Consider the following 71,747-nt stretch of genomic DNA (forward strand, 5'->3'; position numbering starts at 1 on the left):
TTGCCTCCAGAAATGATATGTTTGGGACTGGTGTCTCAGCATTTATAGATATGTTCTATTTCTATTGTTAAGGTAATTTCCCTGCAGCTCTGTGCTGCTATTTCTCTCTCTGGTGTTTGTTTTATGGCACCCGTTATGCCATTTTAAATCAACACAGTGCCCTCTTCTGAAGGAATGAACGTCCCACATGCTGTTTCCCTTTTTATTTTATGCTCATCTTAAGAAGCTGTTTGATCTCAGTATTCTTAAAACTGTGCAATGGTTTTTGTTGACATTTTGTCTAGAGAAAATAACTTGTACTCTTTGATGTTGAAATGTGCTTTGCCTTAGTTTCAAGAAAATTAAAGGTATACAAAACAAACAGTGTGTGACGGGCTTCTTCCCTCTTAGTCTTCTTCTCCATTTATAAATAGATATCACGTGCACTTCATGACACCTACTGATCAATTTCACAACAGCTGTTTATATCCTAAAGCAGTGGTGGTGGATAGTAACTAAGTACATTTACTCAGTTACTGAAAAACATTTTAGGTATATAGGTGTGGTGTAGAAGAGGTTACCTCAAATATTGATATTACCTCTTCTACACCGCACCCCCGATACCGGGGGGACAAACCCGTCATTTGCAGGAAACAGCGTCTGAGGGCATCTTAATATTCAATAAACTATGAATGTTTTATATCCATGTAACGGGAAGAAACTCAGCTAACTGATCTTTTTTTTTTTTTTTTTTAAACCCACAAAGCTAGCGCTGAGCCTATGAATTAGCCACGAGCAAAAAAATGCTATCTTTATATCAGGGGTGGCCAATGTGTTCTATGTTACTGCAAAGAGCCACATCAAACACACAGTCACTGATATTGTTTCAGTTTTTTGTTTTCTGGAGACAAGATTTCAACCACGTCATTGATGCATTTTTGTGGCATTGGGATATATACTTTTTAAATCCTCTGGAGCAGAGAGAGGAGCTGTGGATTATTGTTATTGATTAATGCATCAGGGTTTCTTAGGGTCAAAAACACTAAACTCAACTTAAAATGAAAGTGTTTAGTTTATTTAATAAAAGAGCTCATGTTCAATGTGAAAAGTGACAGTAGTTATAGATTATTTGCAATTTGGTGCTATATATATATATATATTAGGGCTGTCAGTCGATTAAAATATTTAATCGCGATTAATCGCGAATTAATCACAAATTAATCGCACATTTTTGATCTGTTCTAAATGTACCTTAGAGGAATATTTTTCAAGTTTTTAATACTCTTATCAACATATAGTAGACAAATATGCTTTATGCTAATGTTTTCTTTAAGGTTGTGTCTTCCTGGTCGAATGTACTTATTGTAAGTCGCTTTGGATAAAAGCGTCAGCTAAATGCAATGTAATGTAATGTAATGTAATGTTTATTATCATTTGAACAATGACAAATATTCTCATGAATATTAAACACAACAACCTGGAACCTCTCTCATACAATACAAATGGTGTGTGTGTGTGTGTGTGTGTGTGTGTGTGTGTGTGTGTGTGTGTGTGTGTGTGTGTGTGTGTGTGTGTGTGTGTGTGTATGTGTGTGTGTACAACACGTTCTCACTCCCATCCCGTCACATATTGACGGACGGTCAGGGCCCCTCCCCGTCGCTATATTACGTACAGGGTACCCCTTGCCCGTCAGGCTTCTACGGGCAGGGCGTCCCATAGACCTTCATTGCGGACAGCGGACCCCTTGACCGTCAGGCTTCTACGGGCAGGGCGTCCCATAGACCTTCATAATGCCTAATTTAAGGTTAATTTGGCCATTAAAATGCGTTTTGATCTCATTTTATGCGAGTAATGAGTTTTTATTTCTGATTATTTGTGCAGTACATGTACATGATGTTTAGTTTGCTAGTTATGATGAAGATTACTTCATGAATGTGTGTAATTAACTATTAGTAGAGAATAACGAGTAATTAATATACTTTATTACTTGTTTCCATTAATGTCAATTGCAGATACATGTTTAGTCTTCTCAAGCACCAACTATCAAATATCTCATTTTACTCAGGTGTAACTAAAGTCTGATTTAAGGGTTATATTTCACATCATTAATCAGAATCTGCAAAGTAACTCAAATAAGTGTAGTGGAGTAAAAATACCAGGTTAACCTCTGAATTGTAGTGGAGTAGAATTACAAAGTAGCAATGAGCTGTCATGTGGGTATATATTAATGCTATATATTAATGCTGCGCATTATGGACAGCAATTTTCACCCATTTATTAATTATATGTTTTACATTTGATAACACCAATGTGTTTAATACTGGCAACTTCTAATTGTGGGTAAAACGAAAACGTTCAGTAGAGACGTCCCATAGAACATTTTGCGAAACACAATAGTGTAGTGTGTAGTTCTGGGGGGCGTTCGATTCCAGTTTTGGATAGTCTGGCGTGGTTTCATTCCATTTCAAACAGCTGTTTGACGCTGCGTAACCTTGGCGCACTGCCACTCCAACATTCAATCCCAGACCTTGAAGAGTAATCACGGGGACTGTAGTCCTAAACGATAGCTGGGGATTATGGGTAGTGTAGTGTCTTCGGCCATCCTAAACTCAAAAATGTTGACAATCGCAATGATACTCGAAATGTCCCTTATAGGCCTACGTCTGTTTCCGGTTATTTTTATTTTGAAATTCAGTTCCTGACGAACACCAAAAAAGACTGAGATTATGGAATTAAACCAAGAAATAAAAGCAAGGATAATTGTGTGTTATTGGTGAGTAAATAACAGTGTGTTATTTTGAAAAGAATAACAAAGATTTTAAAAATACGAGGCTCTGAGCCCCATGTATTTTCCTCACAGACGGCAACACTAAAGGTCTACAATAAAGACCTAAATGAATATTTGGGATGTTCTTGCCTTTAGATTCTCCCAATAAGTCCAAGTACAGAGGGTGACTTTGCTGTGAAAAAACACATTTCCACCAAAAAAACGTTAGCATTGATGAAGTAATCTTCGTCATAACTAGCAAACTAAACATCATGTACATGTACTGCACAAATAATCAGAAATAAAAACTCATTACTCGCATAAAATGACATCAAAACGCATTTTAATGGCCAAATGAACCTTAAAATAGGCATTTTCCACCGAGAATAACACGAAGGTCGGCCATTGTTGTTGATCACGTGGTCTGGGAGCTGTTGCAGCGTCCATAGCAACCACCTTAGCAACCATGAATGTGTACATATTCATGAAGTAATCTTCGTCATAACTAGCAAACTAAACATCATGTACATGTACTGCACAAATAATCAGAAATAAAAACTCATTACTCGCATAAAATGACATCAAAACGCATTTTAATGGCCAAATGAACCTTAAAATAGGCATTTTCCACCGAGAATAACACGAAGGTCGGCCATTGTTGTTGATCACGTGGTCTGGGAGCTGTTGCAGCGTCCATAGCAACCACCTTAGCAACCATGAATGTGTACATATTCATGAAGTAATCTTCGTCATAACTAGCAAACTAAACATCATGTACATGTACTGCACAAATAATCAGAAATAAAAACTCATTACTCGCATAAAATGACATCAAAACACATTTTAATGGCCAAATGAACCTTAAAATAGGCATTATGAAGGTCTATGGGACGCCCTGCCCGTAGAAGCCTGACGGTCAAGGGGTCCGCTGTCCGCAATGAAGGTCTATGGGACGCCCTGCCCGTAGAAGCCTGACGGGCAAGGGGTACCCTGTACGTAATATAGCGACGGGGAGGGGCCCTGACCGTCCGTCAATATGTGACGGGATGGGAGTGAGAACGTGTTGGTGTGTGTGTGTGTGTGTGTGTGTGTGTGTGTGTGTGTGTGTGTGTGTGTGTGTGTGTGTGTGTGTGTGTGTGTGTGTGTGTGTGTGTGTGTGTGTGTGTGTGTGTGTGTGTGTGTGTGTGTGTGTGTGTGTGTGTGTGTGATGGATCGTTGGAGCTATGTGCAACTCAAGGCGTATGCTGGAACGGGAGCTGCCTGGATGCTGCAATCATGTTGCGCACACTATCCGTGCTGACTGTTCGTACAATGTCCCACTGTCTGGCTACCTGCATAAAGTCAAGTGCTCTGCGCAGTTGTGGCGAAATGTCGCTCTTCTGTTTTCATTTAAACAGCTCCTTATATCCGTTAGCGCAGCTAGCTAGCACCAGATGCTAACAACAACAATGCACGTAAGGTCTCTCGCTCGCTCGGGCCACACATACACACACCCTCCCGGTCCTCCCGATGGCCAGTCGGTGCCTGCCGGTGAGCGTGGAAGTGTGGTCTGCCACAAGCAGGCAGCAGGAGCGGGGCTGTCAGCATCAGCTTGTAGATGGTATTTTAAATTCGATGCGCTCTGAAACTACGGGGCGGCCGAGGAAAAAAATACACATGCGTTAATAGCGTTAAAATAATTAGTGGCGTTAATTTTTTTTTTCGTTAGCGTGTTATTAACACGTTAACTCGACAGCCCTAATATATATATATTTTTTTTTTATTTTAATTATATATAACACCTTGAATTTCAGGGGGGGGGCGCAGGGCTCCGTTGGCGGGGCGCAGCGCCCCTCCAAGACAATGGTAGGGGAAACACTGGATTGTGTTTAATCAAGGGCAGGCCTCGTGGTGTCCGTAGGCTTGCCCTCACTGTCAGAGATATAGCTAAAATACATCAAATGTCTCTTCTGGCGTCTTTTTTGTCAACAAGCCGAGGCGCAGCGGCAGTTGCACTCCCACTTGCAGCCATGCTTCTCGTTTTCTCACATGCTCTGGCAGCTAGCACGTGCTCGAGAGAGGGGAGGGACTTAGAGCGTGCTTGAGAGGGAGGGACTGCAGGCACGGCTGCAGTGCAGGGAGTGGAAGCAGAGCGCTGAACACACACATGGCTCTTATTAAAACGGCGCTTTCTCATCGGAGTACTTTCCCCCGTCATTCTTAAAGTACCGATACTAATGAAACGGAGGAATCGCAACGTTTTTAACGGCAGGGTATCGCGGTATACCTTTCAAGTATCGGTACACCGTGCAACACTAGTCAGGAGTCAGTGTCTCTCCCCCAAACTCACACATACAAATCGATATGAACTGAAGAGCCGCATGAAACTAGGCAAAGAGCCGCATGCGGCTCGAGAGCCGCGGGTTGGCCACCCCTGCTTATATGATCATTATAGTTACAAAATAAGAGAATAAAGTAAACAGGTATAAAATACTATATGACAGTAAAAAAAAAGTTGTTATTAATAAACAAGAATACAGTTTGAAAGGGGAGTGATTTGTAAAATATCCATAAAGAAAAAAAAAATCTGCTTACAGTTCTGTTTCATATGGGTGTTGAGAGATCCATAGATCTCTTAATGTTGCTCTCAAAGTGCACCAGAATGATGCTTTCAACATCAATATTTAAAAACTAATTTTAATCAATCCTTTCATTCACGGCAGAAGAGTAGGTCCAACGATTAACAGTCCGTGGCTTCAGCTGCGGGAGATGCAGTTTACGCATAGCTCCCCCTCCGCAGGCGTAACGTATTTACGTATTTTGAAACTGCCACTCGATTCGCTTGGCTCTAACGATTCAAAAAAGTGTCAATCACCCAAATCGACCAATGGGTTCCAGAGATAGGATCTTGCGTAAGTAAATCAAGGCAGTATAGCTGGTTTACGCACACGCCCACTCTTTTTACGCAGCATAGCATGTCCCGCGGCGACAGGATGGAGAGCAGAGAACGGCAGATCGATCAGCAGGATTTGTTTTCTTTGTCCTTTTTTTGCTAAATCTCTCTAAAAAGGTCAATTCTCACTTGTTTTGCCTCAATCTTGATACAGGGTACTTATTATATGTTATAGTTTGGATTCCTAAAGCTTTGAGGCATCATTCAAGGGTGGTTTTCACTATAAGTAATGGGTTTTATTTGGGCGGAGACAATCATTTACACTTTTTGACTATGTTCCATCTGGATTTATTCTGACACTGAAACATCTTTAAGGATTCTGATACTTCTACATCCAACTCACAGATGTGACCTTGCTTTGATAAAATAAATTATTAATATAACCCTTTTAGAAGTTAAGTTATAGTCCTTTGTTTTGGGCATGTCATTTTCGAGCCTGAAACCTGAAAAACCGGCTTGGGGCTTAAGAGGTTAAGAAGCCCCAGATGTTGTGGTTTCGGCCCCTTCGGCGGGTCCGTGGGGCTCAACAGGTTTTTAAAGTGTAACTGAAAGTATCTTAGTAACACAAAACAGAAACAAATCTGTAACTTTTCCAAAAAAACTGCAATGTTTCACTGAAAAAGTGTTAAAAATCGCAAAATTATCAATTATCCCAGTGGTGGCCGCCAGAGCTAACGGAGCCGCAGGGGGCTAGCTCCAGCCGGCGTCCCAGAGCTAGCCCACTGCGGCTCCGTTAGATCCGGGTGGTGGAGTCCGTCGTTATAACTGGAGATCAAGGAATGCAGTGAAACGCAGACTTGGTTCGCCTGCTGTAGTATTAGCTAAATAAATTATGTTGAATAAAGCTTATTAAGCTGAACATCGCCACAATTGTTCTGGTATGTATCGGTACTTCTTTTCTTAACGTGTGAATGACAAGCATTAAGAATAACAAAATATAGCTAATTCTCTTGCAGATTGTCTCATTTGATTATGAATGTAACGTTTATATAGGGGAACTACACTGTTAGCAGTAACTTGGTATGCATGTATTTCATGTTAGCTTAGCTTCTTAGCCTGAGCTAGCTCTGTTTACTTCCAGTTCGGAGGCAGCAGGTCCCGCCTCGGCTCCGCCTCTTTGCCCTTATTTGGAGCAGGTTGAACTCTGATGTCGCTGTCAAGCCTACTAAGGGCTTCTCTGCAACTCTGCAGAATCCTATGGGTGACGTCACGGACACTACGTCCATTTATATATACAGTCTATGGTTTGAACATATTTGATCTGATTTTATTTTATACATCGGTTAGCGATATATAACATCTGTCAATATTGGCTCCAACTGAATCGCTACTTTGTTCAAGTAGTTTTCCGTTACCTATTTTCTTTTTCCTGCGTACCGGAACCTAGCCTGCTAGCCCGTTTGCTACCAGCCTCCAGCCGTTGGTCTTCAACAATCTCATCTCTACACAACACAGCTACGGTGGGAAAAACTATACCATCCCTGACTCCACCGTCACCCAGAATGTTTCCCCTACTGACCTGGTCAACACCTACAACATTGCTCTCTCCTCCTGTCTCAACCAACTCCCTCCGATAAAAACCAAGTATGTCTCTTTCACTCACTCCGCCCCCTGGAACACCGATCATCTCCGTTGCCCCAAAAGGAAAGGTCGCCAGCTCGAAAGACATGCTAAACGAACTGGTCTCACTATCCACAAAGACATTTATAGATTGCACCAACAGCAGTACAAAGATACTCCTTTGTAATACAATCTGGCAGCAATAATCCAAAGTCCCTTTATTCAACTATTAACAAGCTCCTCACCCCATGAATAATATCTCCAACTCCTTCACCACCTCACAGTGTGAATCCTTCCTCTCATTCCTTCAAAGCAAAATTGAAATAATACACACCAACTCTTCCGTCTCGTCCACCACCCAACCTGCCTACCCTCCTCCTTCCAGGCACCCTTTTACAGCCTTCAGACAAATTACCTCACTAGACATAGTTGCCCAAGTCACCGGCATGAATACCTCAACTTCCATCCTGGACCCTCAAGGCCTGCCTCCCCAACTCACTCATCTTATCATCACAGTCATTAACTCCTCTCTGTCCACTGGACTTGTCCCCCCTGCTCTGAAACTCGCTGCTGTCACTCCCATACTCAAAAAACCTGGTCCCAACCCTGATTCCCTCAATAACTACCGGCCCATCTCTAACCTCCCATTCCTGTCAACAATTCTGGAGCGAACTGTTGCCTCCCAACTAAAATCCCATCTGGACTGCAATAACCTTCATGAACCTTTTCAATCTGGTTTCCATACTCACCACAGCACAGAATCTGTCCTACTCAAAGTGACCAATGACATTCTCCTCTCTGCTGACTCTGGTTCCCTCTCAATTCTCATTCTCCTTGACCTAACAGCCGCATTTGACACGATCAACCATTACCGGTACTGCCCTCTCCTGGTTTGAATCCTATCTCTCTGACAGACATCAATTCATCACCATTAACAACTCCAAATCCCCCAAAGCCCCCATCAATCATGGCGTCCCTCAGGGTTCTGTACTTGGTCCCCTTTTGTTCATCATCTACATCAGGGGTGGCCAACCAGTCAGAGGTTAAGAGCCACATTTGTTCTAAGTTACTGCAAAGAGCCACATCAAACACACAGTCACTGATACCGCTTGTTTCAGTTTTTTGTTTTCTGGAGACAAGATTTCAACCACGTCACTGATGCATTTTTGTGGCATTGGGATATATATTCTTTAAATCCTCTGGAGCAGAGAGAGGAGCTGTGGATTATTGTTATTGATTATTGCATCAGTGTTTCTTAGGGTCAAAAACACTAAACTCACAACTTCAAATGAAAGCGTTTAGTTTATCTAATAAAAGAGCACATGTTCAATGTGAAAAGTGACAGTAGTTATAGATTATTTGCAATTTGGTGCTATATATATATTTAAAACATTTTTCGGACAAGACAATGGTAGGGGAAACACTGGATAGTGTTTAATCAACGATAGGTTTCCCCCCCTCAAAGGTGATGTATCGTAGGTATTATTGTGATTGGCTCTTGGGCCACAAATTACGTCAGAATTATCAGCATTCAATACTTAACAGACCTACTAAATATCAGGTTTAACTGTCAGGAGTAGCTAGTGTTGTCACGATACCAACATTTTGGTTTCGATACCAAGTCAAGAATTGCGATTCCTTTTCGATACTTTTCTTAAAAAAAGGGAAACAGTCTTAAATGTAATTATTGTGCTTTATTTCACACCAGAACCAGAACCATAACACACACTTTTAAACGAGAACAATAAATAAAATAAATGACAAGAATTCGTATTAAATAAAATGAATACATTTCTCACAGACAGGCCTCGTGGTGTCCGTAGGCTTGCCCTCACTGTCAGAGATATAGCTAAAATACTTCCACATTTCGCTTCTGGCGTCTTTTTTGTCAACAAGCCGAGGCGCAGCGGCAGTTGCACTCCCACTTGCAGCCATGCTTCTCCTTTTCTCACATGCTCTGCCAGCTAGCGCGTGCACGAGAGAGGGGAGGGACTTAGAGCGTGCTTGAAAGGGAGGGACTGCAGGCACGTCTGCAGTGCAGGGATTGGAAGCAGAGCGCTGAACACACACACGGCTCTTATTAAAACGGCGCTTTCTCACTGGAGTACTTTCCGCCGTCATTCTTAAAGTACCGATACTAATGAAACGGAGGAATCGTAATGTTTTAAACGGCAGGGTATTGCGGTATACCTTTCAAGTATCGGTACACCGTGCAACACTAGTCAGGAGTCAGTGTCTCTCCCCAAAACTCACACATATAAAAATCAATATGAACGAAGAGCCGCATAAAACTAGGCAAAGAGCCGCATGCGGCTCGAGAGCCGCGGGTTGGCCACCCCTGATCTACATCATCCCAAATCCTCTGTCAACACCAACTCCAGTTCCACTGTTATGCTGATGACACACAGCTCTACATCTCAACAAAATCAATTTCTCCAACCACACACTCCCAGCTCAGCACCTGCCTCACTGACATTCAAATTTGGATGCAAAACTATTTTCTAAAACTTAACTGTGACAAATCAGAACTTATAATCATTGGCCCAAACTCACTTACCCGCTCAACCCAAGATGTTTCTCTTACCATCGATGGCTACATTGTCAACCCCTCCACTCACATCTGTAACCTTGGCATGATCCTTGACCCCACCCTCACTTTCCAACCAGGTCACAAAAAACGCTTTCTTCCATTTAAAGAACATCGCCCGCATCAGACCCATCCATACCTTTATAACATCCCGACTGGATTACTGCAACAGCATACTTTTTGGATCACCTGAATTCATACTAAAAAAATTCAATATGTCCAAAACTCAGCTGCCCGCTTGCTCACCTCCACCCGACGCTCAACCACATCACCCCTATCCTCCATGACCTCCACTGGCTCCCCATCAAACACCGCATTGACTTTAAAATATTACTTTTCCCTTTCAAAGCCCTCAACAACCTTGCCCCCCCTACCTCTATGACCTCACCCAACGACACACCCCCACCCGTCGCCTCAGGTCTGCTGAAGCTAACCTACTGCAGCCCATCAGGACAAAGCTCCGGACCTGGGGTGACAGGGCCTTCGCAGCCCCCCCCCACACTCTGGAGCCCCCTCCCCAGCCACGTCAGATCCGCCAACACTCTCATATCATTCAAACAATCCCTTAAAACTCACCTTTTCACTCTTGCCTTCAACTCCTAATCCTAACCCCTTGCCCTTATTCCACCTAGCTTAGCACTTTCTACTTTTGTTGTTATTTTTGTTTTACTTGCTTGTAAGCGCTTTGAGACTTTTGGACTTTTTTTGCTTTTCCTTGTTGTGCCGCACCCGTACCAAACCGTGACCACCAAACCGAGGTATGAACCGAACCTTGACTTCTGTGAACCGTTACACCCCTACTTATGACCCACCTATTTAAGAACAATACTTTATAGGGGCAATAAAACAATAAACAGCTAAACAAACAAGTCATAAAAAGAATGAAGACAATGGTTTATTAGGGGGGCACTACAACAGGTGCACTGACACCTGTCACATCAAATGGATTTAGGGGCGGGACTAAGGTTTTATGGGGGGGTCATAAATCAATCACTCAACATGTCATAAATACCAAAGCGACACATACCCTGTTCTTTCAACTACTCATTTATTCCATTAACTGGGGGGTCCCTCCCGTTAACCGGGGGTATTTCTGGTCACGTTAGCACACACGCAGCGTTCAGTGGGGCGATGCAGGGTTTGGTGAAGCCGTCAGCGAAGCCCCCGCCCTCCACCAGCTCCGGCCTGCGGTTGCACATGGGGCAGAGCTTGTTGCGCTCCTGCGACGCTCGAATCCAGACGATGAGGTTCCAGCGCCGGCCCGAGGAGATGGGCAGTGCCCCGTGCATCTGCTGGCCCCGGTGCAGGAGACCCTCGCTCACCCTGTGCTCCACCTCCCAGCACTGCATCTCACTTAGAGGCACCTGCAGAGACATACACACCAATAACCAGCATCAGTGGTGAAGAGCAATGTTCCCAAATACCACTGTTCCCAGTTTCCGCCCCACTAACCAGTACTTAAACACTACAGAGCCCAAACTGTGTTTACTTCCTGTTTACCTTCTTCTGCTGTTCCCTTTAGTGTTTACTTCCTGTCTGTCTTCTTCTGCTGTTCCCTTTTGTGTTTACTTCCTGTCTGTCTTCTTCTGCTGTTCCCTTTAGTGTTTACTTCCTGTCTGTCTTCTTCTGCTATTCCCTTAAGTGTTAACTTCCTGTCTGTCTTCTTCTGCTGTTCCCTTTAGTGTTTACTTCCTGTCTGTCTTCTTCTTCTGTTTCCATTACTTCCTGTCTGTCTTCTGCTGTTCCCTTTAGTGTTTACTTCCTGTCTCTCTTCTTCTGCTGTTCCCTTTAGTGTTTACTTCCTGTCTGTCTTCTTCTTCTGTTTCCATGACTTCCTGTCTGTCTTCTGCTGTTCCCTTTAGTGTTTACTTCCTGTCTCTCTTCTTCTGCTGTTCCCTTTAGTGTTTACTTCCTGTCTGTCTTCTTCTGCTGTTCCCTTTAGTGTTTACTTCCTGTCTGTCTTCTTCTGCTCTTCCCTTAAGTGTTAACTTCCTGTCTGTCTTATTCTACTGTTCCCTTTAGTGCTTATTTCCTGTCTGTTACATAAAATACTCATAGCAGAAATGTCACTGTCGTACACATCATTTGTTTACAATGGCCGCGATATAATACGAATAAATTGGCCAATGGTAAACACAATTAAAACACAGCATATAAAGTAGATATTAGGTTAAGTGAAGGTTAAAGGGTTTTAATATTTGAAGGTTTACACTGACTTTTGCTTCTATTATTAAAGTTAAAACTAAAAAGGGTCCTGGAGTTTTAAAACCCAGAATGTGAATCAGCACTTAAATCTACTAAATAGTTTATTTTTGACAGACACATTTAGCAAATGCACATGCTGTTAGATAATATATTGGCACAAGCATTCAAAACATTCAATGTTTTCTTAAAGTCTATGTCACTTTAAGGTACGATGCAAAAGGTGATTTCAAAACACGTTACCAATCATTCTTGAAATTCTACTCTGCAACGTCAAAATTGTAATGCCAATTCTCATGTCTTACCATTTTTCATGACTAATTATACCAATTAAGGCCTCATTTTAAGATGCCTTTTAAGGAAACCCTGAGTATACCCCGGGGGTGTAGGTGTGGGTAGTATTACAACAAGTTTATATATTCACCTGTCTCATATCCCCAAAATAAAGGTTTCCCTCTGTGAAGTCCTTTCCGAGGGAAACGTTCAGCGTGACCTCTGCGTTGTCGTAGTGGTAGCTCAGGTCCCGGTCTTCGTCCATGTCATATTTCACCACGAAGGCCTTGTGGCTGTCCAGGCTGCCCCCCCCACAGTCGGGGTACAGCAGGGAAGTGAGCGGCTGCAGGTAACGCTGGCGGAGCGGCGTGATGAAGCCCTCGTCGAAGCCCAGTTCGTTCAGCAGGATCTGGAGGACATTCATGAATAACACACTTTCAGACTAGAGGTAAGAAAGCAGCTAAAACGCAGGAGTTTATTTGACTAACTTTGTCGGTTTGGGTCTGTAGATTTCTCCTGAATTCACCAACAGTTAGGATCACATAAAGCCTCATTTGCATATTTAAACATGAAACGTCAGAAAACTTGATTTGAATATGCAAACAGAATAAAACAATACTTTTTAACATGGATTTACCAAATGTTCTCAGATCTGTTCTGGAATACTCCGTAAATAAAACATATCTGATAAGAAAATGCGTCATCTACACATATAAACATAATATTTCATAAAAGTTGTAACACAAAATCAATTGTCTTAATGTCAGTATGAAGTGAGGCAGTTTTATAGTGATATCTATTAGTTAAATCTTTGACCCTATTCACATGTCGTGTTCCTGTCATGACCCTTATATTTCTATAAAAGTCCCCGCACGAAACCTCTAATATTTCATCGAGCTTCACATATTTCCTGACTGAGGGACGACAGGAGGCCAAAGATCAAAATGTCATGGCACCATAAGTATTAAATGTGAATGTGCAGTGAATAAATACTGTATTGGAGGTTGAATTACCCCGTAGTGGTTCATGGTGTTGGGTCTTCCTTTGGGGGCGGAGGACTGCTCAAAGTGCTCCAGCTCCTCCACCAGCTGCTCACAGAAGCTTCTCTCAAACACCGGGAAGCGATAAACTCGAGCAGCTTCAACAGAAACATGGGGAACAATGGTTATAGAAGAGGGGAAACATGAGGTGCAGGGGGGACTGCTTTGTGTTTAGTTTAGTTCATTATTACGCCACTAGAGAAGAGGGTAATTAAAACCGTATCCGCCTTTATTTAAATCCTGCCTTAAAAATACTGTTTGCTGAATCCTTTTGATTTGAGATCGTCATTAAAACAACTTTGATTTTACCAACTCCATCTTCCTAAAAGGGAACATTTTTACAATCGTCTTTGTATGTGAGCTAATATTTCCCATGTTTTTGCTTTTTTAATACATTTAAAAATGTATTTTAACCCTGTATAACCAAGCCTTACATGATAGTATCTGTACACTTGGGATTCAATGACATTTTTTTTTCATAAAATGATATTTTAAATATAATTTTGAACTAAGACGTGCATAACAGTATGTATTTCACTACAGGAAAGGGAACACCCTAAAAAACATAATAGGGCCCCTTTAATATTTGGTTTAACTGTTAATTTCACTGTCTTTGTAACATATTTAAAATGAATTTCAGGACTTTTTTATATCCTGTACAACCAGGACCTGTATGGCACATGGCGTAATCTGAAGTCAACCAAGAAATACAATTAAATCTACTGTAATTGACATTAAAAATGCACATTATTCACGGAGAGGAGGTCAAAGGTGAACCTCTCACCTGCCTCCTCCTGCAGCAAGTCTCCGAGAGACCCCCCCCTGGCGGCGCTGACTCGGCAGAAATCCACTATCTGCTTGAACTTTGGAGCGAGGTAGGACTCCTGATGAGAGAGGGGGGTTGCAGGTGTGTTTCAGCGATGTGTTACTGTATGCACACATTCATTACATGGCTGAGTTGAATACTCGATTCTGATTGGTCATTTTGGACATTCCAGAGGTTGTCAATTTTAGCTAACAGACCATTGCTAAGGAGAACTCGCTGCAAATAATCCCTGTTTTTCAGGTCTCAGGCTCGAAAATGACATTCCCAGAACAAATGACTATATCTTCACTTCTCAAAGGGTTAAATGAATAATCTGTTTTCTCAAAGCAATGATAAATCTGTGAGTTGGATGTAGAAAGGTCAGAATCAATATAGATGTTTTTTATTTTAAAGAAAATTCAGATTGAACATGGTAAACAATGTACAAAAAAAAACATTACTTATAGTGAAAACCACCCTTGAATGACGGGATCGGAGACTAAAAGCTTTAGGAATCCAAACTATAACATATAATAAGTACCCTGTATCAAGATTGATGCAAAACAAGTGAAATTTGACCTTTTTAGAGAGGTGTAGAAAAAAAAAACACTTCAGGGGTCATTTGGGTGCATTTACCATATCTATGGCCCCCTTCGGTCGATTTTGATGATTGACAACTCTTTTGAACCGTTAGAGCCAATAGAATCGAGGGGAAGTTCCTGAAATCCATCTAAACATTACCCATTGGTGAATGAGTGATGCGCAGCCAGAAACCGGAAGCTGTCTATACACTCTGGTAGCTATGATAGCAGCTATATGAAAACTCCGTTATTTACATAAATATCATGATGGATTATCAGTAATCATTTCAAAGTGACACATAGGCCTGTCACGATAATTAATTTTGTTGGACGATAAATGTTCCTGGAAATTATTGCGATAAACGATAATATTGTCGGCACCAGTGTAAGACCATTTTAGCCCACTGACATAATGATAATATATCCAGGGGTGCACATAACTGGTGCGCAGGTACGCATGCGCGGCAACAATCCGAAATGCGTACCATCTCTTGTGTCACAAAGCGCATTTGCGTACCGACGTACTTGTGAAGTTTTTCCAGAAGGCGGTTAGATCACCGGACGACAGAGTCGGTCTCCGTGTGCACAGACAGGCTGCTGTTAACGTCGGTCTGTACAACGGAACTGTGCCAAAACTACGCCAACCGGCTGCGGAGGGAGACTCCCTCCTTCACTGGAGAACTGCGCTAAAACAGCTGATCACAACGTTCACACTCTGTGGTCACGAAGTACTCCACTATTATTATTATATCATGTTCCAAATCACATCAAGGATTATTTCTGAAACAGTTTGGAGCTCAAACTCTTTTTCTCTCTCAGGTTTACCACAAGGTGAGTTCCTTTTTATTTCCTGCTTCTTGACACATACTCTCTCAAGTACAGGTTAGCTCTGAGCGATGGCGAAACAAAGACCATATTACGTCCAAAACTCTTCGCTCATTGTTTCTGATAGCGAAGTTTCTGATAGGGCCGTGGGTCTAAAGCCCGCCCACATTTCAGATATTACGTCATAACGGCAGAAAATCTGGATCAGCTCCGTTGTTAGCTCGTTTTTAAAGATTTAGGTACGGTGGAACGAGAGAGGGTTTTCACTTTGCGAGTCTCCTGACACACCGGGGACAAATATTTATGTATAAAAGGCATGAAAAAGTGCATTTTGTACGATAGGAGACCTTTAGTAACGATGAGGTGTTATGTACCTGCAGGTGGTAGACGTGCGGATGCAGAGGCCGGTACGTGTCTTTTATAGCAGCAACTCTCTCTGCACACGTCACACTAAGACGCCTTCGCCGGTCCACTTCCTGTGAAATCTAAACAGGAAAAGTCGTGATGAGTTTGAGTACTTCGACTTTTACTCAAGTACAAGATCTGAGTTATTCTTCCGCCTCTGCTCCTGAGGCACATCAAAAATAAAAACAAAAGTTCTCACCTTGTTGAACACATCCTCAAACTGTGCGTCCGTCACACAGCCAAGCCTCCTCAGCACCTGAGTGTCAATAATGAACATAATCAGAGGTGGGAAGTAACTAAGTACATTTACTCAAGTACTGTACTCAAGTACAATTTAGAAGTACTTGTACTTTACTTGAGTATTTCCATTTTATGCTCCTTTGTACTTTTACTCCACTACAGTTCTGAGGTAAATGGTGTACTTTTACTCCACTACATGTATTTAATACCTTTAGTTACTTTTCATGATGAATGATGTGAAATATAATCAAGTCTTAAATCAGACTTTAGTTTCACCTGGAGTAAATTCACAAGATGCAGTATACACAGTCATTCAAACTAGCTGCACCTTTACCAGCTTTGATAACACTTTAATGATCAATCATTATAAAACATATCATTATGTATTATTCTGAAATGGAGCATTATTTGTTGTATACAAAATATTCATATATGTGCTTGAATAAAAAAAAACGGTTTCCTTACTGAATGATAGTCCAGTCTAAACTATCGCGATATTATGAACTGTTTACTCACTGAATGATAGTCCAGTCTGAACTATCGCGATATTATGAACTGTTTACTCACTACGCCATAGTCCCGTGTGAACTGCTGCTCGGAGACGAAGCGGACATGGAGCTTGTATTCCTCCAGAAAGATGTTATCAGTGGTAAAACAGTTACAGATATAAAACTGACGATCCTCGTTTGTCATGTTAACCTGTTTAAAATCTAATATGTTGATAACAACGTGCAAACAAACGCAAAAATAACCAACTGGCAAGCTCAACGGCTGTTTTTAGCAAGTAGCAGGCAACAAACAGTACACTTCCGGTTCGAGGTTTTCAAAATAAAAGCGACTTTTGTAAATACAGACTTAAATGTTATTACATCCACATTTTTAAAGTGTACAGTTTCTCACTTGTGAGATTTAAATGCAATGTATTTTACGGAATTACCATATATTTGATTACAAACTTTGTTCATTTATATACTCTATTTATTTATTTATTTCCGTATTCATTTATTTAAACCCGGACTCATGTATTCATTTAATGTATTTATTAATTAATATATTTATACTTGTCTCATTTTGTAATTAATCAAAAACATTGTTTACATTCTTTTTTTCATCTGGAGTTTACATGAAGTACCGTACTCTGGCCAGAAGGAGGAGCTCATGCTAAACCAATAGAATACAAGCTACGTCATTTAAAAAGTAGCAGAAGAAGAATACAGAGAGGGAGCCTGATGGGGATACTGGGAACAGAAGGTAAGGGGGTAAGAGCTACCAGGAAGGCCATTCTTAAGTATTTGAGTGAAACAGGGTTGATTGGAATAATTTAAAACAACCTAAATACAGTGGTATAATTCCACAAGTGGTAATAGGGTGATATGGTGATACACACTCTTGTACAGTAGGTGGCGATATGCACCTTCAAGTTGTTTGCAATCCGAGAGAAGAAGAAAACAGACAGGCACAACAAGCTCAGTATTTTCATCCTGATTGTATTTTGGATGATTACTAACGTTTGCAGTCGCTTGCATTGCTGCTAAACATGCCGATTAGTACTCTATAGCACATGTTGTTTACCTAGCGTCATACTCGCTGTTCACTTGAGTGATTTTCAGAGTAAAGCATGTTGAGCTCCGAGTCTCTGCAGGTCGCTGAGGAGGAGGTGGTGCTGGAGTCTAGCTCCAACAAACTGGGAGATATTTACACTTTTGTGGCTAAAGGATGCTTTCCTCACACCATGCATCCTCTCAGGAAGAAGAATCTCAAAAGATACGCTCAGAAGTTCATCATTGATGGTAAGGGGTTTATTTTTCACAGCCTTGATTCAGGTCCGTAGTGCAACACACACTATATACCACGGTGAATTATGTCCCGTAATGTTCCACCACAACTGTGTGTATCAGGTGTTTCTAAAGTGGTTTTCATATCGCCGAGTTACCCTGTGTTTTGATGGAATATACATTATAAAAGTCTACTTTGTTTGGACATAAGTATGCCAAACTCAGGAGATGACTTTCATTTTTTTGTTTTTTTCCCCCAAAATTATTCCGAAAAAAAGTAATTCTGTTTTCTCAAAAAAAATCCGATTTATTTTCTTTTTAACTGTTTTTATTAATTTCTTAGGTAATATTTTTTTTTCTCCCAAATTCTGAAAAAGAAGAAGTGGTTTCTCTTCTGTTTACCTCAAGATGCTTATATCATTCTGACTCTTTTCTTGAAATTCTGGAAAAAGGGTTAGGGTGAGTAATTTCTTAAACAATAATTATTTTTTTGGAATTGTTTTATTAATTTCTCTGATAATACATGTTCTGAATATTTGTTTTTTTATTCAGATTTTTTTTCTCATAATTCTGAGACTTCAGTCAGTACTCAAATCATGTTTTACTGTTGGTCAGACCCGGCGTCATGGGCGGGCCCCATGGGGCCGGGCCCGCCCATCCAGGATTTGGGCCCGGCCATCCAGGATTTGGGCCCGCTGTTTTAATCAGGGCTGAATACAACATTTTAATTGTTTTAATATTATGTTCAGTGGCGGAGCCAGGGTATACTTGGGTAGGTTACAGCCATACCAATAAATGGCTTAGCCCCACCATGAAAAATGATTTTAAAGTAAGCTAAATAAAGTCCGCCAACTCGCGCGGAGTAAATTGCACAGACAGCAGTTCGTGAGATGGGTCTGTCTGCAGACCGCAGCAAGGAGGCGTTTCCTATAGGGGCGTTTCCTAACTTTTTTTATCCAGCTGCTTTTATAAATCCTCGCAGAAGAAGTCATTGTTCTAGTGATGGGAATTCCGGCTCTTCTTGCTGAGCCGGATCATTTGGCTCACCAAGAAGAGCCGGCTCTTTCGGCTCCCAAAGGGCTCTTCAGTTTACCACATATTATACTTTTTAATTAAATCAAATGTAGCGCTGTTTTGACTAATTATTTATATGTGTACACATATATCACTTAAATTATTCAAGACATCCTTTGTACTAAAGTATTCAAAAGTAAAAATTACATGTTTAATATAAATTATTTGCTGTGGCCAATTGTTTTCATTGCATTTACAGACCCGTGTAACTCTCTGATACCACCCAATTAATGCATTGACTTGCTTGTAGAACCACGCTACACAAAACAGATGGCAACACCTATAAAAACTATTTAAAAAAAGGGGCTACTGTATCAACCTATATAAAGTATATAAATATAGTTTTTCTCCCTGCAGGAGAGGGGAGCGTGCTTTGAGATCAACTGCTAGGCTGCAGCGGGGAGAAGAGGGGGACAAAAAGTAGGAAGAGAAGTAATGGGTCAGAAACCCTCCTTTTTACGCAGCGGTCCAGACATAGACATCATAGCTACGGCGACATAGTTGCCAGTTACTTTTGGCATTAGGGCAGGGATATCTTTCAAGGTTTGACATAATGAATTGTGCTACTTTTAAAGCAAGCAACGATGTTTTCAAATCTGTAATCAAAAAGCTCCTCAAAAACACTATAGAAGCAGTTCCTGCCGTTGTTACGTTAGTTCAAACAGTAACAACGGACTACTTTTCTTAGCGGATGCATGTCAATTTAAATCAATACAAAAAACTATTTTTTAAATCAATAAAATCTTTTTCTAAATCCATAAAAGCATTTCAATTATTATTGGGAGTCATGTCGTTACTTTGTTGAGAATGTGGCCATGTGTAATAAGCGGGATAATGTCCACATTGCACATTGCATAATGTGCCTTCATGCCGATCTAGATCCCTCCGCAAAAACAAAACAAAAAACGTCTCGTTCGCTGGCGAGAGCCGGCTCCCGTCGTTCACTATAGGAAACGCCCCTATAGGAAACGCCTCCTTGCTGCGGTCTGCAGACAGACTCTATTGCAGTTCGTAAGATTGATTTCAGCAGTCACTTGTCTGGAAATACCGAAGACTAGAAACGGTTTGAAAACTTTTGTCACGTAGTGATCATCTTCTCAATAGAACATCTTTGATAATGTCTTCTGGCCAATCAGAATCAAGATAACGACGTGGTGTTGTTGCAGGAAGTCCCGACGGAGAATATTTTTGCTGTAGTTACAGTACATCTCTATATACATCGATACAACATTACGTGTTGATAGAAATCAACACGTAATTAAATAAGACCCCACGGTTTGATGATTGATGTGTGGGCTGTCTTTCATTTTGACACACAGAACAATGGGGCCTATCCACCCTTATCCACAATGTAAAGTAATTCACAGCCTCTTCTCTCTGTGTGGAGCAGCAGGTTCAGCTTTCAGAACAAAGTAACAAAAAACTGAAATGGCATTCATTTTTTTTAAATATGTTGTGTAGTAATAGATTTATTTATTTTTCTTCTCAAGAGAGTACCAGAATGTGTATTTTATGTTAGTATTTCAAAAAATCTCCTGGGGGAGAATCTCCCCAGACCCCCCTGCAGGCGTTGGGTTTTCAGCATGTCAGCTCTTTCACAATTCAGTTTTTCCGGGAAATGTAAGTTTCGGGGTGGGCCCGCCCTGGTACATCAAATGCCCGCCCAGACACGTATGTCTGCCGCCGGGTCTGCTGTTGGTCACATTCCACATGTCCTCATGTGGGTTATTTTCGTTTACTCTCTTTCTGATTTATTTTTATTTCATTCTGACTCTTTTTTCTTCTCAAAATGTTTCTTATTTTGGTCACATCCCAAATAAATGTCCTCACGTCACACGGTTTCTCTTCCGTTTTCTTCAACTTATTTCAGCAGACCAACATTTAGATTTTATCTCAACCTTTTCAAATGAAGCAAAACATCAAACAGTTACCTTTTTGATCGATGTTTTTGATGAAGCACATTTCAACAACATGGCGATTCAAAGTGCTTTTCAAATAGATTATAATAAGTAAGCCTAAGAGCAAATAATCACAGGGTTACATACAGGGCCGGCCCTGGCCAACTTGGGGCCCCAAGCGACATTGTGAGATGAGGCCCCCCCCCAACCGACAGGAGTGAACATTTTTTTTTATAATATAGTTGTAATATAGTCAAGACAAAACATGCTTATGACATGCTCAAAAACTGATATTTCTTAAATCTGTATTCTAGTTCCCTCTGTCAGCAATGCATCAACAACTACACACACATTTCTATCAGTATTTCTCTGTGTTGTGGTTGACATGACGATGACTGTTAGGAGTTAAGGGGAGAGGCTGAGCTTCACCATGAAATGTGCAAATTGACATAAAAAAGAATAAAAGGGGAAAATGCTCCATGTTTTTTAGGCTGTAAACTTTAACTGTTATGTAAGCCAACTAGACAGACAGTGTATCACTCTTCCTCCGGTACATCAGCAGATAAAAGGCATCACATACTTGAATGAATGTTAAATAAAGAATGCTGGAAATAACTGCATCTCCATTAGCCTGATGCTCTGCAGAGACTGCCTTCTTCATGTCGTGAATTGCAGCTAATGTTCTAATATGGCAATTGGACTCATACAATAGCCCACCTTCGAGTGATGCTCTAGTTTCTTCATGTTTTGTTTTTTTTCCCTCCTGCTTGCGCCGGACTGAAACTGTCTTTTCACCGACATCTCTTCACCTGCACTAGTGGCCGTATCAAAGCCGTGATTGGTCAGATGTCGATTCATTGCAACGGTGTCGGGTTACAGACGTGCTCCCCTTGTCACCTCTCACTCTTGCGGGGGGTGCGTGGAGAACTGCAGCCTGCTTGATTGGCCTGTAGGGAGGGGCGGCCCTGGTTAGATACTTTATTTAGATTTGCGATGAATGTTAAATAAACGTATTACACGGCTTGATTGAATACTCAATTCTGATTGGTTAATTTGGAGATTGCAGAGGTTGTTAATACTCGATAACACACCGCTGCCAAGCAAAATAATGCCTGGTGGAATTGACGATCGTTTTTAAGTCAATATAATCATTTTCAATTGATATTGTGAGTCAAGTCGTTGGTTTGTTAAGTATGTGGCCGTGAAATAGGCGGATAATGTGCAGCGAGGCGGTCATTATAGAGACATATCACCCTTAAGAGTTGTATTCATTATCCCTTACTTAAAACACAAAGTCTACAACCAAAAGCAGAACTTCAAACATGATTTTAAGGAATCTTCTATTATCCAAAATCTAATATTGTGTCTTCCTTCACTCAGAGGGGAAGCTGTACTACGTCGGGCCGAAGAAGGAGGAGAAGAGGGAGGTGGTGATCGAGGCGGAGAGGAAGAGGCAGATTTTCCTTGACTGCCACTTCAACGACATCGGTCATCACCTCGGCCAGAAGAAGACCGTGCACCGAATCCAGAGCAAGTACTACTGGCTGGGCATCATCAAGGACGTGGTGGACTGGGTACGTTCGTCTGTAATGCAGTGGTGCAGGAATGAGTCCTAAAACCAAGGGATGAGTCAGCATTGCTTCCCGTCCTGTCCCCCGGTCCTGAGAGAGGGCGTCCACCCCGAGAGCCGGATCATTTGGCTCGGCTCTCTTAAAGCGCCGGCTGTTTCGGCTCCCAAACGGCTCTTCATGTTAACACAGTTTACCACAGAGCCTCAGTTTCGCCGCTGCGAGGCTCTGGAGCTCGCAGCTCCCGCGCGTGCTCCACTAGCACCGCTCATCGCGTCCAAATCGCGCACGTTCCGTGTTGTCCTGTAGCAGGCACCGCCGTTGTCGGGGAAACGATCTTCAATACTCCGGAAATAATCCCACCAGACTCCTTTGCCCCTCCAACAGAGGGACGTCCTTGTCCTTTTTCCTTTTCGTTATTTCAAGCATTAAAAACTCTCGATCTTCTCTCGAATTATTAATATTTTTGGACGCCCTCGGCTCGCGTTCAGGGCGTCCCGAGCTGAATAAGGGCATCAACTGACGGCAAGACGCCCCCCTGGCGGAAACGCTGCCCTGGTCTTGGAGTTTTTTCTGAATTTGTTTTAGGTTGTTATCCAAAAATAAGGTCTGAGGTTAACACAAGCTGAAGAGATTTTCACTTTTAGTTTTACGACATAAAATATTTCAGTAAATAACCCACTGTCGGTTGCTAACAAGTGTCTAAATGAGACGACTAAACATCATCACGCCCACCATTAGCCGCCTTTAGCTTAGCGGTGGTGACGTGAAGTCATGTGACCGTGCTGTAGTTCCTTTATAGCCCAATATTAGCCTCCTTTAGCTTAGCGGTGGTGACGTGAAGTCATGTGACCGTGCTGTAGTTCCTTTATAGCCCAACATTAGCCACCTTTAGCTTAGCGGTGGTGAGGTGAAGTCATGTGACCTTGCTGTAGTTCCTTTATAGCCCAACATTAGCCACCTTTAGCTTAGCGGTGGTGACGTGAAGTCATGTGACCGTGCTGTAGTTCCTTTATAGCCCAACATTAGTCGCCTTTAGCTTAGCGGTGGAGACGTGAAGTCATGTGACCGTGCTGTAGTTCCTCTATAGCCCAACATTAGCCGCCTTTAGCTTAGCGGTGGAGACGTGAAGTCATGTGACCGTGCTGTAGTTCCTCTATAGCCCAACATTAGTCGCCTTTAGCTTAGCGGTGGTGACGTGAAGTCATGTGACCGTCCTGTAGTTCCTCTATAGCCCAACATTAGTCGCCTTTAGCTTAGCGGTGGTGACGTGAAGTCATGTGACCGTGCTGTAGTTCCTTTATAGCCCAACATTAGTCGCCTTTAGCTTAGCGGTGGTGACGTGAAGTCATGTGACCGTGCTGTAGTTCCTTTATAGCCCAACATTAGCCTCCTTTAGCTTAGCGGTGGTGACGTGAAGTCATGTGACCGTGCTGTAGTTCCTCTATAGCCCAACATTAGCCACCTTTAGCTTAGCGGTGGTGACATGAAGTCATGTGACCGTGCTGTAGTTCCTTATAGCCTGTAGTTAGCTTTTTCCTTACAAAATCATAAAGTGGTGTTAATATGTGGAGATTATCTTGCTGAACTAAACATGTCGGTATCATGAACGTTTGTTTGACAAAGAGATTATTTTCTGCAATAATCCAAAATCAAATGGAGAAATCCCAATTGGACCAGGGAGATGCTGCCTTCAGGGTCCAACAGCTGCTCTACTCTATGACACTGTGACTTAATAGTTATATTAATATTTAACTTTTAACTGTGTCCTGTTTCAGATCAAAGTGTGTGACACCTGTCAGCACACAGAAAGGAGTAAAAACCTGGCCAGGACGGTCCGGCCCATTAAAGTGGACGCACCTTGGGAGATCGTTGGGATTGACATTATAGGTTTTTGCCTTAATTTAATTTCCTCAAATTATATTTATCTGCTGTTTTATTTCTTACTAAATGTTACGTTGCCTTATCTCACCTTACCTTACCTTATCTTACCTCACCTTACCTTACCTTACCTTACCTCACCTTACCTTATCTTTCCTTTCCTCACCTCACCTTACCTTACCTTATCTTCCTCTTCCTCTTCCTCAGGGCCTTTCCCAGAGACGCAGCAGGGGAACTCTAACGTCATAGTGCTCATCGATTACTTCAGCAAATGGCCCGAAGCTTTTCCGGTTCAGAGGACGGACGCTCTCTCTGTCGCAAAATGTATTTCCAAATGCATATACAGGTAGATACACTTCACAAGATCACCTGTAATCACACTTTACCTGACCAGGTGTTTGAAGCTTCATTCATGATATGTGAATCTTAAAGAGGCCCTATTCTGTTTTTGGAGATTCTCCCTCTAGTACGAGAAAAATAAGAAAAAAAGAGCTTTTTGAACATCAAAGCGTGGAGACATGTCACATATCCTAAACAATGCCAATATCCACTATAGGTTTTCCTGGTTTTAACCACATTCTTGTAATGCCATATTTTACTTTAGAGGAATTATCGAATATTAAGATTCAAAGTTAAATGGAAAGTCTATCTGAAAAACTTTTCGTAGAAGTCCAGAAAGGATTCAGTGATGTCCAAGACCAGAATACTGTGTATATATATATAATCTGAAAATGATTCGCCTCGAGGCATGTGTGTTTTTGTTAGAAAAATCTCACTCGTCACCGGCTTGGTCTTCAATATCAGGATCCATGTTTTTATTATCCTCTCAAGAATGGGAGTAAAATCCGAAAAAAAATATTTTTCTAAAATGCAACCATCAGGACGCAGACATAACAATATTTTTAACCTGACATTAATCTCCTCTTCTTCTCTTTTCTTTCAGGTTTGGTGCCCCTAAAACAATAGTGTGCACGCAGAACGCTGACTTCTGTGATGAGGTGAGATTATTAAAATACTGTAAATAAATATTAACGCACAGATTTAAACACCCATGCTGCTGTTTTCACAACATACGACGATACTTTATTATCAGATCAAATCTGGAAGGTTTTTTGCAACACTGCAGGACCATTTGCAACTTGAGACGAGGATAAACATTAAGAGAAGAAATAAGGAAACAGAGATTTCACTACAATCACTGTATGTCAGTATGTAGTGTCTGTTCATTATTGTATAAAAACAAAGTTTAAAATATATATGTATATATAGATATATGATACATGTTGATTATCTGTGCAGGTGAGCGAGCGCCTGAGCGACAGGTGGAGCATCGTGCAGGCGGTGTCTCCTCTGGATCCGCCTCAGCTCAACCCTCTGCACGACGGCAGCTTCTCGCAGCTGAAGGAGGCCGTGGAGCAGATGGTGGCGGAGAAGCAGAGCCAATGGGACGACTTCCTGGACCCCGTGCTGTTTCTGTTCAGAACGTCCAGCAACCCCACCACCAAGTTCAGCCCCTACTCCCTCATGTTCAGCAGGAAGCCTGACCTGCCCGACCAGGTGGGGAGAGATAAGATAAGAAGTCAACTTTATTGTCAATCTCAAAATATGTTTGTGCACACAGAAAGATTGAAATAAAAGGTATAAAAAAACTCACACATTAAAATGCAAGAACACTCAATAATTTACAATAACCGCAGCAGGATATATAGAAGTACTTTATCGATCCCAATGTGGGAAATGTTTGTGTTGCAGCAGCAGAAAAAGACATGGCATTGTACAGAAAAAATTAAAAGACTAGAAATAAACACAAAAGTAGAAAATATACATGTTAGATTTTCAAATTGACAATAACAAGATATAAAGCAAGTTATTCTATTAACATAAGTATGTGACAGCTGAAATATTACATATTAAATATCCGTTGGGAATCCATTGTTCAGAGAAGAGAAACATAGTTTAATCAGAATCAGAATATTACCAGGTATTTGACTTGATGTCATAATAATAATAATAAAGCTTTATTTATAGCACGTTTCATTCAACACATGCAGCTCAGAGGGGGCTGAGGAAATGTTGAGGACCCCAAAGTTGTGTGTTATAAATGTAGAGTACGGGTCCCCAGAACATAGAAAACGGCATATGTTGGTGAATTTGTTCAATTAGCATAAGTTGCATTTATTAGCATTATAGCCTACGCAGACAATAGTTAAAATATGTCTTGGCTGATTAACAACAATATATTTGTACTCTAGTTGGCTGACTTTGATTACTTTCGGGTCGATTTGGAAGATTTTGAGTACTGTGAATCACGTGGATTAGACAGATTGCTTATTTATAAAAAGAAAATCAACACAGTGGGGATAACATTTTTTATTCAGGACCCAAAATGGCAGCTTAAACCAGAAAGTGGCCATGTGTGTACTCTCTGTGGGCTGATTTTGACCACCATGAGTAGTGTTGCAACCATTGGGTACAGGGAGCACCAGATGAACATAAGCGATCTGTCCAACCCAAACGATCCAGCATCCACTAAATCCTCAAAATCAACCCAAAATCCATCGAAATCAGCCCACAGAGAAGACAAATATGGTAATTTCTGCTTTAAAACTGCCATTTATGATCCTGAAAATGTTAGAAATAGATTCAACGTCTTCAATTACCCCCCAAACCACTCCTGTCCAAATCGGCCAAGCCATCTTTTAACTTATGCTAATTAATGCAACTTGTACTAAGTGTGAAAATTGCCCAACATGTGCAAGTTTATATCAGGCCGTTTCTATGTGCTGGGGACCCCTAGTATACATTTCTATCAGAAAACTGTGCGGTAATCAACAGGGTTATGAGTAGACAACTACTATGTGGTACGTTTCCTCGCTCTAATTGAACGTGTTTCCTCCAGACGACGTTGAGCCTGCTGAGTTACGACGACCAGGAGCAGGATGAGTTCTCCACGACGGAGAAGGCCTCCTCGTTTCTGAGCGCGATGCAGGAGCAGCAGAACTCTGTGAAGCAGCTGGTGAGTTATTTTGCACTATGTGTTTTAACCATTGTCTTTATTAAAGGTCACCTATTGTGCAAAATCCACTTCTTCATGTCTTTTCTACATAACCATGTGTCCCCTCTGTGTAAAGAGACTCCAACAGTTTCTTGGCTTGTGTAACCATTAGCCAATCAGCAACCAAGGTACCCCCCCCACACCTGAATCTCCTCCTAGAGCTCCATTGAGTTCTTTGTAACCAAATGTCTCTCAGAGGGGCGTGGGGAGGGGCTCCTTATTTTCATCTAAAGTACCAGACAGAGAATCAGCACTTTGGAAACAGAGGGGATTATGGGTAATGCTGCAATGATCTGTTTGGTGTTTCAGCCAATCAGAGACAGGCTCTGTGTATATCTGAGACCTGTGAGATATTGATGAAGAATAGTATACTAGGGAACCTTTAATTCCCCAGATTGAAAGACACATCATTTCATATTCTATTCTTGTACATATCCCATATTCAATTTACATGTATGTAGACTTTCTGCACTTATTTTTGTATTTTGTATTTTATTATATATGTAGCATTGTTGGAGGAGCTGCATTGCTACACTGTAGCTTTGTGCATATGACAATAAAACCTTTGAATCTTGAAAAACCAAAACAACAAACATGACAAATGCTAAAACGGAGGGGACTAATTTATAAATGTTTAGGTTTGTTTTTGCCCTTTTAATTCTTTATTAGTTATCTTCTCACATTCCCCTTTACATCCATTAGGACTCCAATTGAACAGTTGTAGAAGGTCTCAAATCCAAGAAATTCAACATGAGAATATGAAAAACAAAACGTATAGAACGTAAATAACACAGGTATAACAACAATTAAATAAAAGATAAAAAGGTCATCCTACATATTACAATAATACAGTCCAATATACTTAGGAAAAATATCCATATACCAGAACATTTCAAAAATAAAAATAATTTTAAAGAAACCATATTGTATTATTTTGGGGTACCCACAGTCCAGTTCCTTTTTTAATGCAGCCTTTATAATCCTTCCTTTATTAATGCCAGTTTCCTCCTATTACCTCCACCAATGGTGTCCATCCTTCTTTCAAAATGTCCCTCTGTAATCGTAGCATATATGTGACCCGCTCTATCGAAATCAGTCGGAAGTCGCAACGGCTCATTTCAAAATAAACGTGGATTTGCGTAAAAAACTATTTTTCGGGGTTCGGGTGTTTTGTTTGATTTTAAATAAACAAAGTCTTGGCTTTCAGAATATGAAACTTTTATTTCCAAAATCACGATAAATACATGTTTGAAGCTTGTAAAGGGACGAAGACAGCTCTCACTCGCAATCTGCTCTTCCTCAGCGCCGCCCCTCCTCCCTCCGGCTGACATTATGAATGTACGCCGTTACAGTTTGTTTTCATCTGATTTCAATTAAACAAAGTCTTGGCTTTCAGAATATTAAACTTGTTTCGGAGAATTCAGATGATAAATACAACTTTGAAGCTTCGGCATAATTACAAGCGGAGAACGGAGTAATTTAACGTCACAGCAGGCGCAACAACAGCCGGTGTTTCTCGTGAGGGTTTTCCCCGGGAAACAAACACAATACACACAAATGTAAAATTACACAAACACACACACACACACACTCGCGAGCTTCCCCCAGACCAGTAATCCAAAGGAAAATATCTTCCCTCCGTACTGCTTTGATCATTTGCTAATAACCCATCAGATCGATGGATTCCAGAGAAGAGGATCGTAAGTACAGATCGCGTTCACACCAGAATAAGTCCCTGGGGGTGGATTAGGCAAATGAAGCCGCTGACGTCACTTCTTCTTCTTCTGCTTTGGGTTTACTGGCAGGCCGCAAACCACTTCACGGCGTATACTGCCGCCCAAAGTCCCCGGCCGGAAGTCCCCGGAGTTGGGGAAGGCTTCAGTAGAAGCTGCTGGGAGTCCCAGCAGCTTCTACTGAAGCCTTCCGAGTAAATCGCTAGAACGCCGACACCTCCTCATCTCCACCGCTCCCATGTTTTATTTTGTGTTGCCATAAGTTAGTCTCTCTGCGTTTCTGCGCTATGCTAATGCTAATAATGCTAATGCTAATAATGCTAATGCGAGGATAATAAAATGGCGGCTTCACAACACTTTTTGGGAGTTTTACGGAGCGTGGTTGCAATCTGCCCAGCCAATCAGGAATATAGCTCTTTTCTCAAAAAAGAGCCGCTCGAAAGTCCCTGCTCTCTAGCAGGGACTTTCGAGGGGGTAAAAAGGTTCGCATGAACTACTTTTAGTACCGGCTGTTTTTGGTGTGAACGCGATCATGAACTAAGTTCGCATGAACCTTTGTGGGAAAAGTACCGCAGTGTGAACGCGGCTAAAGTGATGACTCTGTGACAGTCATTATATAATGTAACATATTTTGCTTAATATTTGGAGAACAACAACAATCCTGATATCATTAGAAAGCTAGGAATATCCTCTTTCCAACAGTGTATACAACTCAAAATGTGTCTTCTGGTCAATGCGACTGATTTCGATAGAGCAGGTCACATATATAATTGTTTCCATTGTATAAATATTTCTTAGAATTGTCAAACATTCAGCTTCCTTTTTCAAGCCATCTTATTGTAATCGTTTTCTTAGTTAGTATTTATTCTAGATTTGACATCTCCTCTCCTCCTATATGTGTTTGTTGACCAGGTGTTAGCCAACATGACCGCGGCCTACAAACAGGAGAAGAAGAAAAACGCCAAGCGCCGGACGCACAGATCGCCCTCCGTGACTTTCAAACTCTCCGAGCCTCAGTACGCCGCCGGAGACTCGCCCTCGCCAAAGAAACTGAAGGACAGTTTGTATTTATCTTTCCCTGTGGAGCAGATCAGCTCAGAGGACATGAAGACGGAGACGTTAGCTTTTCACTTAGCGTAGCACGACAAAACACACACACACATTTGAAACAGAATCCATGGACCGAAAAGGAGAAACAGACATGGATGAGTTCCTCCTTTTATCCCGACAAAAACATTTCCCATGATGGTGTTAACTTATTTTTGTCCGCTGTGTTATACGATAGATTTCTAAGCCACAATACTTTTAAATAAAGCCGTTGTTTCATTGTGTAGACTGTTATTACCTGATGATCATCACGCTATAAGAGAGAAACTCCCTCCACTCAGAACCAGAATGGGATTAGATTTGGTTTACGTGGTGACACACAGACACAGAAAGAAGAATACGTAGCAAATCAAATAAAAGTAGGACAGCTATTTTAAAAACTATAACAAATTAACAATATTTACATATAACCAATACTATATTTGAAGCACAACACCTCCTCACATACGATGCGATAATACTTGAGACGTTGAGATCGAGTCTCTTCCTGCTGAGATCCGCAATAAAAACTCACCTGTTCACCACAAACTTTTCAAGATTCAAGATTACATTCTTGCTCAGCAGCTACAGTGTAGAGATGTCAATGAAAAACGTCCTCCAACAGAGCAACATGAATATATATATATTAGTGCTGTCAAAATTATCGCGTTAACGGCGGTAATTAATTTTTTGAATTAATTGCGTTAAAATATTTAACGCATTTAACGCATGTGCAGAATGGCCCGCCCCATACGTGCCACCAGTGGCAGCGCCAGGGTATGGCTGGGGTAGGCTAAATTGCACAGACAGCAGTTAGTAAGATTGATTTCAGTAGCCACGGTTTTGAAAACTTTTGTCACGTAGTGATCGTCTTCTCAATAGAACATCTTTGATAACGGCGTGGTGTTGTTGCAGGAAGTCCCGACGGAGAATACTTTGCTGTAGTACAGGGCAGAGCCATATAATAGTAATACTATGGCTCTGGTACAGGGGTGCACATAACTGGTACGCAGGTTATGTGCGTAATCTGAAATGCGTACCGTCACTTGTGTCACAAAGCGCATTTGCGTACCGACGTACTTGTGAAGCTTTTCCAGAAGGCGGTTCGATCACCGGACGACAGAGTCGGTCTCCGTGTGCACAGACAGGCTGCTGTTAACGTCGGTCTGTACGACGGAACTGTGCCAAAACTACGCCGACCGGCTGCGGAGGGAGACTCCCCCCCTTCACTGGAGAACTGCGCTAAAACAGCTGATCACAACGTTCACACTCTGTGGTCACGAAGTACTCCACTAGCCCCCCCCCCCCCCTCTGTCGACTTTCCTGAAGTACTCCCCCGTTGATAGAAATCAACACGTAATGAATTAAGACCCCACGGTTTGATGATTGATAGGTGTGTGGGTTGTCTTTCATTTTGACATGCAGAACAATGTTATAATAAACATAGATACTGTATGTGAAATGGATATATCCGCCTGCTTTCATTTATCTTTCCATTCCCAACAATATACATAAATAAATGGCATATTTTGGACATAGTTCGAATGGTGATTAATCATGATTAATTAATTTTTAAGCTGTGATTAATCTGATTAAAAATGTTAATCGTTTGACAGCCCTAATATATATATATATATATATAGGACATAAAACTAATAAAATAGTGCAAGAGAATGTTTGGAGATGTGCAAGTAACTACAAATAAAATAGAAATAGTGCAAGAAGAGTCTATATACAAGTACATGGAATTATATAAATGGCTCCAAGATGGTGGAATGAGCTCCCCATTGACATCAGGACAGCAGAAAGCTCACACACCTTCCAGACTGAAAACTCGTCTCTTTCGACTCCACATCGAGGATAGAACTATTAACAAAGCACTTATATACTAATAAAGGGCTGGCTTATCTAAAGCCAGTTGAGTAGCACTTGAAATGTTGTGGCTCTATGAAACCTGATGTACTTCATGATTCTGTTTTCTTCAAGTTTGTATTTTGCTGGTCGAACGCACTTATTGTAAGTCGCTTTGGATAAAAGCGTCAGCTAAATGCAATGTAATTGTAATTGTAATAATAAATAATTTGCAAAATGGGTCCCTTGAAAGGCGCTAAATAAATAAAATATATTGTTATTATTATTATTTAAAGGAGGCAGTGCGGAGAGGAAATGTGCGACGTGCAGGATTTACATGCATCATGTTATTATGGGGCGGATAACAGTCAGTGTCAGTGGGTGGGGGGTCGATACTTGTACATGAGGAGAGTAGAAGAGGGGAAGAAGCTGTTCAGGTGGAGAGAGGTTTTGGTCCTGATCGTTTGTGTCCAAAAAAAAAAGGTGTAAAATTGAAAGAGGCATTAATAAATCTAACTTGCCTTGAGCTGCAGGAACAGTGTAGTAATTGGAATCTCTGTATTTGTTTATGGTGGATATATACACACAATAAGCTGTATAGAAGAAATCTATTGTGAGATATATATTTTTAGATAATTTTAATTGAAATTTAGACTGAAAAATACTAAAAATAAATACAAAATATCTGAAAAACAAGGTAAGAGCAGAGGGATTTTAATTATTTATAAACATATATTTCATTTGGTGAAGGTCCGCATGTATTAACAATTAATTAAATTAATAAACACTAAGATTTTAATTTGATAATTAAGTTTGTTTATTTTTGTAAGTGTTTAAATAAGAGTATATTGAGCAGTTGAGAACATATCTGAAATGTTTGTACATTTAGATTTTTTTTAAATAACAATAGAAGTAATAATTGACTTGGTGAGCGAGAATCCTCTCCCTCAAAAATTAAAAATAGACCTTTTTTTAGCACTTTTTGTTGTGTGTGTTTTTTCCCAGCGGCTCTTGAACGCTCACCAGGTGGGAGGAGCCACGAGATGTTCACTTTCGCAACAACTGACGTCAGAGAGGTAAAAGAGAAACAGGGGTATCACTACTTCAGAGTTAATGTTTAAGACATGGGATTTTCAGAGAAAGATTACAAATATATGTCTGGTTTTCAATCGACCATCAGGTACGAAAGCATAAGTGTGTGAAGTGTACTTTCGGTCATTTATGGAGGGTAGCTAAACCTTTTCTCTTTTTTTAAGGTGGCTGAATTCATATATAAAGATAAAACAGATGCCAAGTTTCACTTTCAAATGCTGGGGGAAAAGTACTCAGATCTTGTACTTGAGTAAAAGTAGAAGTACTCAGATCTTGTAGTAGAGTATTCCTACACTCTGAGCTGAGTACTTCTTATTGTATTCAAGTACAAGAGCTGAGTACTTCTTATTTTACTCAAGTACAAGATCTGAGTACTTCTACTTTTACTCAAGTACAAGAGCTGAGTACTTTTACTTTTACTCAAGTACCAGATCTGAGTACTTCTACTTTTACTAAAGTACACGATCTGAGTACTTCTACATTTACTGAAGTACCAGATCTGAGTACTTCTATCACCTCTGATGAAGTATATCTTATCTTGTCTTTTTTCCTTCGGGATAAACAAAGTATTCTGACTTTGATTCAGAGTGGGAATTCACTTTATTATAGACGATCTTTGATACCAGTGTTCCGGTCGGCTCTCTCTTTAAGCCTAATTTATCTCAGATATACAGAGAGATATAAATAAATGCTGTTTTGTTAGGGTGCCTTATATGTAAGCTGCTCTTTATTTATTAAGTAGGAAGCCTGTGTCTTTATGTAATGCTCTGTGTGGATTTTAAGGTATTTAATAACAGGCACGAGTGTGAAACTCACCTGCTGCCAGCTCTCCTAATGTGCTAGTGAATGTAGTATTTCTGTTATTAATGGACAATCATCTACAGAACTGTAATATTTACATGTAGCTCTTTATTGTGAGATGTATCTGGAATTCCCCCTGTAGCCACCAGCCGCTAAAGACCGGAAACACCTCTCCTTCAAAATAAAGGTAAGTGGGTCATTCTACAGAAAAGGTGGAAGTGCTGTTACTTTTGCAGACACCAAAATACATGACGTTGACCTAATACTCACATTCATTATATATGTTGAATAAATAGAGATTGTCTTTGCAATGGTACTACATAAAAATGGTTTTATACGTAAACTGCAATTTATTTAAAATGGAATACATGGAAGTGGAGCCGATAGTTTTAATTTAAAAGATTTTTTTTTCAATAAATAAATCTAATTTATATTTACATAACATTACAAGCATTAAATATAACACTGATGTTAACAAAAACTCACATTATTATTAATAATAATATCAAATAGATGTCAGTCACCCAAAATTATGTCATTGGTGTTACTGCTACACAACACGCTTTTATTTTTGAAATAATGTACTGTCTCTGAAGTGCCTCCTCTAACAAGAGATCATTTGAGGCAGTGGACAAAGACATAAGTCAGATACTTCTTATTTGTTTGTTAAAGGTGTCATTTTATCTTCAAATGTTACATGCGTCTTTCCAGTCTGTCATAGTGTTACTCATTGCATAGCCCTAGGGGTGAACATTTGAATGGGAACATGTATTGTATTGAAAAGTTAAACGATTTTGATATTGACTGAAGCCACATTTGGTCTGACACATGGCAGCCATTTTGTTAAAATGGTAGTGTTTTCTCCAAATTGTCACTGGTGTTACTCTTCTTCCTGGTAACACCAGTGACATTCCTATACAAATAAGCTTTGTATAAAGTATACAAATAATAAAAATACTTTAAGCTCTACTTGTTGTGGATTCATCAAGTTAAGAGTTAGTTATTGCTATTTAACAGGTTTTAGATGTTTTTAGAAGGAAAATATTTCAGCAGATTTGTATCACCCAGATTCCACCTTTTCTGTAGAATGACCCAAGTGACTTATTGATAAAACGTTATTATGAGGGAGAAGTACTCAGATCTTGTACTTGATTACAAATAGAAGTACTCAGATCTTGTAGTAAAAGTAGAAGTACTCAGATATTGTACTTGAGTAAAAGTACTCAGATATTGTAGTAAAAGTAGAAGTACTCAGATATTGTAGTAAAAGTAGAAGTACTCAGATCTTGTACTTGAGTAAAAGTAGAAGTACCAGAGTGTAGGAATACGCTGTTACAGTAAAAGTCCTGCATTCAAAATGTTCCTCAAGTAAAAGTAGAAAAGTATTATCATCAACATATAGTGAAAGTAGCGACAGTGAAAGTAATCTTTGTGCAGATTGGTCCATTTCAGAATAATATATATATAAAATATATAATTATTGATGCATTATATTCTGCTTATTTGGGGTTTTCCTCTCCTGTAGTGTGTTCTATAGGTTGCACTGCATGCAAATGGTCTGCTAGGCTAAAATCAATAAATAGAAAAATAACCCTTTAGAGTCCAATCCTAGCACTTGTAATACCTTCCTGTATTTTCTCCCCTGTTTGTCAGCAATGTCTACATATTTAAATGTAATAAAAAGTAGACTTTGCAATAAAAAAAAACGGACAACTGTTTTTCAGGAAAAAAAACGTTAAAATTGAAACCCGTTGTGTCAAATCAGCAATAACTTCCTGTATGTTGAGAAAATACTGAGTGTCCTATTCCAACATGAGAGTAACATGAAAGGCATCCCAACTGTAGCTGTGAACATGACAGGATGTATGATTACCTAGAAGAGCATCAGGACTGCTTGAGGCATATGATAGCTATGTGATTAACATGATGATTCAGCCTCTATGGAGAGAGACATCAAGCATGCTCATTTCTGACGTGGAGCTAATCTGAACTAAACGTTGAATACTGCTTTCTATTCCTCCATCTTGTGACTGTGTGACTCCCTCTCTTGGATATCAGCATGTGAAGGACACTGCTCAGGTACTAGTTGATGCTCTGCATGTGATGACTACTTCCATTCTGGAGAGGATCACAGATACATGGATCATGAGGCTGAAGATCAAGCCGGGGACGAATGATTATTAAAAGTATTAAGTATTCAGAAAAAGTCATAATTTTGAGATTTTGAGAAAAAGTCATGATTTTGACATTTTCAGAAAAAAGTAAGGATTTTGAGAAAAAAGTAAGAATTTTGAGATTTTGAGGAAAAAGTCAGAATTTTGAGGAAAAAGTCAGAATTTTTGAGATTTTGAGGAAAAAGTCAGAATTTTGAGGAAAAAGTTAGAATTTTGAGATTTTGAGAAAAAAGTAATAATTTTGAGATTTTGAGAAAAAAGTAATAATTTTGAGATTTTGAAAAAAAGTAAGAATTTTGAGATTTTGAGGAAAAAGTAAGAATTTTGAGATTTTGAGGAAAAAGTCAGAATTTTTCGGGTTCGAGAAAAAGTCATAATTTTGAAAAAAAGTCATAATTCCTCCATCTTGTGACTGTGTAACGCCCTCTCTTGGATATCAGCATGTGAAGGACACTGCTCAGGAACTAGCTGATGCTCTGTATGTGATGCTACTTCCATTCTGGAGAGGATCACAGATACATCCTGAGGCTGAAGCTCAAGCTGGGGACGAGTGAGACTTCTCTAACACTGTATTTTCTCCCTGTGTGTCAGCATGGGCGTTAAAGTATCACTGATCGTCGCGGTGCTCTTCATCCTCCTGGACCTCATCCTCACCACCGTCCTCTTCACACAAGGCTCTCACTGGAGCGTCTTCAGGGAGGAGGCGCTGAACTTTGACCTCCTGAGTTCGGTGTTGGACCTGTGGGGGTGCGTGCTGCTGCGGGGCCCCCTGCTGCTGGGAGCCTGCATCGGGGTGTCCTGGAACAAACAAGATGGCCCCCCGAGGGTCTCCACACTCTCCACCCCCATGCTGCTCCTCTGCCTCGTCATCATCACCTTCGCCCTGGCCAAGATGCTGATGCTGTCCGAGCAGGAGCCGCTAACCCAGGTAAACATAGAGAACATAGAAACTGCCGGATGCTAACTTAAAGGTCTCCTATCGTGCAAAATGCACCTTTTTATATCTTTGATGCGTAAATATGTGTCCCCGGGGTGTCAGGAGACTCACACAAAAAACAAGAAAATAAAACCCTCCCTCTTTTCCTCCGTACCCAAATCTCTAAAAACGGGGGAACAACGGAGCTGATCCAGATTTGCTGCCGATATGACGACATTACTAAAATGTGGGCTGGCTTTACACCCACGGCACTATCAGAAAGGTTGCTATCAGAAACCATGCCTGACGTGTTTTGGACGTAATATGGTCTGTGTTTACGTTAGCATCGCTAACACTCAGAGCTAACCTGTACTGGAGAGAGTCTGTGTGAAGAAGCAGGAAATAAAAAGGAAGTCACCTTGTGGTACACCTGAGAGAGAGAAAGAGTTTGAGCTCCATACTGTTTCAGAAATAATCCTTGATGTGGTTTGGAACATGATATGGAGTTTCATCACGGCAGCATTTGGCTGAGTTTCTGCTGCTAGAATTTTGGACAGGCATTAGCTCCCCGTCCTCTTTGTTATGTATGTTTTTAAAGCTAAGGACCCAGAATCAGAGCTTTTCTAACGGGGCTGAAATAGAGGGATTTGAGGCTTGAATGTGTGATCTGTTTGGTACACTTCATAGACATGTTTTTATAAATCTGTATATATCTGAGACCTATGATTCCTATAAATAGTATAATAGGACACCTTTATATATGTTGGACAATAAGCATAAGTTGTATTAATTAGCATTAGTTAACATGCCGATTTGTACAATTCTGATGTTGTTTTTGGAGGTTCTTGATGATGTTGAATCCATTTCCGACATTTTTAGGATCCAAAATGTCAGTTTTCAGTCCCCTAAAATTTTAAAATGCATCAAATCAGCCCACTGGGAGTGCAACTATGTCCACCAGCTTCCCTCTGTCATACTGATACCACATCTTTAGTCTTATTTTATGTATTCTTTCTTATTATAACTGTGTATATTCTCATGTGTACTACCTGTGTTTCTGTCGTGTTCTGGATTTCCCTACGGGGATCAATGAAAGTCAATTTGATCTTATCTCATCTTATCTTTCCAGCAGCCCTGGTGTCTGAGCCTCATCTGCTGGACCTGCGTCTCCTCTCTGCTCGTGGTGCTGATCTGGAATCAGATCGGGAAGAAGGAGGCGGGGAAGAGTCCAGACAGAAGCAGCAGAAGAGGATGTGAGGCAAGTTTACAATCACTCTGCACTTTTCCCCTTCTGGTTAGACGATAACTGCATCTCATTGTCTTTGTACTTCAAAAGATTCAAGATTCAAGGCTTTTATGGTCATTCGTACATAGCTACAGTTTAGTTATGTCGATGAAAATCTGAAGTCACAGGCTCCTCCAACAGTGCAACACAATAAAATGGATAAAATAGCGCAAGTAAATAGAATAGAAGTAGTGCCTTAAGAGTCTATATACAAGTGATACATAATTTGTAAGTTGCAAACAAATTAATGTTCTGGATGTTGTTAGTTCTGGTGTTTAACAGTCTTATGGCCTGTGGAATGAAACTTGTACTCTGTTCAATGACAATAAAGTTGAATCTTATCTAATCTAATATAGAATAACACAGGTATAAAACATATGATCCAAAGCTACAGTGGAGTGTAAGATATGAATAGTTCAATTAAAAGCACCGGCAAAAAGACAAGGATTTTTAGCGCTGCAGATAGCTGTTACAATCTTTCCGAAGAGGAAACAACCAAAATGTCCATGTTAATCCCTCTGGGGCCATTTTACTTAAAAAAGCCTGTTAGCCACTTTTCTAAATTTCGACCATTTCCAAGTTGGCTGCCATTTCCAGCCGAGGAAGCAGTATTTTCCCACAGAACTTTAACCAATGGAACAATTTCAGGAGTTTTGGAATTTAATTATAAGCTTAATTTATACTGGGGACGCTGAGGACATGTCCCCACCACTATTGGAAATGGCCAATTTGTCTCCATTACTTTGCATTGGGATAAGTTGTTAAAGATGTTCTGAAAATAGCGTGCACAAAGACTTGTACGCGAGAACATCTGGAGGACTTTTTGGGTGTATTTCTGGCAACCCAAGTGGTGCTGTTTGGACCTGCGACACGGTTAATATTAGTAGTAATTTAAAAGAGAATAGTAAAGCAATTGCAGTTGTTAAAAAAGGATAGTAAGAATATGTATGTACATTATATGTATTGTTTGCGGGGGGCGCTTAATGCAGTACTGTTTTTTAAATCTGCAAAAAGTGTCCCCACCACTTTCACTAACAAAGTGCATCATGCATTGTTTAATTATCACTGTGGGCAAGTCACATTTAATGTTTAGAAAAACCTCTCTTGAGCTTTTCATGTCTTTTTAAACACAAAAAGTAAAAATGTGGGGCTTAGGAGAAAGCATTTGGGACTCTAAACCACATTAATACTAAAACTAGTCTTTCATGTCAGCAGAATTAGTTAGCAGAGACTGAACACCATGATGTCAGCAGTACTGCCTCTACTACTGCACTGCTTCACCCCATAATACCTCCAACACCTCCACCACCGTGCATATTAGGCTACCCAGTTGTCCATTGGCAGGAGTTTTTTTTTATAGCATGGCAAAGACATGGTAAAAAGAAGCTTCTGAGACCTGAATTTGGTTTCCACTTGGTCAAAAGTGTATGATTTGACACCAAGATAATTTATAAAGGGTGAGTGAAAGTGATTATATGGTAAGAAAAGACATTTCCATTTAAAGAAATGTTAGCTTTATATATATATATATATATATATGTTTATATTTAGAATCAGTCATATTTATTTTTATCAATATGGCACTGCTTAAGTTTGTATAGTATAATAATTATCACGTTTCATTTAATTATTTTAATTATTTATTTATTTTTTATTATTGTTTTACCCATTTGAATCAAATCAAATAATAACTGAACGCTGTTTCTCCAGGACACTGAGAAGCTGGTGGGAAGAGCTGAGGAGGAGAGTGAGAGGAAGAAGGAGGAAGAGGAGATGAAGAGTGGATCTGGGGCGACACTGGGACGTCTGCTATCTTACTGCAGGAAGGACGGAGGGCTGATGTCTGTCGCCGTCCTCTTCCTCCTCGTCTCCGCTGTGTGTGAGTCGGCTGCATTAAATATTACATATCTGCAGTAGTTCTGTATTTATAGAGCCCTGATGAGAAGACAAACATGAGGAACTGAAAACGTGACGTGGATCATAAATATATCAGCCATTAAACAACATCTTACATTTCTTTTCACACAATACGTCTCCTTGCAGTATCAACACTAATTCGGCTCACTTTTATATTTGATCCAATTGTTAGATAGGCTGTATTTACACCATAAAGGTGCACAGCTGATATAAAGGGACACCTGGTGGTTAAAGCATGTTATTGAATTTCATTATTTTTATTATTAGATATTAATAGGATCCCTATAAAGTATATTCATTACTCGTTATTCTCTACTAATAGTTAATTAAAGACTGTATGTAATGACTATTTTGCACATCCCTTTCAAGATTTCAAGATTTTCTAAGGTTTATTGACAGATCATATAGGCCTACACAACTGTGGTGTAGTTCTGCACTGAATGAAAAACTTGGGTTGCAGGTTCCTCAATAGTGCATTACAAGACATCTATCAATATGTGTGCATACCTCCAGCAATGTTAACTATGTTGAAGCACTTATTGTAACTGATATTATACATATGTATTATACTCTTATAAGATGTATGTAGATATTTCATCTCCGGCCTTGTCAGGTTTGAACAATCAATAAATAAAGAACACAGAATTATTAAATATAAAACACAGAATTTGTGTGATTATATGATTTACAAATAAACACCACTGCATATTTACAACTGTTACACATGCTGATGTAACGCAAATGTTTCCAACTTGGGATCAATAAAGTATATCTTATCTTAAGCTGATCGATGGCTACTGCCATATTTGCACAATGTGCCTCTGAACCTTGACAAGTGCATGTTTCAGGCTTATCAATTAACAACAGGGGTCACAGACATAAGACCAGCTGTTAAATAAAGCTCTTCTGACCTTAGCTGGCATGTGGGTATATATATTAATACTGCCCATTATGGGCACAAGCAATTTTCACCCATTTATTAATTATATGTTTTAAATGTGAGTGTTTCCTGTCCCCTAAACCTCCAGGGATGTACACAGTTTAATACTGGCAACTTCTTATTATGAATGCACCTGCCAATTACCTGAGCAAATTGGGTGCTGCGTATCACAGTGCTCTGAGATTTGTCACAAATTGTAAAGCGCTTACTCATCACTGTACACTGTATACCAAGGCAGGTTTACCATCACTCTCTGTACGGAGGCTCAGTCACTGGTACACGTTTATCTATAAAGCTTTGTTGGGTAAACTCCCGTATTATATCTGCTCTCTGATCACACAGAGAGTTGCAAGCAGCTATTGTCTGAGGTCACATGATGTAGTCTTGTTAGATGTGCCAAGAGCAAGGACTGTCTCAGGTGAGACAGCTTTTATGTGCGCAGCTCCACTTGCTTGGAACAATCTTCAGCAAGAATTGAAACTGAGCAATCTCATTCCTCTGCATGTTTTTAAAGCTAGGGTAAATGAAATGCTTGCTGATACAATGGGCACTTGTAAATGTCTATAACTATGTATCCTGTAAATATAATGTATGATGTCCTTTATTGTTTTATGTTTCATGTGGAATCTATATGCTGCAGGTCTCCCTTGAAAAAGAGATCTATGATCTCAATGGGACCGATCTGAATAAATAAAGGTTTGAAATGAAATGAAAATGGGAAATACGAAAACGTCTTTTAAAACTGCAACTCCCAGTAGAGACGTGCCATAGAGAACATGTTGCGAAACAGAATAGCCAGAATGTGTAGTTCTGGGGACGGGGTGGGGGAGGGGGGACGCGGTGGACCCGTTCAAATCCCGTTTTGGACAGTCTGCCGTGGTTCCATCCCATTTCAAGTGCTGTTTGACGCTCGGCGTAACCCTCGGAGCACACTCTCCAATCACAGAGCTTGAGGACTATCACGGGGTTTGTCAAGTGAAGCGGAGAGAATACTTACTTCTGGGTATAATATTCTCTAAAGCAAATGAGCTGCTTCGACCCTCAGTCCTGACGGACTCCAACTTGTGTTTATTAATCAAATAAATAAACACAAGGACAAGTATGTGTTATTGTTGAGTAAATGGAGAATTGCACAGGGGAAAATAACATATCTGGGTCATTCTACAGAAAAGGTGGAAGTGCTGTCACTTACTTTTGCAGATACCAACATACATGACGTTGACCTAATACTCACATTCATTATATATGTTGAATAAATAGAGATTGTCTTTGCAATGGTACTAAATAAAAAATAAATAAAAAATTGGTTTTATACGTAAATTGCAATTTATTTCAAATGCCAGTCACCCAAAATTACGTCATTGGTGTTACTGCTACACAAAACGCTTTTATTTTTGAAGTAATGTACTGTCTCTGAAGTGCCTCCTGTAACAAGAGATCATTTGAGGCAGTGGACAAAGACATAAGTCAGATACTTCTTACTTTGTTTGTTAAAGGTGTCATTTTATCTTCAAATGTTACGTGCGTCTGTCATTAGTGTTACTCATTTCATAACCCCCTAGGGGTGAACATTTGAATGGGAATGATTTTAATATTGACTGAAGCCACATTTGGTCTGACACATGGCAGCCATTTTGTTAAAATGGTAGTGTGTTCTCCAAATTGTCACTGGTGTTACTCTTCTTCCTGGTAACACGTAACACCATGACGTTCCTATACAAATAATAATATTCATATGATATTCACATGATATTTACATGAAACTAACATGATATGTATTTTTCCTTTTGTCCTGCAGGTGAGGCCTTCATCCCGTACTACTACGGGAAAGCGATCGACAGCATCGTGGTGCACCAGAGCATGGAGTACTTCGCTAAACCTGTGATCACTCTGTCAGCGCTCGCTTTAGTCAGGTGGGCATTTACACATTTAGACGAGTTACACATTATCTTCCAAGTAGAGCATTTTCAAGATAAATCTTCCTGAATTTGAGGTGATACGATTCATTTTTAAAGGAACTCATTAAAGATGAAATACACAAGTCACCTAAAGACAACATAAACACAACTCACGATCGACGAAAATCCAAATTAAATCGATGCTCCCTGATAAACTCAAACACATATATATATCAGCAGGCCTACTGACCAAAACATTAAAGGAACAGTTAGACATATTTCTGGGGAAATCCTCCAGTTCTGTCTTTAATGGTTAACCTGGCTAACAACCATCTGAGAAGCCTTCACCGGAAACTGTTTCGGAGAAAGGAACAGACACTTAGCAGGAAGGTCTGCATAATAAACCATATCAATCGCCGTCGTCATTTATATCTGTTGTTCTAGAGTCACAGAGACCTTCAGTGGTAACACCTTAAGTGGGCGTACATCCCAAGTGCCAATGAATGGAAACATCCTCTGAGTGAAAGTGTGTGTGAAGGTGTGTATGTGTGTGTTCGTGTCAGGATCAGAGAACGACAGCTTTCCTCTGCTCCAGTCCAGACTCACTCTGACCCTCTGGAGCTCCTTCTGCAGGAGGAGAGGAGTTTCTGGACGTGGAGGTGACCGTGCTGAGTATTTACCTCCAATAGACAGTATTCTCCATACTCCAGACAGTATGAATCCCTTCCTCTGGACAGACTCTGCTAACACACAGAGTACCCAGCCTGTATTGTCTCCAACGTGGACATCCCAGCTGTGAATCCCCGAGTCAAAGCCCTCAGAGCCCAGGACAGACCAGTAGTAACTATCAAGCCTCTCTGGATTATCAGGAAGTTCCTGTCTCTCTCCTAGTCTCACTCTGGTCAGATCTTCAGACAGGACGAGGAATGGATGAGCAGTGTTGGGGTCCAGGATGAGAGGAGAGTAGGACACCATGTCCTTCATCTTGCTCCAGATGTTGAAGCTGAGGTTGCCCAGGTGTTTGGCCTGGTCTATCAGAGCTCCTGGGGGCAGCTGTGGAGCCTCCAGCAGGGGGCGCTGCAGCCTCTCCACTGCAGCCTTGTAGTTGAGCAGGAAGGAGACGTCTTCAGCTCTCAGCTCCTCCTCTGTGGCTCTGACTGTGTGTGAAAGAGCTGCTATCTCTCTGCTCACAGCCTCCATCTTCTCCTTCATCATCCTCCTCTTCTGCTCCTCTTCCTCCCTCAGTGCAGCCAGCCTGTCCTCCTCTTCCTCTTCTAGAAACTGGTGAAGCTTCTTAAACTGCTTCTTAATCTGCGTCTCTGTGCGTCGGGCCTGGACCTTCAGGTGTCCTGCTGTGTGAGCACACTTCACTTTAACTTCTCTAAACAGCTTCAGTTTCTCCTGTAAGGGCTGCAGAGTTTCCTGGAGCTCCTCTTTGAGATCCTGAGCAGCTTCATCGATGGGTCTGAATCTGTGGTCGCTGTGTTTCTCTGAATCTCTGCAGACGACACACACTGGCTGCTGATGGTCCAGACAGAAGAGCTTGAGTTTCTCAGAGTGCAGACTGCAGACGGTACAGCAGAGATCTTCCTCTAATCTGGAAGCCATGTTGTCTGTGAGTGAAGCAGTGAACTCGGCAGCAGCCGCTCCCTGTTCCCTGAGACTTACTTTCACTTTGAGTCTTTGTTCTGGTGAAACTCTCAGCGTGTGGATTCAGCAGCTGCTCGAAGTGGAAGGTGTTCCAGTATTTACTCCTGTGGACGTCCCCAAGTGGAAGAGGGAAGGTTTCACACAAACTATTCTTTCCCAAACAATCAAACATTGTACACAGATATATTGGTGCTATATTGGCCCCAAAAATAACCTGCTGTCAGACAGAACTCCGGCTATATTCCTCCCAGTCAGTTTTATTCCTGAAATGTAAATTTCATCTTTGTTGTCAAACCTATCACTGTAGATAAATATTCTCTTTTCTTCTTTTTCCTTCCTGTTTTTGTCCCGCTGCTCCTTTCATACTCCATCTTCCTTCCGGTCTCACGTTCTGCCCCTGTAGTCAGCTCTATAGGTTTCTCTGTGTGAGTGGTCTGCAAAGGAGGGAACACGGCGAACTTTAGCCGCCTTTAGCTTAGCGGTGGTGACGTGAAGTCATGTGACCGTGCTGTAGTTCTTTTATACCCTAACATTAGCTTTTTAATTACTTAAATTCAGGGGCCTCTGCAGAAATACGACATCCCTCCACCACTCCTTCCTTTAAATGCTTTATAACTTCTCTATTCTCTCCCCAGTTCTCTTGCAATGGGAGTACGTGGAGGAGTCTTCACGCTGATGTTTGGCAAATTAAACCTTCGTCTCAGGAACCATCTCTTCAGGACGCTGATGAGGCAGGAAATCGCCTTTTTTGATGAAAACCATACAGGTATTAAAGAAACGTCCCTTAATTCTTATTAGATTCTACCCCTCTAGTACTGGTGATAACTCACTTCAGTACATTTAGTAATACCATAGTGTCGAAATATTCTGATTAGGGCTGTCAAACGATTACAAATTTTAATCAGATTAATCACATCTTAAAAATTAATTAATCATGATTAATCACCATTCGAACTATGTCCAAAATATGCCATTGATTTATGTATATTGTTGTGGGAATGGAAAGATAAATGAAAAGAAGGCGGATATATCCATTTCACATACAGTATCTATGTTTATTATAACATTTTTCTGCATGTCAAAATGAAAGACACCCACACACCTATCACTCATCAAACCGTGGGGTGTTAATTCATTACGTATTGATTTCTATCAACGGGGGAGTACTTCAGGAAAGTCGACGGGGGGGGGGGGGGGGGCAGTAGTTTTGGCACAATTCCGTTGTAGGGACCGACGTTAACAGCAGCCCTGTCTGTGCACACAGAGACCGACTCTTTCGTCCGGTGATCTAACCGCCTTCTGGAAAAGCTTCACAAGTACGTCGGTACGCAAATGCGCTTTGTGACACAAGTGATGGTACGCATTTCAGATTACGCAAAATTACGCAGCAAAAGTATTCTCCGTCGGGACTTCCTGCAACAACACCACGCCGTTATCTTGATTCTGCTTGGCCAGAAGACATTATCAAAGATGTTCTATTGAGAAGACGATCACTACGTGACAAAAGTTTTCAAAACCGTTTCTGGTCTTCGCTATTTCCAGACAAGTGGCTACTGAAATCAATCTTACTAACTGCTGTCTGTGCAATTCTCGGCGCGAGTTGGCGGACTTTATTTTGCTTACTTTAACATCATTTCTCATGGTGGGGCTAAGCCATTTCTTGGTATGGGGGTGGCCTACCCCAGCCATACCCTGGCGCTGCCACTGGTGGGATGTATGGGACAGGCCATTCTGCACATGCATTAAATGCGTTAAATATTTTAACGCAATTAATTCAAAAAATTAATTACCGCCGTTAACGCGATCATTTTGACAGCATTAATTCTGATACGAGTAAAACTCCTGCATTCAAAATGTTTCTAAGTTTTAAGTATTGGCATCAAAAATATAATTTAAATACAAAATTAACTTATTAAAATGACTTTATAGCTTAATATAAAGTGCTCCCAAATGTAGTGCAGTAGAAGTACTTCAACCAGTACTTTAGTAAATATACTTCACTCCCTCAAAAATATATATACTGTTATTTATTCTAAAATGTATTCCTGCTAATTATCCCCCTTTTTGGAAAAGTTTTGTTACTAATCCAATTACGTATTTTTTCATGTCGATGTAATGGAATAACATCAATACAAAATGTTATTTCCTGCCTGTATCTCTGTAGGGGACATTATTTCCCGTCTGTCGGCGGACACCACACAAGTGAGCGACCTGATCTCCAACAATATCAACGTGTTCCTGCGGAGCATCGTTAAGAGCGTCGGCTTCTTCATCTTCATGTTTGGGATGTCCTGGAAGCTCACATTGGTCACCATCATGGGATTTCCCTTCATCGCTGTCGTCTCCAAACTCTATGGAGATTACTACAAGGTAAAGTACATTTATGAACTGAATGTGTTGATTATTTTAATTGTAGTAACAAGCAATATCTCTACATTAATGCGTAGGTGGTGTCACGCTTACGCCCTCTGAAAGCGTGTACAGTTTTGAGCATATGGGACGATGTTCAGATGACACATGTCAATCGTTAAAAATTGGAGTTTGCTAAAGATACAGGAAAAATGCAAAATGGCCGACTTCTGGGTGGGCGGGGATAATTAAAGCCAATTTGAAAAATGTCTGCAATAACAGGTGCGTACCAAATGTCGTAAACATTGGAGCAACAATATGCAACTATGGACTTACCACTCAATAGGGGGCGCCAGAGAGCATGTTCACCCTTACAAGCCATTTCACTGCATTATTTTTATAATTTTGCGCCATATCTGACGTCTAAAAAATGAAAAGTTAGTTACGACTTAATCTCTACATCAGTGCGTGGATATCGTCAGCAGATGGGACAATGTTCAGATGACTCATGTAAATCGTGGTACAATGGGAGTTCGTAAAAGTTTGCCAAAGATAAAGGAAAAACCTGAATTATGCTAAATATCAGTCTTCTGGGTGGACGTGGACAAGGAAGACCAATTTGAAATATGTCCGCAATAACAAGTGCAACGTCCGTACCAAATTTCGTAAACATTGGAGCAACTATATGCGACTATGGACCTACCACTCAATAGGGGGCGCCAGACCACATGCCCTTTCACTGCATTATTTTATAATGTTGTGCTATTCCTAATGTCTAAAATATGAAAGGTTAGTTAAGACTTAATCTCTACATCCATGTGTTGAACGTGTCAGGCCTAGACTCTCTTGAGGAGAGTCTAGGAAGCGTTGTTAAATAATAATAATCTGCACAAAATCAATAGTTTCCTTGCCCTCATATCCCTCAAAGGCCATGATGTGACCATAATCAAAGGGTTTATATTTGGTTTTCTTTAGATGTATCCATTGTTCACTCTCTGTTATGGAAATGTATGCAAATTATCACTTTATTTTGTAATCCTTCATCTATGTTATCTTCAGAAATTGACCAAAGAGGTGCAAACAACCCTTGCAGAGGCGAATAAAGTTGCAGAGGAAACTATTTCGTCAATGAGGACGGTTCGCAGCTTCGCTAACGAGGAGGGGGAGGCCGACACGTACCTTAACAAACTCCTGGTCATGTTCCAGCTCAACAAAAAACAAGCGCTGGCCTACGCTGGGTACATGTGGTCGAGCTGTGTACGTATCAGAACATGTAAAAAGCTACATCTGTCTTTTTAAATGTTGTTTTCTTATCTGTTATCCGTGTCTTTCAGATCTCGGAGCTTGCTTTGGAGATAGCCGTCCTCTACTATGGCGGCCATCTTGTCGTCAGCGGGCAGATGAGCAGCGGTTCTTTAATATCGTTTTTTATATACATGCTGGAACTGGGCGAATGTCTCGAGGTATTTCATCAGTTTTACTATTTTATTTAGTTTTCTGTTTATTTCTCTTATGTACATTGTCTTGTGTTTTTCCATCTACCAATCGATCTATCTATATATTGTAGGAGCAGACACAGTAGTGGTGGCTTAAAGCCCAGCTCTGTGCCGTCCGTTAGATGAGCCTGGTCAGATTAATAAGAAAAGGAGTTCAAAACACCGGCATAAAAGTTATAACAATAATCTGATTTTAATGGTAAAAAGACACAATACGAAAATACAGAGTGCCCTGTAACAGAGCACTCCGGGCTCCCCGCTCCACTGCCGTGCGATACAGGTATCGGGACCGGCCAGTCAGCAACAGGGGGCACCGTGCATGAATAAACAACAGTATATATGGACATATTTGGGGCGGAGAGTCACTTCTTATCTTCCACCGGACTTCACTCCTTTAATTTCCCAGGGAAGGTTTCACACAAACTATTCTTTCCCAAACAATCAAACATTGTACACAGATATATTGGTGCTATATTGGCCCCAAAAAGAACCTTGAAAAGGACATGTGTGTGTGTTTGGTAAGAGGAAGTGTGTGTGTGTGTGTGTGTGTGTGTGTGTGTGTGTGTGTGTGTGTGTGTGTGTGTGTGTGTGTGTGTGTGTGTGTGTGTGTGTGTGTGTGTGTGTGTGTGTGTGTGTGTGTGTGTGTGTGTGTGTGTGTGTGTGTGTGTGTGTGTGTGTGTGTGTGTGTGTGTGTGTGTGTGTGTGTGTGTGTGTGTGTGTGTGTGTGGATATCTTGGTCAGGGAGTGTATTGTGTGTGTGTCAGGGTGTCTGGGAAAGTGTATGTAAGAAGGTCTATATATATATATAGGATTACTTTAAAACAGTCCCAAATAATACATGTTCACTTCAATACAGTTCAAGATAATACCTGTTTACTTTAATAAAGTTTAGTCAATATCTGTTTGCTTTAATATCTATCCATCTATCTATATATCTCTCTCTATATATATATATATATATATATATATATATATATCTCTCTCTCCTGCAGAGCATTGCCTCGGTGTACACGGGGCTCATGCAGGGAGTCGGAGCGGCAGAGAAAGTGTTTGAGTATCTGGACCGGGAACCCAAACACCGGGCTGACGGCACCGAGGCTCCGGACACCTGCTCGGGTCTGGTGGAGTTCAAAGACATCACGTTTGCATACCCGACACGCCCCGATACCGATATTCTCAAGGTTCGTTCGCAGGGATCTTTCTGCCAACACACATATTTTTATCCTGCATACACACCCACACAAACATATCAAATCGTGAGGAATGATCGCGGATGGTGTGTTGTGACTTTTCCAAGGAATGAATGGGAATCAACGTGACCAGGGGCCTAATTTATAAACGGTGCGTACGCACAACAAATGTTGTATGCCAGTTTCTACGCACTGTTTGCGATTTATACTAAAAAACTAACTTGGCAGGAAAATGTGCGGTCCTCCACGCAAACTCTGACCCATGCGTACGCACTAAGCACAATAACGGGAGAGACGAGAAACTGCGACACCGTTGGCAGAAGGAAGAATGGAGAGAAATATGTGGAAATAATACCATAAATAAAATGTTATCTCTTATTTATCATATATGAAGAATTCATTTTCACAAATTGATTAAAGCCAATCTTAAAAGGATTTAACGAACGTCTGTTTGAGACTCCTCAGTGCACACAAAAACATAACTTGGAGAAATAAATAAGTACAGAAACGTTATTTATCACCCCTCGATTATGTTTCTGTCAAGAAATGTATTCTCATAAATGATGAGGTAAGCATCACACAATTACTTTAAACTGATGCCGTTTTGCATTTCTATAGGTTGTATAGATACGAGCATGGTTTTATATACTATCATCAGTGGCGCTTTTTATATGTACAAAAGTGGTGGGGCACAAAAAACTTAGATGTCTATAAGCTTCTGCAGTGAGGTTCATGGCTGGTGAGGCACGGGCTCTGACTCTTCAGGTTTACAAATATTATATTTTGACCTAAATCAAAATATAATATTATTTTCAAAAGCCTCTTTAGTCTGATGCTTCAATTAATTTTAAACAGACAGTTCAACAAAAGGATACCCACAAAATGTAATTGTATCATTTAAATATTGGATTGTTCTCTCTTAGTAAGATCCCATTTTCAATAAAATTGCAGTCTTACCTTGACTTGAAGATTAAGTCCATTTGCCTATCCTTCTGGACAAAAATCTCTATTACTTTTTTGTAAAAGTCCTCCTTATGTTCTTGTAGTTTCAAAAGTCTATCATAAATCTAATCTAATCAATAGATTTATGATTCGAAAATTATAAAAGTAGGGTAGACATGTGGATATTATCCGGCTGAACAAAACGTGCATTTATCTAACAGGTTTGTTTCCCACAGATCTTATTTTGAGCTATTTTCTAAAATCCTATGGAGAAATCTCATTGCTTTTAGGTCGAGGGAAGCCATGCGCAGCTTACTTCCTGGTTTTAGGACGCCTCACTGCAGCTCTCTCGTCTCCTCTTCACACACCACACTTTTCGCGGCACACGTACTTGAAATGACGTATGGTGGGGATGGCAGCACTATGCCCCTATGGTCATTATTTTTTTGCCACACACATTAAATAGGAAAATATTCTGAGCATGCGCAGTGTAGTTTTTACAGTCACCGTTCACTTAGACAGTGAGAGGGAGGGGCAGGATCGGGTTTTGTCCCACATGGCTCTAAACAGCTCAATAGGCACACTGTAGACACTAATTAGAAGAACACAGACTAAAACAGCAATGAGACGAATCAGATGATTAAACATGATCTTAAAATATATTTAATATATTTTTTTATTTATTTTTTGCATTTTTTTATAATCATTATTTTTAATACTTTCTGCTGACACTAGGTGGGGCTGTGAATGAATGAATGTGCGTTTCTTTGACTATTTATAGGCAAATATGGGCGTTACGTGAAGCCCGCAAAAGCTGCGCCGCATTTCGAGTTGATTGTGATTTATAAAGGGAAACCGGCGTAGGATGTGCCGTACGCAAGTCCTGTGCCGGTACGCAGTCTTTTATGAATCGGAAAGTGTCGGTGCGTATTTATTTGCTTTGTCCTACGAAAGCAACCTTCCCACGCCAATCTTACGCAAGGCTTTATAAATGAGGCCCCTGAGCTCAGAATCATCCTACTTTGAAGTAACACTGATTCGCCATACTTTATCGTAGAAAACATATCTAAAGTTTAAACGGCTCTCCAGACTCTTAACTTTATTGGACTAAAAGTTTTTATATAGACGGAACGGTTTTCCTAAAATCACAGTTTATGTTTTGGTATAGTTTTATGGTTTTTCAGATTATATAATGGGTGTGTGTGTGACGGAATGTTCAGAGTGGATGACATCATCACTTAGAGCAGTGGTCACCAAGAAACAAAAGAAAGAAATGTTTAAAAAAAAAAGGAAATGTTTTTTTTTTAATAACGTTTTTAGATGTAAGCCTATCATCCACCACCCTGTTAGCAGGTGCCACTTGATTGACGTGTCTTTGAGACATTCCCTGTCGCTCCCGAAAATAATAGTCTGACTTCAAGTGATGCTGCATATTTCTGAACTCACTGCACTTATGGTAGATACCAACTACAACAAAATGAACATATTGTACCGTGATTTAATTGTAATACACGTTTCAAAATGATGCCGGAATAACTACATACTGATACCGGTTAGTAAAAAAACATGAATTAATGCTTTGACAAGCCTGCAGACAAGACGGCAGGCGAAAAACCTTTTATAGGCGTGTTGTCTGAATGGAGATCGGATCGATCAGGCTAAACTAACGTTGTATCTGCTCCGTCCACACTCATAACAACATGATACAGACACAGATACAACAGCGACTGTTGTATTATTATTGTAAATAACTAGTTTTAATGTTAAATGTTGCACTTGCATGAAGCTTCAGTGGATAAGCTTCACAGTTAAAATGGCTCTTTATGTTTCTGCTCACTGCAAGATGTTGTTTTTTTCTTTGTTGTTGTTGCTGTCAACAAAATAATGTACTCAATCACTCAAACAAATGGAAAATAAGCTACATACATTTATATTTAGGATTGTAATGAAGGAATGAATGAAACTTAAAATGATAGGTATGATGTAAATATATATATATCCTTTTTGACATGTTAATTATGTTGTGTTCTTGGTTCAATCAAATTGGAAGTTGCACCAAATAATTTGATGTAATTGGAAGTACTGTCTGGGCCGTCTTTTTCACTCAATTCTGCAATAGGTAGATCTCGCCTTTCACCAAGGCGGGGATCTTGGGCTTAAAAAGGTTGGTGACCACTGACTTAGAGAGTAGAGGTGAAATTCACTTACAAATCTGGCCCCAAAGTGACCAAAACTCCAGCTGCCTCGCCCATATTTCAAAAAAATCCAATTACCCACGTTATAGCCTGTTCTGATGATTCTGATTTAAGTATCTATATGAATTAAGAAAACCAGTGTAATACAAAAATACCCCTTAAGTGTAATCGTCTATATTTGACATTTTTTTTCATTTTTTTGACCTGTAGATGAATAACTGCTCCTGATTCTGTGTGTTTTGCAGGGGGTGTCGTTCATGCTACGTCCCGGCGAGGTGACGGCCATCGTGGGGCCCTCGGGCAGCGGGAAGAGCTCCTGTGTGAGTCTGCTGGAAAACTTCTACCGTCCGCAGAGAGGAGAAGTTCTGCTGGACGGAAAACCTGTTCACACCTATCAGCACGACTACCTGCACTCCAAGGTCAGAACAACAAAAAGACCCATAGAGTGACTGTATCCTCACAGAAAGCTCAGGAAGAGGCATGTTTTTCAGATTAAAAGTACCATATAATAGAGTTACTTTATCCTTAATCTTTGTTTGGTGGCGTGATTATTATTCTTTAGAGTCATTGCGTGCCTATTGATTTGAACACGATCCGTGTATCCATCACTTCCTGGTCTTCTCTAAAGAAGAGGGACCAATGGAAACGTTGTCATGTTGCCGTTGTTCAGCATGGAAACATTCATTAGCTAACAATGACATTATTGTTCTATTAATATAAAGGGAGGTCAGGTACTCTTTAAAACAGCTGCTAGTTATGGGTAGTTAGTTACTAGCTAGTTACTGAAGTACATTTCAAAGCCCATACTTCTGTATCTGTACTTCTACTTGAGTAAAATATGTGTGTGCTTTTGCCATCTCTGGTTATGGATGTTCTTTAAAAAAATAGTAAATAGTAGATCATTCCTCCATGTTGTTGTTTGCAGATCGGTCTGGTGGGCCAGGAGCCGGTGCTGTTTGCTCGGACGGTGGAGGAGAACATCACCTACGGCCTCAGCGACGTCTCCATGGAGGCCGTGGAGCAGGCGGCCACCAAGGCTAACGCTCACGAGTTCATCAGCTGCCTCCCTACAGGCTACCAGACAAGTAATCACTAAACAGTTCACCTATTTTTGTGTTCCGATCCTTGAGGCAGCATCTCTCTCGTTCAATGGGTTTTATTTTATTGGATTATTGCAGAAAGTTATCTCAATGTTTATGATACTTACAGTACACGTTTAGTTCATTACATTACATGTCACTTGTTAGACGCATTTATCCAAAGCGACTTACATGCTCAATAATGTGGGTAACCCTCACAGGAGCAATTTGGGGTGAAGTGTCTCAGGGACACAACGACATGCAGACTGCAGTGGAGTTTTAACCTGTGACCCCCTGATCCGAAAACCAACGCACAACCCACTGCCCCACAAGCCTACCTCAGTTCTCTAGTTCAGCAGGATAATCTCTACATAATTAAATTAAATTTAATTCAAAACCTTTATTTATCCAGGTGAAATCCCATTGAGATCAATGATCTCTTTTTCAAGGGAGACCTGCAGCAGTAGGTTCCACGTGAAGACATAAACACATAAACAACAGAACAACAAAAGGACATCATACAGCAACATTTACAGGGATTACAATTTACATATCTATCCACATGTACAGGTACCAACAGCATCTTATTGTGTAGCATCCAACCGAGCTTTAAAAGCATGATAACAACACTTTATGATTTCTGAAGTATAAAGCTAACGTTAGACTATAAAGGAACTACAGCACGGTCACATGACTTCCCGTCACCACCCCTAAGCTAAAGGTGGCTAATGTTGGGCTATAAAGGAACTACAGCACGGTCACATGACTTCCCGTCACCACCCCTAAGCTAAAGGTGGCTAATGTTGGGCTATAAAGGAACTACAGCACGGTCACATGACTTCACGCCACCACCGCTAAGCTAAAGGCGGCTAATGTTGGGCTATGAAGGAGCTACAGCACGGTCACATGACTTCACGTCACCACCGCTAAGCTAAAGTCGGCAAATGTTGGGCTATAAAGGAACTACAGCACGGTCACATGACTTCACCTCACCACCGCTAAGCTAAAGGCGGCTAATGTTGGGCTATAAAGGAGCTACAGCACGGTCACATGACTTCACGTCACCACCGCTAAGCTAAAGTCGGCAAATGTTGGGCTATAAAGGAACTACAGCACGGTCACATGACTTCACGTCACCACCGCTAAGCTAAAGGCGGCTAATGTTGGGCTATAAAGGAGCTACAGCACGGTCACATGACTTCACGTCACCACCGCTAAGCTAAAGTCGGCAAATGTTGGGCTATAAAGGAACTACAGCACGGTCACATGACTTCACGTCACCACCGCTAAGCTAAAGGCGGCTAATGTTGGGCTATAAAGGAGCTACAGCACGGTTACATGACTTCACGTCACCACCACTAAGCTAAAGGTGGTTAAGGTTGGGCCGTAAAGGAACTACAGCACGGTCACATGACTTCACGTCACCACCGCTAAGCTAAAGGTGGCTAATGTTGGGCTATAACGGAAATACAGCACGGTCACATGACTTCACGTCACCACCGCTAAGCTAAAGGTGGCTAATGTTGGGCTATAAAGGAACTACAGCACGGTCACATGACTTCACGTCTCCACCGCTAAGCTAAAGGCGGCTAATGTTGGGCTATAAAGGAACTACAGCACGGTCACATGGCTTCACGTCACCATCGCTAAGCTAAAGGTGGCTAATGTTGGGCTATAAAGGAACTACAGCACGGTCACATGACTTCACGTCACCACCGCTAAGCTAAAGGCGGCTAATGTTGGGCTATAATGGAACTACAGCACGGTCACATGACAGCTAATGTTGGACGTGATGACGTTTAGTCATCTCATTTAGACACTTGTTAGCAACCATGGTTTTTAAATCCACCAGTGGGGTCAATAACATAACAATTGTCAAGGTTATTTCAACATAACTTAATGATCGTAACAAGCATTCATGAATTCCGCCAAACGCATGTCTTTATAATGTATAACAAAAAATCCCTGCTCAATTTATTCTATGAAGATGTGGGTCAGTAACGTTATTATCCTGATTGTTTCCAGGTGTTGGAGAGAAAGGCACCCAGCTGTCGGGGGGGCAGAAGCAGAGGGTGGCCATTGCAAGAGCGCTGGTCAGAAACCCTCGAGTCCTCATCCTGGACGAGGCCACCAGCGCTCTGGACGCAGACAGCGAACACATCGTGAGTGAAAAGCTGCATCAGTCAGATGATAATGTGTGAGAGAGCTGATAATGTGCAGCAGCAGTAAGTGAATGCATCATTGTTCAGAGGCAGTTTAGAACAGCAGTAAGTCCATGCAATGGTTGAAACCAGAACCTCCCAAGAATTGTTAACACCTTCGAATGTCACTTGTTTTCTCTTTCCACCATTATTATTTTTGTTTATTTACTATTATTTATTTTCTCATCTCCTAAGGTAGGCCATCTTTATTACATTTATTTTCAGCCCTTGAAACCTATTCAAGATTGTATTGATACAGCTGGAAAAACTGAAGATGTGGAAGTGACTGAAAGATATATTGTACTGTATTATTGTTTGAAGTTCTAAAAAAAGAGCAGCAGTCAGTGAAGGCATCACAATTCAAATGCAAGCAAATGGTATGTTATGTTAGGTCACGTGACAAAAGTCACCAGTAGCTATTTTGCATATGACAGAAGAAGCGTTTGGATCCTAACGAGTTAAAGATCAGTCGGTTTATGTCTCCTCTCTTCAGGTGCAGACGGCTCTGAACAGCATCATGCAGGACCACACGGTGCTGGTGATCGCCCATCGGCTCAGCACGGTGGAGAAGGCGGACAACATCATCGTCATCGAGAGCGGCCGCGTGGCCGAGCAGGGGTATGTTGGGTTCTTTTGTTTGAAGACCAAGAGTTAGTCTAAAGAAGACCAAGAAGCTTCTCGAAAAGTTCAACAGTATTTATTAAAGGTCAAAATACCTACCTAATACGAGCCTTTCGTAGGATTACTTTAATGGTCCCCTATTATACTGTTTTTCATCGATATATCACAGGTCTCAGATATATATCCAGAGCCTGTCTCTGATTGGCTGAAACACCAAACAGATCATTGCAGCATTACCCATAATCCCCTCTGTTTCAGCCCTGTTTCAAAAGTGCTGATTCTCTGTCTGTTACTTTAGATGAAATTAAGGAGCCCCTCTCCACGCCCCTCTGAGAGATATGTGGTTAAAAAGAACACAATTAGCGCGTTCACAACGCAGTACTTTTCCCACTTTTGTTCCGAGAGCCGGAACTAAAATTAGTTAATGAGAACCTTTCTACCCCCTTTTCCGTCCCTGCTAGAGAGCAGGTACTTTCGTGGGAGAAAAAGGTTCCTATTTCTGATTGGCTGGGCGGATTGCAAACCACGCCCCGTAAAACTCCCAAAACGTTTTGTGAAGCCGCCATTTTATTATAAATAATATATATAGAAGCTGCTGGGACTCCCAGCAGCTTCTACTGAAGCCAGTCCCCAACTCCGGGGACTTCCGGCCGGGGACTTTGGGTGGCAGTATACGCCGTGAAGTGGTTTGCGACCTGCCAGTAAACCCAAAGAAGAAGAAGAAGAAGTGACGTCAGCGGCTTCATTTGCCTAATCCTTCCTCAGGGACTTGTTCCGGTGTGAACGCGATCTGTACTTAGTTCATGAGAACTAAAGAGTTCTGATGAACCTTTGTGGAAAAAGTACTGCGGTGTGAAAGTGCCTAATGGTGCTCTAGGAGGAGATTCAGGTGATAAGGTGGGGGGGGGGGGGGGTTACCATGGTTTCTGATTGGCTAATGGTTACACAAGACAAAACATCGTTATGACATCATAAAGTGGCCAAAATCTGATCAGCTCATTTTCAGACAGGTTTTTATAGAAATGGATCAAAAAGAGAGAGAATCTTTGTTCCTGAAACTTTCAGAGTCTCTTTCCACAGAGGGGACACATGTTGATGTAGAAGAGACATGGAGAAGAGGGGACACATGTTGATGTAGAAGAGACATGAAGACGAGGGGACACATGTTGATGTAGAAGAGACATGAAGAAGAGGGGACACATGTTGATGTAGAAGAGACATGAAGAAGAGGGGACACATGTTGATGTAGAAGAGACATGAAGAAGAGGGGGCACATGTTGATGTAGAAGAGACATGAAGAAGAGGGGACACATGTTGATGTAGAAGAGACATGAAGGAGAGGGGACACATGTTGATGTAGAAGAGACATGAAGAAGAGAGGTAACATGTTGATGTAGAGGAGACATGAAGAAGAGGGGACACATGTTGATGTAGAAGAGACATGAAGAAGAGAGGTAACATGTTGATGTAGAGGAGACATGAAGAAGAGGGGACACATGTTGATGAAGAAGAGACATGAAGAAGAGGATTTTGCATAATACGTGACCTTTCAAATTCCGGCACAATATATTGATTATTTCTCCCAGGTCCCACAGCCGGCTGATGGCCAGCGAGGGGCTTTACTTCAAGCTGGTGCAGCGGCAGGTTCTGGGCATCGACACGGGGGCCGAGGTCCTCAACCCAACGCAGGAGCTCAGCTGGAAATCTGACAGAGGACAGAGGATTAGGAGGAGGAGGAAGAGCAGCAGCAGCAGCAGCAGCGAGGCGGAGAGAAACATGCGCTACTGAGAATAAAGTGCAGGGTTTAGGGGATTTATGCATATGAAGGGATTCAAATCGCAAAAAAAGGACCCAAATTGAGTTCAAGACGCAGAGAATCACCAAAAGGAAGACAACATGATTTTTAAAAAGATGCAATGCTACCACAAAGAGACACGGAATTGTTTTAATTATTTTATTTATTGTACTATTTCAACAATTAGACAGTTTATCCACCCGAAAAACACACACAATTATTAGAAGTGAGAGGGCAGAAAGTAGTTTATACAGAGGAAGCGACAGGACACTGAAAACACTCCCGGATCTTTGTGATTACTGAACACATGGCATTCAGCTATACAATGTACACTTAAGTACAAAAAAGAGGTTCAAAATGACACTAAATCACACAAAGGGACACGACACGATACAGAGAGACACTAATGACTAAAGAAGGGAAACAAAATGAACACAAAGACACTAAAATACAGACAAATAGACACTAAACCGCTCCAAGAGGTGCAACGTGGTCACAATCAGACAGTAAATGAGATATGAAATGAACACAAAGACACATAACCGCGGACAAATAGACACAACGCTGTTAAGAAATGGAGCAAAATGAGTACAAAGAGGTTTAAAAATGCAACCTTTTATTCAATAATCCACCTATATGTAACGTGCCGTGTCAGAATCATCTGTTAAAACACGCAGAGCAGCTCCATGGAGTTTAAATACAGCTGAATGCATTCCAACATATCAGAGAGGAAATAATACTTGAATACACGTTATTTATTACTGATATGCCAGCTTCATCATGTCGCTGTTAAAGTTCTGTATAAGGTTTGTTTAATTTGTCATTATCGCACTCCAGACTGATCAATGATCCATCTGTTGGTGCTTTCTTGTGTTGTGTTGCAGTAGCAGGTGCTTTGTGTTTATTGTCTGTTCAACTACATGATAATTATTTAAGAAAAATAATGTAATTCCACAAATAAGCTGCAAAATCAGGTGCCTTTGATCTATGACAGTGTTTCTCAAACTTTTTCATACCAAGGACCACTTAACCAATAAAAAAACACTCGCGGACTACCTAGCTCCACAAATATCCAAAAACACATCGTTTTTTACAAATCGCCTGAAAATGGTACAAACAGGTGGCAACATGTGTGATGAAGGTGTTGCGCTGCGCTATATCATGCAATTGAAAGTGAAAGTTAAGCTCGCTCCATTGCGGAGATATTCCCGCGAGAGTGCGGAAAACTTAAATGTATTTATTTCAAATGGGACATTTACCAATATACTCACGGACCACTAGGGGGCGCTCATGGACCACCAGTGGTCCGCGGACCACACTTTGAGAAGCACTGATCTATGATGATGTGTGGTGATGCAAGACTAGAGATACTTAAAGTAACTGAACTGATGTGAATAAAGATATATATTTATTAAACAGTGCAAAGAATGTACTTGGCTTTGTGTACAAACATGTAAACACTCGTACACTGATAGTATTTCTAAGGTTGTTATGTCTCGCGTCAAACTATTTATTTAAATCCCTTATTAGTGTGTGTTTAATACATATTATTTGAGGGAAATACCATAATCTTTAACACATTTAATTCCCAAATGAATTCATACATCGTGCTGTACAGACAAAGTACTCAGAGGGGGAAGCAGTACCTGAGTAAAAGTAGAAGTACTTAGATCTTGTACTTAAGTAAAAGTAGAAGTACTTAGATTTTGTACTTAAGTAAAAGTAGAAGTACTTAGATCTTGTACTTGAGTAAAAGTAGAAGTACTCAGATCTTGTACTTAAGTAAAAGTAGCAGCACTTAGATCTTGTACTTAAGTAAAAGTAGAAGTACTTAGATATTGTACTTGAGTAAAAGTAGAAGTACTCAGAAATTGTACTTAAGTAAAAGTAGAAGTACTTAGATATTGTACTTAAGTAAAAGTAGAAGTACTCAGATATTGTACTTAAGTAAAAGTAGAAGTACTTAGATATTGTACTTAAGTAAAAGTAGAAGTACTCAGATCTTGTACTTAAGTAAAAGTAGCAGCACTTAGATCTTGTACTTAAGTAAAAGTAGAAGTACTTAGATCTTGTACTTAAGTAAAAGTAGAAGTACTCAGATCTTGTACTTAAGTAAAAGTAGAAGTACTTAGATATTGTACTTGAGTAAAAGTAGAAGTACTCAGATATTGTACTTAAGTAAAAGTAGAAGTACTTAGATCTTGTACTTAAGTAAAAGTAGAAGTACTCAGATCTTGTACTTAAGTAAAAGTAGAAGTACTTAGATCTTGTACTTAAGTAAAAGTAGAAGTACTTAGATCTTGTACTTAAGTAAAAGTAGAAGTACTTAGATCTTGTACTTAAGTAAAAGTAGAAGTACTCAGATCTTGTACTTAAGTAAAAGTAGAAGTATTCAGATATTGTACTTAAGTAAAAGTAGAAGTACTTAGATCTTGTACTTCAGTAAAAGTAGAAGTACTCAGATCTTGTACTTGAGTAAAAGTAGAAGTACTCAGATCTTGTACTTGAGTGAAAAGGCAGTAAGTAAGGCAGATTTATCTTTGTTTGTGCTATGTTGGAGTTGAGATAGTGGAACGTGTATTTTCAGACATATTTAAAAACCATTTCAAGCAAATAGTTGAAGAAGCATGACAAAGAAAACAGAGACAGACGCAGAATGAAGAAACACATGAGTCATGCGCGTGGAATGAACTCAACCGCATAAACTGATGAAGCTCCACCTATCGCCTGACTCACATGAGAATAACCAGGAAACAGGCTGTTATTCTGCCTCGCTGAGACGACACACACACACACACACACACACACACACACACACACACACACACACACGCGAGATTAAACTTCACACCAAACACAACTCTTCCACTTGGGGACGTCCACAGGAGGGAATACTGGAACACCTTCCACTTCGAGCAGCTGCTGAATCCACACTGAGAGTTTCACCAGAACAAAGACTCAACGTGAAAGTAAGTCTCAGGGAACAGGGAGCGGCTGCTGCCGAGTTCACTGCGTCACTCACAGACAACATGGCTTCCAGATTAGAGGAAGATCTCTGCTGCACCGTCTGCCATGACACATTTAGAGACCCTGTGGTCCTGTCCTGCAGCCACAGCTTCTGTAGAGCCTGTCTGCAGCGCTGGTGGACGGAGAAAGTCATCAAAGAGTGTCCCCTTTGTAAGAGACCTTCAGATTATGACCCTCCCTGTAACCTGGTGTTGAAGAACCTGTGTGAGAGTTTCCTACAGGAGAGAGGTCAGAGACCTCCAGAGGCTCTCTGCAGTCTGCACTCTGAGAAACTCAAGCTCTTCTGTCTGGACCATCAGCAGCCAGTGTGTCTCGTCTGCAGAGATTCAGAGAAACACAGCGACCACAGATTCAGACCCATCGATGAAGCTGCTCGACAACACAAGAAGAAGCTTCAGAAAGCTCTGCAGCCCTTAAAGAAGAAGTTAGAGACTTTTAAAGAAGTTAAAGTGAAGTTTGATCAAACAGCAGGACACCTGAAGGTCCAGGCCCGACGCACAGAGACGCAGATTAAGAAGCAGTTTAAGAAGCTTCACCGGTTTCTAGAAGAGGAAGAGGAGGCCAGGATGGCTACACTGAGGGAGGAAGAGGAGCAGAAGAGGAGGATGATGAAGGAGAAGATGGAGGCTGTGAGCAGAGAGATAGCAGCTCTTTCACACAAAGTCAGAGCCACAGAGGAGGAGCTGAGAGCTGAAGACGTCTCCTTCCTGCTCAACTACAAGGCTGCAGTGGAGAGGCTGCAGCGCCCCCTGCTGAAGGATCCACAGCTGCCTTCAGGAGCTCTGATAGACCAGGCCAAACACCTGGGCAACCTCAGCTTCAACATCTGGAGCAAGATGAAGGACATGGTGTCCTACTCTCCTCTCATCCTGGACCCAAACACTGCTCATCCATCACTCGTCCTGTCTGAAGATCTGACCAGTGTGACACTAGGAGAGAGACAGGAACTTCCTGATAATCCAGAGAGGTTTGATAGTTACTACTGGTCTGTCCTGGGCTCTGAGGGCTTTGACTCAGGGACTCACAGCTGGGATGTCCACGTTGGAGACAATAGATGCTGGGCACTGGGTGTGTTTGCAGAGTCTGTCCAGAGGAAGGGAAGTATACTGTCTGGATGGAGAATAGATTATAATGGAGGTAAATACTCAGCATGGTCACCATCAGCTCCAGAAACTCCTCTCCTCCTGCAGAAGGAGCTCCAGAGGGTCAGAGTGAGTCTGGACTGGAGCAGAGGACAGCTGTCGTTCTCTGATCCTGACACTTACACACACCTACACACCTTCACACACACTTTCACTCAGAGGATGTTTCCATGTATTTGCACTTGGTATGTACGCCCACTTAAGATGTTACCAATGAAGGTCTCTGTGACTCTAGAACAACATGATGATGATGATGATGATGATGATGATGATGATGATGATGATGATGATGATGATGATGATGATGATGATGATGATGATGACGACATGATGACATAGATTGATTTGCTTAATATTTCATACCTTTCTGCTAATTCTTGTTTAAGTGTCTGTTACTTTCTCCCAAACAGTTTCCAGTGAAGGCTTCTCAGATGGTTGTTAGCCAGGTTAACCATCAAAGAGAGAGCTGGAGGATTTCCCCAAAATAGGTCAAACTGTTTCTTTAAAGTTTGGTCAGTAGGCCTGCTGATATATTTATGTGTTTGAGTTTATCAGGGATCAGTCGTATCATGTTGGGTTCGAGTCAGTGTGATTCTGGTGTTGACTTTTGGCTTTTCTGGTGTCATGTTTTTGTAACGGCCTCCGGAAGAGGCGAGACCGGCACAACGAGTCTCAATTCAGTGACAAGGCCGGGGTGCGCCCCCGTCGCGGATGTCGTGCCAGCACCACCGGCTTGTCCAAATCCAGGTGGGCCGCCTTCAACCGGTCCACCGAGACGTGCTCGGCCTTACCACCCAGGTCGACCACAAAGTGTTTGTCCCCGTGTTCCAAAACCCGGAAAGGTCCATCGTAAGGAGGCTGTAGGGGACCCCTGTGCGCATCGTGCACAGGGGTCCCCTGTATATCCCCTGTATAGTTTTTTTATATAGTCAACAGCCAGGTGAACAGAGATGAGAACTGTACTTAAGTACTTGAGTAAATGTACTTAGATACTTCCTGTGTCACATGCGGAGACGGGCTGTGGGCGTGTTTGTGTTGTTTACTAACAGGACTGTCATGGCGGCGGCGGCGGAGCTCAAGTCTAGTTTCTCCACCTGGAGATATTCTCACTATTTCACTTTTGTCGAGCACAAAGAAAAGAACGTTTTAGTTAAATGTAAGTTGTGTCCTGGCGGGTCAAAGAGCCTATCTACTGCCCAAACCAGTCATTCAAATCTCTTAAAACATCTGCAAAAACAACATGCTGGGACGAAGCTCGTAGCTAAGACCACAGAGACTCAGCCGACGCCACTCCACCTCCACCTGCACCTAAGCAACAGCGGCTGGATTTTAACCGAGGGACTGCTAGCCAGGGAAAAGTCGATAAAGCCATTGCACGGTATGTTGTAGAACACATGCAGGCTATTGCTACAGTGGAGTCACCCGCTTTCAGGGAGCTAGTTAGCATGATAGCAGGTCCGGGCGGCACACGGCATATGGGACGGAAAACTTTTTCCAACTACCTGGAGAAAGAATATACAAAAATGTAAAGCCAGCTAATATCGATGCTATCCAGATTGCATATAATGCATGTCAAGTTGATCAACAGATTGTATTATTCTCCAATGCAATAACAGTACTGAAATGAAGGCTATAAGGGCATTAATATAATGGAAGCCCTTTTTTTAAGTAACTAAAAAGTTACTTTTCACAGTAACGCATTCCTTTTTGGTGTAAGTAATCAGTAAAGTAACTGAGTTACTTTTGAAATGAAGTAACTAGTAATGGTAACTAGTTACTGGTTTTCAGTAACTAGCACAACACTGCAGATTACCCGGCATGCCTGAGAAGTACCCGTATGTGCGCTCATAGCGCATGCGCAATTTGAACCAAAATGCTCGTTCACACATACTTGCCAACCTTGAGACCTCAGAAATCGGGAGCATTTCAAAACCGCTTATTGTAATTGTAAGTGCAATGCCTTGCGGCCTGTAGCACCATCCTTGATGGAGCATCTGTGTGGGCTGGACCTGTATTTTTCAGGAAAGGAGTGAGCAGCGGGTCGAGTTGTCGATTCTTGTTCAGTTTTCTGTGACTATCTGCCTCACCCTCTCAGACTTTCAGTTGTGCACGCTACTAAAGAGACGCGCTACCATGGAAACCAAACAATGGTGTAGCTGTATTAAAGTCCGAGTGGAAACAGTGGTGAGTAAATCTGATTTTGTCAGAAATCGGGAGAAATGCGGGAGAAATATAACCCCGGGACGAAACCGGGAGAGGGCAGTGAAATCGGGAGTCTCCCGCGAAAATCGGGAGGGTTGGCATCTTGGCAAGTATGTGTTCACATCAAGCACGTCAATTTGCGTACACGTAACAGAAACGCGCGTTCATGACAGCATGGTAATGATTTGTTATTATGATGGATTTGATATTAACGAGGCGGCAGTTAGCAGCTAGCGGCTAGCTAGGCATTATGCTAATGTACACATCAATCGTTATGTACTTATATTACGCTGTAAGAGGATCTAGTGATATCCAAGTGTAACAGAGTTATAAAGGTTGGTGTAAAATCCGGGTTAAATTGGAGAATTACGCCATCTGGTGTTACAAACGTGTGCCTGCATTGCTGTAGCTTTGTTACCGCAATGGATTGTGGGAGGTTCTCATACCGCGTGAGGATCTGTTGAGAGTAAGGTGCTATTGTATTATATCTGTGGACAAAATGTATGTTATTATTTTATTAGGACAATAACGTTCTGTTGTGTTTGTTTAGTTTAATGTTAGTCGTGTAATGCTCACAGCAACATGTTTTTTGTGTGATTCGCTATTTGTGTTATATGATTTATTAATGTGATCGTCAATAGATAATTTGAGCTAATAGGCTAACGTGAGCGTGGTGCTATCTCTCCAACAGAACGCAGCTCACGTGTCCATTGTGTGTTGTCCATTGCAATGCAGGTATGTGAGTTTTGTACACGAGTTTGTTTATGCTTAATGTTTCACATTGTTTATACTACCACTATACGATCATTGTTGTGTTGTTGATTATTGGACACTTATTTTTTAAAGGAGATTGAGATACCGCGTGAGGATCTGTTGAGAAACGCAGCTCACGTGTCCATTGTGTGTTGTCCATTACAATGCAGGTATGGAAATAAACTGAAGTAATCACCAGCTCTGAGTGGTCTGTTGCTGAGGGGACATTACACTGGGGTTACACAAGCAACAGAGCTTCATTTAGCATGAAAGAATGATTACACTGTATATATATATACTTATAATAATAAGTAATATTAACTTTATTTAATACACCATTTAGGGTACAAGATTTATTCATACAGCCCATGTAGTATGATAATGAATTATAGCAAACATGTGCAATATATCCATTATTACAGCTCCGTGGGATGGCAGTAAGACGATATGGGTCCGTTCCATGGTGCATCCATGGGTAAAGATAAAAGCAACTCACATTGGTTTCTCAAACAGTATCTCTGTAAACTATGTGTATTCACTGAATTTCACTCTCTGCCTTTAACGGCTCGTTGTAGCTCCAATTGCTCCAGCCCCCACCCATCCTGTGAGCACAGTGTGCTGTGATTGGTCGGACACGTAACATGAACGTGCCGGGCGGCGCGGCCCCGTGGATTAGATGCGCGAGGGAAATAACTCTCAGAATAACGTTATTAGCACATTATTACAACTTGAGGAACGAATGTTTTTAATAAGGGCTATACAAGTGTTCATACTGGGTAGTTTATTTAGTTTAAAAAAATTATCCAACGATTTACAGACCACTCTTTCCCCATGTAAGTCAATGGGAAAAAGTGTCTCCGGGCCTGGCAACCAAACGGAAGTGTAGTACCGCCGTTTGGCCAGCACGAATATTTTCATCTGAGTCCGGCGCACTTCCTGGGGGCTTGCGTCCTGCAGGCAAACCCGCTGCGCCGACGCCGACCAGGGAGCCGACGCGTTAGGGAAGAAATCCCCTTGAACCCTCAGTGGCTGACCGTACACCATCTCAGCCGTGGAACATTGCAGATCTTCCTTAGGTGCGGTCCGCAGGCCCAGCATTACCCAAGGCAGCTTGTCGACCCAATTGCCGTCCTTCAGGCCGGCACTGAGTGCTGCCTGCATGGAGCAATGGAAACGTTCACAGAGGTCGTTAGCTTGAGGGTGATAAGCGGTTGTCCTGTGAAGCTTAACCCCCAAACCGCACGCCACGGCGTTCCAGAGCTCAGACATGGACTGCGAACCCCGGTCTGAGGAAATGTCCGACGGGGTGCCAAACCGATATACCCACGTCGCAATGACAGCCCTATGTCAGCCGCCGATGTCGACATGAGAGGAACTGCCTTCGGCCAACGGGTCGTCCTGTCCACCACGGTGAGGTAGGAAAAACCCTGAGAGGAGGACAATGGACCCACTAGGTCGATGTTGACGTGGTCTAACCTCCTCTCCGGCACCAGGAAACATTCCAAAGGGGCTTTCGTGGGCGGTGCACCTTAGCGCGCTCACCAGCCACGCACTCACCAGCCACGCACTCACCAGCCCAAGTCCTCACGTCCTTTTTTAGCCCCCGCCAGACAAACTTCACGGCCACCAAGCGCACTGAAGTCTTACCACCGGGGTGAGACAGGCCGTGCACCGCCTCAAAAACGGAGCGCCTCCAACTGGCGGGAACGACTGTCCGCGGCAGGCCTGTCGAGGCGTCGCACCGGAGAGTAACGCCCACCCCATGCTTGGTGGTGAGCGCAGAGAAGGTGGGTAGCGTCAGCGGTAGTGTGTGTGTGTGTGTGTGTGTGTGTGTGTGTGTGTGTGTGTGTGTGTGTGTGTGTGTGTGTGTGTGTGTGTGTGTGTGTGTGTGTGTGTGTGTGTGTGTGTGTGTGTGTGTGTGTGTGTGTGTGTGTGTGTGTGTGTGTGTGTGTGTGTGTGTGTGTGTGTGTGTGTAGGGTGACCAGGTGTCACGCACTGTGCTGTACTGCACACACAGCATTTTATTATTATTATTTTACACCCCGGAAGTAAGTATTCTCTTTACTGTCGATTGATTTTACAGTGATATCTGCACTTCTCATCAACTCAAAAACACCATATTATCCTTAATAATTTATTTACACAACATTGATTGGTTTAAACTGTGTACAGTGCTTTTGTATTTTTCACCTTCGATTCGGAGAAACAAATATTTTTCCGGAGTTTAGGATGGCAGAAGACACTACACTACCCAGAATCCTCAGCTATCGTTTGGGACTACACCATGTGCTTTGCTTGACAAACTCCGTGATTAGTCCTCAAGCTCTGTGATTGGATGTTGGAGTGGCAGTGCGGGAAGTTAAACGTCACGTCCGTTAATTCCACATCCACACGCATGGATTAACATTGATTTAATACATTAATGTAGCCTTTGTTTCTGCTAAAAGAGGTGTCGACCAGTTGGGACAACCAGAACATCGGCTTAATCGAGTGTGACTATTAAACCCGTTCCACTTCCAGTGATGATAGTTCAGCACAGCCTGAGAGGGTTTTGGGTAGCCCCTTTCATGCTGATGGGGCTTTATCTGAGACTCTGAAGCCTGCTGCTGCACCAAGTGCAGGAGGTTATAGTGGCTCTCATGGAAGGCAAGTAGTTGGTTACAGTCCTGAGGGAAGTGTTTCTAGTTACGGGCCAAGCCAACCAATAATTCGTAAGCCAAACAAACTACCTCAAGCTAAGCCTAGTGGAAAACGTGTCCTTCCAAGCAGAGCTGCCCTGTGGGCTTTCCCTTTGCCCCATAATCCAAACTCTTTTCAGTCTGGCATTGCTTCAAGTTTTGCACTTGTGATGCACTCTGGTCCGTACTCCAAGCCCCAGCAGCCCAAACACCTTCCAAAGCCCCAGCAGGCCGGCTACAAGCCTAAGCCCCACCAGCCCAAACCTCAGCAGCACGACAACCCTTCAAATCCCCTGCAGTCTTGGTTCCAGCCCAAACCCCAGAAGACCAAGCCCAACCAGCCCTCCTACCCTTCAAATCCTCAGCAGGCCAAGCCCTACCAGCCAACCTACCCTTTGAATCCCCAGCGGGCTACCAACCCTTCAAGTCCCCTGCAGTCTAGGTACCGGCCAAAACCCCAGCAGCCTGCCTACCATTCAAATCCTCAGCAGCCCAAGCCCTACCGGCCTTCCTACCCTTCGAATACTCAGCAGGCCAAGCCCTACCAGCCTGCCTACTCTTCAAATCCCCTGCAGTCTAGGTACCGGCCAAAACCCCAGCAGGCTTCCTACCCTTCAAATCCCTTGCAGTCTAGGTACCAGCCCAAACCCCAGCTTCCTGCCTACCCTTCAAATCCTCAGCAGGCCAAGCCCTACCGGCCTTCCTACCCTTCGAATCCCCAGCAGGCCAAGCCCTACCAGCCCGCCTACCCTTCAAACCCTCAGCAGGCCGATACCCTGCAAGGGGTGCTCAAAAGTAAAGCTGGCATGTGGGACTTTCCTTCCCAACGAAGTGTTGCTTCTGGCTCTAATGTGCAGCCTACTGACTCAAACTCGCACTTGAATGTTGACCCAAGAAGTTTGAGAGAAATTCCAATGCCATTCCCGTACCAGCCCAGGTGGCCGCAGCAACTGGTGCCAGTGTAGAACAGACATAATTGACCTTCCTAACTGTAAGTTGGTTTAACTTAAATATTGCTACAATGAAGTAAGGGAAATGCTTTGCAAATGTTCTAAATTGTATGTTCTGTTGTCAGGTTCCTGCACTTGCCTGGAAGAAGTCTGAACTGGCTTCAACTTTGAATGTAATAAAATACTTGGAACACACTCTCTTTGGACATTATTTGAAACTTGACTTGTGTGCTGTTCTGTAGACAGTGATGCACCCTTACTTCCTGAACATGTCCACAACCACTTGCTTGTTTCCTTTGAACTTCAGGGGTTTGTTTTCCTGGCTAGGTACAATAACATTGTGAACAGCAGCTCACAGTAATGTGTATGCAAATATATGTATTGACCAGCAAGTTTAAAATACTTGACTAAGAATGCTCTTCACTTAACATTTTGAAAGTTTGATGACTTAAAGGCTATGAGAACTTTCAAGGATGAGTGTCCAATATTATTTCAAAGTGTCAGACTCCTAATGAGGTTTATTGGACTACACATGACAAACTTGTATCACTTAAAACAACATCTTCAGAAACATTGCAGTTTATGCTTTATTCCATGCTGCTGAATTGATGTCATATAATGCATATGTTTGTATTTCGGGCCTAATGTGTATAGGTCCTGTTAGGCATGTGTGTAACTGTTAATCAAAAACAGATTGAAACACTGAGAGAATTAAAAAGTATGCCTCCTTCTATAGAGTAAGACGGGTGAGCTGGAGGGCCCTGAGGTGGATGGATTTGTCAAAGATATGATGGTGAAGGTGCCCTTACATTCCCTTGTATACAGAGCTGATACATAATGTTATTGATCAGATATCAGTCAGTGTCATTCATCAGGAGTCTTCTGACCTCTCTGTAACTCTTCCACCCCCCGACCCTCTCCTCCAGCCCAGCATCAGTGGCACAGACCTGGACAAGTTCAGGAAAGCTCTGATGGGTCACTGCGACATCAACGGAGACGGAAAGATCCAGAAGAACAAGCTGGCTCTCTGCCTCGGCCTCATACTCAGCTAACAGACCCCTTAATTGTCTCAAAGGGTCTGAATATCTAAGGTTGTGGTGACTGATGTTTCACTCTCTGACCATTCCTGTGTTTTCTTTGAGAGCTCTATTTCTGCTCACAAAAATGTTCAAAAAGAGAACCACAAAGTGATATTTAACTGAAAATACTAGGGAAATGTTTACTTAGAATTTTTCTTCCACACTTGCCCCTGCTAACATCTCAGTAAATGAGCTAGTAGATCATTTTAATTCAGAAATTAAAAATGGTATAGATGCCATTGCTCCAACTAAGGTAAAGGAAGTGTCTTGCAAGAAAATATCTCCATGGAGAAAGGCCATGACCGTGAAAACAGAAAAAAGAGAATGTCGAAAAGCGGAACGCAGGTGGCGAAAAACAAATCTCCAGGTTCACTTTGAAATCTATAAAGAGAGACTTGGCCTTTATAATTTGGAATTGAAGAACGCACGACAATCGTTCTTCTCTGACATCATTACCAAAAACAAAAACAACGCACGTGCCTTGTTTGCTACCGTCGACAGACTAACTAACCCCCCAGTGTCAGTAGCCTCTGAATTTCTATCCACCAGGGCGTGCAATGATTTTGCCTTCTTCACTGACAAAATCAGACAAGCAGTCAGTGCCTCTGCATCAGGAACAGCAAATGTGTTGTCTCTGTGTCCACTTAACATCAAGTCAAACACCATGACACAATTCCATCAGATTAATGATAAAAACCTGAGTTGACAAATATGACATTTGGGGTACCTCAAGGCTCCATCTTGGGGCCTCTTCTCTTTAACGTCTACATGCTACCACTGGCTCAGATAATGAAAAACAACAACATAAGTTACCATAGCTATGCAGATGACACACACATTTACGTAACAATTTCACCAGGAGACTATGCTCCAATTCAAACACTGAGTAAGTGCATTGAACAAATCAATGACTGGATGTGTCAGAACTTTCTCCAATTAAACAAAGATAAAACTGAGGTAATGGTTTTTGGAGCCAAGGCAGAACGTATAAAAGTTAGCGCTGAGCTTCAGTCTGCAATGTTCAAACCAACAGATAAAGCCAGAAATCTAGGTGTAGTCATGGACTCTGACCTGAGTTTCAACAGTCACATTACAACAGTTACTAAATCAGCCTACTATCACCTAAAGAATATATCTAGGATTAAAAGACTAATGTCACAGCAGGATTTGGAAAAACGTGTCCATGCTTTTATCTTCAGTAGACTGGACTACTGCAATGGTGTCTTCACAGGTCTCACTAAAAAATCTATTAGAAAGC

General features: G+C 41.5%; 4 protein-coding genes across 7 annotated transcripts; 3 read left to right on the plus strand and 1 right to left on the minus strand.

Annotated features, from left to right (window-relative positions):
* Window positions 1-8,917: 8,917 nt before the first annotated feature.
* ogfod2 (2-oxoglutarate and iron-dependent oxygenase domain containing 2) lies at window positions 8,918-17,114 on the minus strand. The gene is made up of 7 exons (XM_034090748.2): window positions 16,764-17,114; window positions 16,156-16,212; window positions 15,926-16,036; window positions 14,125-14,224; window positions 13,314-13,438; window positions 12,452-12,709; window positions 8,918-11,189 (listed from the first exon to the last, which is right to left on the minus strand). Exons 1-7 carry the CDS (start codon window positions 16,887-16,889, stop codon window positions 10,923-10,925), a joined length of 1,044 nt encoding a protein of 347 aa, XP_033946639.1. The 5' UTR covers window positions 16,890-17,114; the 3' UTR covers window positions 8,918-10,922.
* Window positions 17,115-17,461: 347 nt separating this feature from the next.
* LOC117452237 (gypsy retrotransposon integrase-like protein 1) lies at window positions 17,462-32,357 on the plus strand. The gene is made up of 8 exons (XM_034090741.2): window positions 17,462-17,986; window positions 22,324-22,517; window positions 24,290-24,401; window positions 24,600-24,738; window positions 25,336-25,390; window positions 25,692-25,949; window positions 27,292-27,408; window positions 30,093-32,357. Exons 1-8 carry the CDS (start codon window positions 17,815-17,817, stop codon window positions 30,318-30,320), a joined length of 1,275 nt encoding a protein of 424 aa, XP_033946632.1. The 5' UTR covers window positions 17,462-17,814; the 3' UTR covers window positions 30,321-32,357.
* An 870-nt stretch (window positions 32,358-33,227) lies between these two features.
* On the plus strand, window positions 33,228-60,067 carry abcb9 (ATP-binding cassette, sub-family B (MDR/TAP), member 9). Of its 4 annotated transcripts, none has more exons than XM_034090732.2 (15): window positions 33,228-33,297; window positions 36,776-37,112; window positions 38,230-38,358; window positions 40,096-40,264; window positions 43,041-43,155; window positions 45,426-45,556; window positions 46,955-47,160; window positions 48,199-48,396; window positions 48,474-48,602; window positions 49,628-49,816; window positions 53,208-53,381; window positions 53,888-54,047; window positions 56,067-56,203; window positions 56,736-56,860; window positions 58,450-60,067. In XM_034090732.2, the coding sequence occupies exons 1-15, from the start codon at window positions 33,242-33,244 to the stop codon at window positions 58,649-58,651; spliced, it is 2,457 nt and encodes an 818-aa protein (XP_033946623.1). In that variant the 5' UTR covers window positions 33,228-33,241; the 3' UTR covers window positions 58,652-60,067. The 4 variants fall into 4 exon arrangements, with proteins under 4 accessions (XP_033946623.1, XP_033946624.1, XP_033946625.1 ...); XM_034090733.2 differs by having other exon boundaries at window positions 38,233-38,358; XM_034090734.2 differs by lacking the exon at window positions 33,228-33,297 and adding an exon at window positions 33,826-34,197.
* Window positions 60,068-61,411: 1,344 nt separating this feature from the next.
* Window positions 61,412-65,970, plus strand: LOC117452235 (E3 ubiquitin-protein ligase TRIM39-like). The gene has a single exon (XM_034090739.2). The coding sequence runs from the start codon at window positions 61,688-61,690 to the stop codon at window positions 63,164-63,166; it is 1,479 nt and encodes a 492-aa protein (XP_033946630.1). The 5' UTR covers window positions 61,412-61,687; the 3' UTR covers window positions 63,167-65,970.
* Window positions 65,971-71,747: the final 5,777 nt, after the last annotated feature.

This window comes from Pseudochaenichthys georgianus, chromosome 9 (genome assembly GCF_902827115.2).
Source record: "Pseudochaenichthys georgianus chromosome 9, fPseGeo1.2, whole genome shotgun sequence".
NCBI classification, from domain to species: Eukaryota; Metazoa; Chordata; class Actinopteri; order Perciformes; family Channichthyidae; genus Pseudochaenichthys; species Pseudochaenichthys georgianus.

What these genes read in the sequence shown, in the direction of transcription:
- ogfod2 (XM_034090748.2), bottom strand. Translation starts at nt 16,889, where the DNA reads ATGACAAACGAGGATCGTCAGTTTTATATCTGTAACTGTTTTACCACT. An exon ending in CTTGCTGCAGGAGGAGGCAG is followed by an intron (nt 13,439 to 14,124) that starts GTGAGAGGTTCA and finishes TTTCTGTTGAAG; the next exon opens with CTGCTCGAGTTTATCGCTTC. An exon ending in ACACCATGAACCACTACGGG is followed by an intron (nt 12,710 to 13,313) that starts GTAATTCAACCT and finishes AATGTCCTCCAG; the next exon opens with ATCCTGCTGAACGAACTGGG.
- abcb9 (XM_034090732.2), top strand. Translation starts at nt 33,242, where the DNA reads ATGGGATTTTCAGAGAAAGATTACAAATATATGTCTGGTTTTCAATCG. An exon ending in GCAGCAGAAGAGGATGTGAG is followed by an intron (nt 38,359 to 40,095) that starts GCAAGTTTACAA and finishes CTGTTTCTCCAG; the next exon opens with GACACTGAGAAGCTGGTGGG. An exon ending in AACTGGGCGAATGTCTCGAG is followed by an intron (nt 48,603 to 49,627) that starts GTATTTCATCAG and finishes TCTCTCCTGCAG; the next exon opens with AGCATTGCCTCGGTGTACAC.
- LOC117452235 (XM_034090739.2), top strand. Translation starts at nt 61,688, where the DNA reads ATGGCTTCCAGATTAGAGGAAGATCTCTGCTGCACCGTCTGCCATGAC.
- LOC117452237 (XM_034090741.2), top strand. Translation starts at nt 17,815, where the DNA reads ATGTTGAGCTCCGAGTCTCTGCAGGTCGCTGAGGAGGAGGTGGTGCTG. An exon ending in TCAGAAGTTCATCATTGATG is followed by an intron (nt 17,987 to 22,323) that starts GTAAGGGGTTTA and finishes TCCTTCACTCAG; the next exon opens with AGGGGAAGCTGTACTACGTC. An exon ending in CGTTGGGATTGACATTATAG is followed by an intron (nt 24,402 to 24,599) that starts GTTTTTGCCTTA and finishes CCTCTTCCTCAG; the next exon opens with GGCCTTTCCCAGAGACGCAG.